At 43.1% G+C, this 60,948-nt stretch overlaps 1 protein-coding gene across 4 annotated transcripts; it reads right to left on the reverse strand.

Annotated features, from left to right (window-relative positions):
* Positions 1 to 3,745: 3,745 nt before the first annotated feature.
* Positions 3,746 to 58,982, reverse strand: LOC111147587 (BRD4 interacting chromatin remodeling complex associated protein like). Of its 4 annotated transcripts, XM_022503705.1 has the most exons (13): positions 51,858 to 52,413; positions 44,443 to 44,534; positions 43,565 to 43,610; positions 42,765 to 42,813; positions 42,608 to 42,676; positions 38,640 to 40,316; positions 18,770 to 18,875; positions 17,842 to 17,942; positions 16,031 to 16,092; positions 14,897 to 15,042; positions 13,832 to 13,926; positions 11,936 to 12,038; positions 6,861 to 7,648 (listed from the first exon to the last, which is right to left on the reverse strand). In XM_022503705.1, exons 3-13 carry the CDS (start codon positions 43,603 to 43,605, stop codon positions 6,861 to 6,863), a joined length of 3,237 nt encoding a protein of 1,078 aa, XP_022359413.1. In that variant the 5' UTR covers positions 43,606 to 43,610; positions 44,443 to 44,534; positions 51,858 to 52,413. The 4 variants fall into 4 exon arrangements, with proteins under 4 accessions (XP_022359412.1, XP_022359413.1, XP_022359415.1 ...); XM_022503704.1 differs by lacking the exon at positions 51,858 to 52,413 and having other exon boundaries at positions 3,746 to 7,648; positions 44,443 to 45,279; XM_022503707.1 differs by lacking the exons at positions 44,443 to 44,534; positions 51,858 to 52,413 and adding an exon at positions 58,959 to 58,982.
* Between the last annotated feature and the right edge of the window lie 1,966 nt (positions 58,983 to 60,948).

Consider the following 60,948-nt stretch of genomic DNA (forward strand, 5'->3'; position numbering starts at 1 on the left):
TTTTGGCTCAGGTCATGCTCTCAGGGTCGTGAGATTGAGCCCCATGGCCGGCTCCACACTTATGAGGAAGCCTGCTGGAGATTCTCTCCCTCTCCCTGTGCTGCTCCTCCTGTTCAAGCTCGCTCTCCCTCCCTCTCTCTCTTAAATAAATAAATAAATAAATCTTGTTGGTTTTTAAATTTTAATATTTTATTATTTATTTGACAGAGAGAGATACAGCGAGAGAGGGAACACAAGCAGGGGCAGTGGGAGAGGGAGATGTGGTGCTCAGTCCCAGGACCCTGGGATCATGACTTGTGCTGAAGAAAGATGCTTACCAACTGAGCCACCCAGGTGCCCCAATAAATAAATCTTAAGAAACAAAAAACTTCTCCCCTCTGGGTTTTGAATCTTGAGCAGGGTGACGATGGGAGAAACATTGGAGGTTTGGGGTAAAACTTTTAAGAATTTTACCTATGAAGACCTGGAGCTTCCTTCTTTCTTTCTCAAGATTAGTGGTTCTTCAATTTTCCCTTCAATCTTTGTCTTTCCTATAAAACTCCATTATGCTGGTTAACCAAGCGGATCAGTTTCCGTTTCTTGCAACCAGGCTATAATAACTCTCAGATATTTGGTTACATTTGAAAAATCAAGATACAGAATAGGGTGTAAGAGAGTGGCTCCTGCTTGTTTTGTGGTTTTTGTTTTTTGGCTATAGATGTATTTATATGTAACAATTTTGGAAGTATATACAAGAAAGTATTGATGGGGGTTATTTTTGGGAAATGGGAGTGGGGCCTGAAATAGAAAGACTTACATTTTGTGCTATGTTTTTCATTTATCCTATGCGTATTTGTTTAAGAGAAAAATGGGACGCCTGGGCGGCTCAGTTGGTTAAGCCTCTGCCTTCAACTAAGATCATGATCTCAGGGTCCTGGGATGGAGCTCTGTACCTGGCTCCCTGCTCGGCGGGGAGCCTGCTTCTCCCTCTCCGTTTGCTTGTGCTTTCCTGCTCTCTCTCTCAAATAAGAAAATAAAAAAAAAGAAAGAAAAAACTGTCTAGGTAATTACGTTTTTGTGATTTACCTGTTTGATTTTTTTTTTTTAATTTGCCTGTTTTAGAAACCTCTTGACTATTTTTTAAAGACTCCGTTTAGGACATTTTGTGGCTCTCTGGCTTGGCTCCAGGGTTCCTTTCCTAGCATATTCCACAACAGGTTACTTCTGTATTGTCTGCACTTTGGGATTATTTGGAATTGTTTAGGAGATACTGGAGCAGTGCCTTCTCAGGCAAAACCGCCACACCCACTGCACCCAAAAGGGGCTCCATCTGCAATTTCCAACATCGTCCCCAAACCTCTTTCTTGGATAATGAACCTTCTTGAAGTTGACTTTGTTTTGTTTCAAGTTTTCCTTGTTGCTTCCTCAGAGAGTGACATGGGGTTACCAGGAATCAGGTGGGAAAGAGATTAGTGTGAGAGCAGCCAGATGAGCCTAGAGCTGGGGAGGACATGACTCAACATCATGCTGATGAAAGACAAGCATGAGGGGGCTGAAGTGTGAAGGAAAAAGGAGAGAGCCTGTGAAGGGCAGCATGCTTCTGAGGGGCCAGGCCAGACCCAGGAAAGCTAGAGTAGGAAGCAGACAACATGCAGGAGGTATGACCAAGAGCAAAACGGAAAAACTCAAACCTCCCCCGAATTATTTCAGGAATAATGGCGCTTAGCTTCTCCCACCTTTCCCACTTCTTCAGTAACCTCATTTTACACCTTAAGGAGTGCAGGGTCAGGACAAATCTTCCTAGTTTATAGGCAAGGGAGTAGAGGCTGAGAGAAACTTAACACTAAGATCTCTAATTATGTGTTAGACAAGGTCCTAGAACCCATTTCTAGGTTCAGCTGCCAAAGGTTCTTTCTGCCCTTTGCACTGTTTCTTACCCTGTTGCACTGCTTTCCTGGGTCTTCACAGAAGTGGTTTTTTTCCTGAGGATCTTCTTGCCTTTGCAAGCGTGTTCAAAGGCCAGGCTCCAGCACATGCCCATCGGAAATGCAGATTAGAGGGGCACCTGGCTGGCTCAGTGGGTTAAAGCCTCTGCCTTGGGCTCAGTCATGATCCCAGGGTCCTGGGATCGAGCTCCGCATCAGGATCTCTGCTCGGTGGGGAGACTGCTTCCCTTCCTCTCTCTCTGCCTGCCTCTCCACCTACTTGTAATCTCTGTCTGCCAAATAAATAAATAAAAATCTTAAAAAAAAAAAAGGAAATGTAGATTAGGGCTTGAAGGCCTTTTAAGGGCAGCAACATAGACACAGGCTACCCATATTACAGAAACCACTTAAGACTACAAACGTGCTCCTACCATTTGTGTAAACCAGATTTCCCCACATATTTAACCCTATATTTACAAAATGCCTTTACCTTTATTCCTGCACCAAGTATCAGACATTTTTCTCAAATGTAACTCAGGATATACCGAGAAGGACGTTGGAATATAGGCAGCAACTCTACTGAAGTGGTCGGCTGGGAAGAATTTTAGCCTTAGTTTCTTGTCTCCTGAACTCCACTCAATTTCCAAATATAATGCAATTATTTGTGTGCTTTTTTCCTCTCTAGACTGTGAGCTCCTTGAAAGTAGGTGTCAGACCTGAATTATTCATGTATCCCCAGTACCTGGCACAATGCCTGTCAACTGCTCAAGCTCTGTACAGCGGCTGCTGCTGGATACCCAGGAGCCCTCACTCTGTCTCGGAGAACAGCCACAATGGTGAAGCGGAGTCAGAGCCTGAGGCTAGCCCCTGGAGGTCAGCACTCCCGGAGTCTTGTCTGAGTGATGCTGTTTCAGCGCCCCCAGACTGTGGTTTCTTTCTCTTCTCTTTGCCCCCAAATAATCCACTGCCCTCCTTCCTGGGACACAGCCCCCCCACCCCCCAGGACTGAGGGGTTTAACCATCTGTAAAGGAGATGCCTGGTCTTTCTCTGGGCACGCCCCTGGGGAACAAAGGCTGATCTTAATCAAGCAGCCAGGCCATCCTGCCTGCTTCATTCATGAGGCACTCCCATTGCCAGTGGCCCGAAGGGGGTTAAGGAATGTCATGTTGGACACACATTTGTCATTTGTTCTTAGCAAGAGAATCTCGACACCAGGGCAACACTGCAAAAGACATTAAGGGATCCATCCACTGATGTAACTATTCTAGCAGTAAGGATTCTGACTGCTCTTAGTTCTAGGAGAGAACAACTTCCTGTTTATATATTGGTTACAGAATCTGGATTTCCTAACTGCTACTGCTTTACCAGTGTGTGTGTATGTGTGAAGGGGGCACAATTAAACCATAAGGAATGTTAAGTGTAAATCCTAGGCCCCAAAGAAAAACCTAAGGAGTCTTCTACATTTACCCCCAGAAATACATTTCACCCTATGGTAGATTCCCTAACAATTTGGGCAGAGTCCCCACTTGTGAGGGCAAGAACTCGGAAGGGGCTCAGGGGGCTGATTTTGCACACAAGGTTACAGAGGTATTTCTCAATGGATCCAATGTGTGAATCCAGACAGAAACATGTACATGACTAACCTTCCTCACTGACCAACCCTGTTGGATCTGAAACTGTTTGGAAAGGCTGATCAATTACACTCCTATCCCCTCACTAGTTAGGCTCCTGTTTGGGAACGATAAATCTATTTCAGTTGAACTCCCACTGAACACTTACCCTTTTCTTCTGGGGAAAGAGCCATTCCTATTTGCAAAATCAAGACAATCACAGTTGCACATTTTCCCAAATCTTTGGCTGTATTGCAATGGTTGTTTCATTTCGTAATCTCCAACTAAACATTTCCTAACCATGGATTAACAATATAGTTACTGACTGGTTTCTTTTAACAGTATTTATCCAACATAACAAAATAAACTGCAATTTGTTATACTTTTTTTTACAAAACATTTTATAAATATTTTTACAAAATGTATACAAAGCAATTTCAAGTGAGACATACTATACAAATGAAGGTATTTAAGCAAATAAAGCCCACACCACACTGACAGTGAGTGACGCGTCCTCTATAAGTCAAGTCAGTCTGTAAGGCCTCCCTAATCTAACAAAATCTACTAAATTCTTCAGAGCTAAAATAGTTCTTTTTCGTAATTGCCAGTTTAAAATTTGCTTTATCTTTAGGCAGTACTTAAGGACACAGAAAATCAAATGCTTAATAACAAATGCACACTTTTCCACAACAACAACAGAAAAAAGAACAAAAGAAAATGATTTTTGTTACTGAGTACAAGTAGTTCTAAAACTTAACCTTGACTAATGAACCTGAACAACTGAAAGTTGGCCGTCCGAGGCGGAGCTCCCTTACCCTTCGCCAGAGGGGGCTCGACATGCGAGTTATGACCCATGTGCGCATAACCTAATCACAGGAGTAAAATACATTTTCGTAATCTTCATTTGTCATTATCTAGAATCTTTCCTCCATAGAAAGTAAACTTACATACAAGGACACAAAAATTTACAAGTTTCATTTTGGTGAATTAGGCTCTCCGTTTGCTAGACAAGTGTTAGGGTTTGAAAGACCCTCTGAGATGGTATTTAGAAAGGCAGGGGTTGGGGTAGTAGGGGAGGATAGGGAAGAAGAGGAGGTGACAAATGTATATGAAGTTTATCTTTTCTCTTAAGAATTCCACTGATTGGCAGTAATTAATGTAACCCATTAGTTGCCTACGTGAAGGCTTCCAGGTAGAGAGTTCCACAATGAGAAGAATTTGATTAGGAAGGACCATCTTTAAGTCTTGCTAGGAATGAGGGGAACATGAGTCCTAAGAGAAGAAGAGCCTACGAAATCATGGGGTTCAGGGCAGAGTGTTATCCCAGGGCTGCCCAAACAGAAAGTTCCAACTGGCAATACCAACTTATCCTTCTAATATGTTACAATACAGGAAAAAGGGGAAATCTGCAACTTGGACATTGGCACAAATAAGGAAAAAATGGGAACCCTAAAATGGCCCAGATTTTCCAAGTTCTATTGGCTGGGGTGGGGGTGGGGGGACAAGGACAAGGTACTTTGCTTTTATGAAGACTGGCTGTCTGAGGGGGCTCCTTTGAGGGCAGTGCGGGGGACAGAGAGGGACAGGGAGAGTCTGGGTCTTCTGCTGCCATGTTTTCCAATAATCAGAAGCCTTCCTTTCCATCGCAGGCCAATCTGGAGAAGAAGCACCCAACATGATGACAATGGGGGTCATCCCCGTTCTGGCAACACCAGAAACAGATGCTGGCACCGTGTGAGAGTGGAGACCAACGGGTGCACCTCTAAAGCCAGAGAGATCAACAGAATAAATGAGAGAGTGCATGCACATGGGAGGAAGAGTGGGTGTGTCCACACTGTCACCAGAGTGAGCTCTGGATCTGAACAGCTCCGGTACTCGCACGCACGCGTGGGGGAGGGCGCGTATGAAATACCGTTATGTCGCCTTCCCAACGATGGGAGAGACCGGCTGGTTACAGTGACGCTGAGGATGAAGGGAACAGCAGAGATGGGATGACTGGGGACAAGAACACAAGGAAGGAAAACGGGAAAAGCTCCCTGAAAAGAAATATAAATAAAGCAGTAAGTCATGTTCACTAATATGAACACGGGCCGCACACAGACCATGACAGGGCATGTCCTTTGGCTCTCAAGTGGGAATCCCGTGTCTCAGATCTTTTCTTTCAGTGGGGGGGGCTGGCTGGTTACTTTGGTTTGTCTGTGTTTTGGTAATGATTGCTGCCGGGGGGCGGGGGGTGACTACTGTTCTCAGACAAGAAGCATAAACAAGGCCAAAGTCCCCCTAAAGTTTAAACTGAAAAATTACAACACAGTTTTCGAACGAAAGTGCTTTGGACGCTTGGCTATTGGTGGAAGAGGGGGGTGGAGAGGTTAAATGAAAGGAAACCCAGCAACAAACAAAAACATACAGCATATGTTGACTATATCCAATTAGAAAATGCAAAACGCTTTTTTTTTTTCTCAATAGTTCACATATATATGCTTTTACATATATACATATTATATTCCTCAAGGCTCTATCCCGGCCTCCCCTGTACACTGTGCCACTTAACTGGTTTCCGTTTTCCTTTATTTAGCCTGGTCAAATGATCTCAAGTCATGCTGTTGCAACTAAGAACAGAGCATTCCCTAGATGAAACTTAACACGCATCGGCTGAAAAGCATGAGGCTTTGCTCTGGGAGCTTCAGAAAAGCACTTGAATGATGAGCAAGGAAGCCCTGCATGTGCCCTGCTGGTGCGCTACTGGCTGCTTCTTGAGGGGGGTGGGGGGGTGCTGCGGCGTCCCCGGCAGAGCAGCCGGCAACTCACCGCTCAGGGATGGCTGAGGGGGCACGAGCCGGTGGTCCACCCTCCCGACGACGACGACAACAGACCCCAAACGGCAACATTTGGAGATGCGGTGGGATATTCTTTAAAAAGTAGCTTCTATCAGTCCTGTTTGATTTTCTTTAATAAGTCTGTTCGTTTCAAATGACTTATGATTGTCAGAATTTTACCCAGGGCCAAGTGTACTGTGATCTCAGCGAGTTAACGGTGTTTTGTTTCGTTTTAAATTAAAACACGTAAACAAACACAGAAATGACTATAAGCACTTTCGTAACACTTGAAATGTGTCGGGCCTATCAGACTGCTCTCTAACAAGGATTCGTTTCGCGAAGGGATCTCCCTGTAACCACGACGAGTATTGCTCTGAAACAAAGAATGGGATCAAGATCAGAAAGAACAACCTGTGATGAAAGATCAAGCAGGCTGGAGACAGGAGACCGCTTCCATTTGCTTTTGCCAGGAAAGAACGTGACTTGTCCGGGGCGGGGTCTCGGGGCGGGTAGGGAAGGGCTGTGGCTATTAACACTCCAGGATACTATTTACAGCTGCTTCTAAAATGGAGTCAGTTTCTACAATGCCTTCACTGTGGTCCGGGATGAACTTTTCCAGGCAGTTTTCCTGCGAAGCCATTGGAGAAAAGTTGGGGAAATCTAACTCAACCGAGCCGCTAACCGCGGGGTCACTCTGGGGCTGCCGCCCAGCCTTTTTGAGTTCCAAGATGTTCTTAAATGTTGTTTCTAAACTCTTAGTGAGCTGCAGATCTGGCTGGGGCTCACCCGACCCTTTCATGATGTCTGTGTGTAAAACTTCATTCTTTGGAGAATTCCTCAGAGTTTTGTCCTGGAAGGAATTGTTACACGTCATCTCCAAGTGAGAATCTGCTAGGATACTGGAGAGTTTGCTCTCAGTTCCATGATCCGCTCGGGATGAGGTTTTCCGGGGCCCTTCGGGGCCGGGAGAGCACTCGCTGGCCTTCAGGGATTCTCTCCGGCTGCCTTTCTCCTCCGACGCACTCCGGTACTGAGCTAAGCCCGCCTTATCAAATTTCAGTGCTCTGCCGAGGCATTCAGTTTTTTTAGAAATGTTTCCTTCTGCGGAGACCACAATGTGATTAGGCACTAGATGAAATTGGTCATGATTCGTTGGTTCTGCCAGGCCTGGTTTGGCTCGGTCTCGGCCCTGGGCCTTGGCCGTCAGGTGTAGAGAGCTGGCGGCTTTGCTGCCGTGCTGGTCACTCCGGCCAAACTGGGTCTCGGGAGCAGCTTTATCAAGTTTGAAGGAACAACAGAAATCAGCCTGAAAACCCTCTGGAAATGGGAACAAAAAGAACACTGAGTGAACTTGGCAGGAAGGACTCTACAACAGAGCCCCCAGTGGGTCAGGTGCAAACCCAGCCCAGCCCGGTGAGCCAGTCCCTTGTGTCCAGGAATGTGCAGGGGCACAACACTTGAAGGGGCTTCCTGGACAGTAGCCGGGGCTTCCAGACAAGAAGCTTAACCTCTTTGACCAGGAAGATGCTTGGTGACAAATGGGAAAACCAGATGGGCCAAAAGCTCAGCTTTGTCTTGATTTCTTAGTGTTCTCTCTCTTGTTTTTTTTTTTTTTAAGTTTATTTACTTATTTATTTAAATAATCACTACATCCCACCTGGGACTTGAACCTACAACCTTGCCATCAAGAGTCGCATGCTCTACGGATTGAGCCAGCCAGGTGGCCCTCTTAGTGTTACCTTTAGCTAGTTTTTTTTTTTTCTTTTCTTTAATTAATGGCTGCTCTGAAACAGTCTGAAAACAGAAATTCGATGCTAGTAGAGCTGGGTTTCTCCTTTGGAGCAGAGGGCCCTGGAATGAGGCTTTAGGTCAGGGGTGGGAGTGGACACAACTGCTTGTCTTTGAGTGATGGCACTTGGGTCCCTGCGGACACGTGTGAGAGGACCAGGCATTATAAAGCTGCACTTTGCCAGAAGCACAGAACAGACAGTCGACACACATCCAGAATGGTACGTGCTTGGAAGGTCAATGGCATGTGCAGTAACCGGGTCTATGAATGAGCCCTGCACTGTGCCAGGCTTGAGGTGCCCAGGATGGCGAGAGAAATGTTAGGATTGGGGAGGTTGAGGGCACAGAGGGAACCTGCTGTTACAGAAGGGCAGAAGAGGTGTAAGAGGGCTCTGATGACACCTGTAAAACCAAAATGTGAATTTCTTCACCAAATCACAAAATGTGAGATGTAGGGAACACGGCCTTGACACCTAAAAAGAAGACTCCATCCAACAAACACCGGCTGTGTGGACATAATACACAGGGGGATGAAGCCCATCCAGGTCCTCAGGATGCTGTGACAAAGCACGAGGGTTTATCTGTAAGTCCAATTCATTGTAAGGCAAGAGGAGCCTGCAGGTTCTAGGATAGAGGGACAGAAATATATCCTACATTGTTCCCTTTCTTTTTGGAAAGATCTGAGGATTCTCAGAGCTGCATGGCATTTCTTTCAGACCTTTCCTTTAGACTGAGTGTAAGGATCATTTCTTCTTTTTAGAGATTTCATGAGCCACACCAAACATAAGGCAGAATCTTGATATCTAAGAATCAAGTTACAGTAATGGAAATAAAGTCACTGAAAAATAATAGTCTAACAGTAGGGGGATGGTTTATTTTATTTATCTTTTTACAACATTAATTTATTTATTTGTCAGACAGGGGGAGACGGAGAGAGACCATGAGCAGGCAAAGGGAGAAACAGGCTCCCCGCTGAGCAAGGAGCCCGATGCCGGACTCAATCGTGACCTAAGCCAAAGGCAGACTCTAAATGACCCAGCCACCCACGCGTCCCCAGGGGAATGGTTTAGCTAAATTCTTAAATTAATGTATTAAAAACTGATTATTATTTTGAAGACTCTAGCAAGTGCTAAGAGCTTCAGATGTGTTAAATGGAAGAAAATTAGAATAACAAAATTATATCTAACGTATGATTATAACTATATGTAAAGGATGTATGCAAATGGGAACCAAAACTGGAAGAAAACTGGGAGAAATAAGAACTTTTTGTTTATAGGATGGTGCAAGTATGGGTAAAATTTGTACTCCATGAATTGTTATAATGTTATTTGATTTAAAAAATATTAAAGGCCAGTTTTTTCTGGAGGAGGAATTTTTTAAAAAAGTGTTTTTTGTTTTTAAATATTTATTTGTCAGAAAGAGAGAGAACACAAGCAGGGGGAATGGCAGGCAGAGGGAGAAGCAGGCTCCCTACTAAGCACGGAGCCCAGTGTGCAACTCAATCCCAGGACCCTGGGATCATGACCTGAGCTAAAGACAGACGCTTAACCAACTGAGCCACTCAGGCATCCCAAGGAAGATTTTTTTAGAAAAGATATTTATTTATTTATTTATTTATTTATTTATTTGAGAGAGAGAGAGAGAGAGAGAGAGCATGAGAGCGGAGAGGGTCAGAGGGAGAAGCAGACTGCCCGCTGAGCAGGGAGCCCCATGTGGGACTCGATCCCAAAACCCAGGGATCATGATCTGAGCGGAAAGCAGACGATTAACTGACTGAGCCACCCAAGTGTCCATATTTTTATTTTTTAGAAGATTTTATTTATTTATTTGAAAGAGAGAGCACAAGCCGGGGGAGGGACATTGGGAGAAGGAGGGAGAAGCAGACTCTGCTAAGCAGGGAGCTCTACATGGGGTTCAATCTGAGTCAACCAAGCCCCCCAGGAGGATCAGTTTTATTTTATTTTTATTTTTTAATTTTAATTTATTTTTAATTAAAAATTTTAGAAGATTTTATTTGAGAGAGAGAGAGAAAGAGAGAATCAGAGTGAGAGAGCATGAGAGGGGAGGTCAGAGGGAGGAGCAGACTCCCCATGCAGCTGGGAGCCTGATGTGCGACTCCATCCCAGGACTCCGGGATCATGACCTGAGCTGAAGGTAGTCGCTTAGCCATCTGAGCCATTCAGGGACCATTTATTTATTTATTTATTTAAGATTTTATTTATTTATTTGACAGACAGAGATCACAAGTAGGCAGAGAGGCAGGCAGAGAGAGAGAGAGAGAAGCAGGCTCCCTGCTGAAGCAGAGAGCCCGATGCGGAACTCGATCCCAGGACCCCAGGATCATGACCTGAGCCAAAGGCAGAGGCTTTAACCCACTGAGCCACCCAGGCGCCGCCCCCCCCTTAATTTATTTTTAAAATATTTATTTGAGAGAGAGAGAGGAAGAGAGTACACAGAGGGAGAGTGAGACAGAGAGAAGACTCCCCATTGAGCAGGAAGCCCGATGTGGGACTTGATCCGAGAACCCTGAGATCAGGACCCAAACTGAAGGCAGAGGCTCAACCAGGTGCCCTAAGGATTCATTTTTACAAGGCAGAACATGTTGGGGCATGCTGAGCATGGAGCCTGCTTAGGATTCTTTCTCCTCCACCCACTGCCTCACGCTTGCTCTCTCTCTTTCTCAAACAAAAAAGAAAAAAAAAAGCACAAAACAAACAAAAAGCCAGCCCATGCAAGAAGGACACTTAGACCCTCCTCTGTCCCCCTGAGAGCAGGAAATAAATCTCCCACATGAAAAGTGCCCTCCCTGTACCAGGAGATAGAGAGACATCCTTATTATCAGAAATAGGGAATTCAGGGCCCAGAAGGTGTAGAAACAGCCCATTTCACTTTTCACTAATTTACTACTCCAGCCCAAATTCTGTTTAAAATTCCTTACTAACTGAAGCTCCCAGAGTTATGTCTTCTTTATCCTGTCAATTCCTCACAGATTTATTGTCTGTTTGTCTAAAAAGTATACAAACTGCCTGCCTTGGTCTTTCTTTAGGGTTCAATTTCATTACTGGGTCTCTGTACCTGTGTAATAAAACTTTTTTTCTCTCCTGTTAATATGTTTCATGTAAATTTAATTCCTCCAACTAGAAAAACCTTGGCCAGAGGAGAATTTCTTCCTGCCCTTTGGTGCAATCAGTGGGAAACTGGCAGGGGGAGTGAAAGGTACTAAACAGAGCATCTTAATTGACGAGCTCGCAGGCAGGGCCCCTAACAAAGCCTTGCACAGAGTAAAACAACTAGATAATTTGCTGAGGCTTACATGCTTCTGGGAAGGCTTCTGATTTAATTTAATTCTCAAGAACTAGAGAAAGGGGGAGCCTGGGTGGCTCAGTGGGTTGAGCCTCTGTCTTGGGCTCAGGTCATGATCTCAGGGTCCTGGGATCGATGGCACTGGGCTCTCTGCTCAGCAGGGAGCCTGCTTCCCCTCTTTCTCTCCCTGCCTCTCTGCCTGCTTGTGGTCTTTGTCTATCAAATAAATAAATAAAATCTTAAAAAAAAAAAAAGAACTAGAGAAAGAACGACAAGTTTACGTTTATAATGGGGAAAAACAATCACACAATGAACGTGGAATCCCAGCGTGGATTTTCTAGACTACAGACCCTACAGAGTATTCACGCACTGCTCACTCTGGGTTGTTTCTCCCCAGAATGCGTTCTGTACCTTCAGGTTTCCCGCCCAGCGGCGGTTCAGACAGACTCCCCACGGGCCGGCGGCCTGGAACCCTGGCAGCACCTCCCCTCCATTTTTTCTGACATTTCTTACCAGGATCTACAAGTGCCAGACGCTTGTCTCGGGACAGAGAAGCTCTCTCCTCCTGGTTGAACATTCTGTCGATCATCACCATCTCAGCAGAGGGATTGATCCGCTGAAAACAAGACAATCTGGTCATTTCAGATGCCTTTTAATGAAGTGCACCCATCCCACTGCGTCTTTGAAACTAACGAAGCGAACAGACATGAAGATTTGGTGTCTAGGTTCTAGTCACGTCCCATTTAGCTCCATTTATCCTTGTCACGTAAGGATGCATTTTTTGAAATTGTAATTTTGGGGAAAAGGTGATTTACACTGATTTCTCGAGAGGATGTGAAAACTAGGCCTGCCTCCCTTGCTTCCCCCGCCTCTCTCTGCAGGTACCCACACCAAGCAGTTTAATAGGCTCTGAACAAAGTGGTTTGATGTGCACAAAGGCACTGACGTTCTTCTCTGTATCTGTATCTAATCTGACATATCTTATTTCCCCTCTGCTTAATAATATGTTAGAGATCTTTTCATGAGGATGACATTTTTCTTGATATTCTACTATGGCTTCAATGTGTTTTTTAGAAGGCTTTCCTTAAAATTATTTTTTGCTGTACGGAAATGAAGCTTAAATTATATTTGTGAGTCTTATTTAACACAAAAATTCATAGCAGATATAAGATAACTTGACCAAGTAAGTGGTCCTTTCCTAAAAAATGGTAAGAGTTAAGTCTTTTTAATATCTCAGCATTTTTTTTCCTGAAGTGGTTATCAATATAAGAACAACTATTTCAAAGTTTGGAGGCACAATTTAAAGTAAATATAAATTATATATATATATATATATATATATATATAACACACATACACACACATTTATACTGTATCATGTAAGTACATAATGTAATTCAACTAAGCTCCCAAGGTATATCTCAAAGCTGATCTTAAATTGGAAACTGCCTGTAAGAGGTCAGTTTATAGGTGTAAGCCTGTATGATTTCAGAATTGCTTCTAAAATCTCAGAATAGGGGGCACCTCTGTGACTCAGTGGGTTAAAGCCCCTGCCTTTGGCTCAGGTCATGATCCCAGGGTCCTGGGTCCGAGCCCTGCATCGGGCTCTCTGCTCAGTGGGGAGCCTGCTTTCTTTCCTCTCTCTGCCTGCCTCTCTGCCTACTTGTGATCGCTGTCTGTCAAATAAATAAAATCTTAAAAAAAAAAAAAATCTCAGAATAGGTTTGGTCTTTCAATCATTTCCTGAGGCATCTTCTTTCTCTAATTAACTGGTGCTTTAAAACTAAGTTTAGTTTCTCTTTGGGATGATGAAAACTTTCTGGAATTAGTGGCTGATGGCGGCAAAACCTTACGAACATACTAAAGACCATCAAGCTGCATATTTTTAGATCATGCATGAACCTTATGGTATGTTAATGATCACTCAGTTAAAAACAAGATAAAGCTAATTTCCAAATCTGTCATCACCTGGGCTTTTCAGATATTCCTCTGAACAATTTTCCCCACATCTCTGGGCTGGTGAGAGGGAGCTGACGGCATCAGAGTGTGCATGGGGGCTGGGGGCCTCAGATGGTCCTTGCCTGTCCCCTAGCTCTGCTAACTGCTCTGCAAACCCAGTAGCTGCAGGACGTTTGGCAAATTACTTAACCAAAGCCCTGGTTTGCTCATTTAGAACCAGGAGAACCACAGCAGTCATCAGGTGTGGGCAATCATGTCAAGTGCAGCGAATGCCAAGTTCGCTTGGCAGGAGGACCAGTCAGGTGGAAGGTTTTCTACAGTCTTCGGTATCTGTGCCTTTGAGATTATGCTGGGAGAATATAATTCCCTGAAGTTTTTTCCTCTCTGAATTACTAGCTGTGACCTGTGGGGTTTTAAAAAAACAAATACACTTGGTAGCATGAATTTTACCATGGCATCTTCTAGAAGCAGGCATCTGTATTTGTTAAGCATAGCTTGGGTCCTTTTTAGGAGCTGAGTGGCAACTGTTTCAAATTCATTGTCGACTTTAAAAAAAGAGAGAGAGAGAGAAAATGGTAAGAGAGTGCAATCACTCACTAGGTCTTTTCTTTCTCAGGACTGAAATGCATTACTCTTCCATTACTCAAACATGTCTTGCCTGTGACAGTCTTCTCTTCTTAGGTTAGCTTTCCTTGATTAAACGTGCTTCTGCACTTTCCCTCACTGTCCACTGTTAGGTGACTGGGGAACTCATTGCAATACTAGCTTATTTTAACTTTAATTAGGAGGCCAAAACCAGAATACTTCTAACATGACCTATAAAAGAAAACCATAAAGCACAGACATGCAATAAATATCAATGAATAGAGAAGATCTGTTAGTCTAGATGGGCAAACCTCCACTTCTTCCAGTGCTATAAGAAACAGGAACAGCTGAACAAGGAAATCCTAGAGTGGGCTGGGCAGACTGGTTTTATGTAAGGACATAAACTAGTTCATGATATCTTACAGGTCACAGTGCTGTGGCTCTGTCCTTTGCCTGCCAGTCTCCAAAGGTTTCCCATTTTTTAGTCACTCCGTGTCTTCACATCCCTGCGTCATGCTGGACCTGGACCCTATTCCCCAGACACAGGGGACTGACTGGGACTAATCTGCGCTCAGATCAGAGACCGCAGCCAGGTAAGCACAGCTGGTGGCCGCTGCGGGAGGGGTGAAAGCAGTGTGGGGCAGCATCTGCAGCTGGCCGTCCAAACAACGCTTTGGGTTCAGTGCCCCCCGAATTGGTCAATAAAATACTCTGACCTCTGGGTATCCCCTCACCGAATATTGAGAGGAGTAAGTCACAACCCTAAACAGGAACCACGGAAATGGAGTAAATTGGGAACAAGTTAGGTCTACAATGAAAGACACGAACATGACCACCATCTGGGAGCCACAGGGCTTTCGCTCTTCTGTGAGGCATCTGTACGATGGTGTCTGGTGTCACAGGGGTGCTCTGGGGTGACAGCCTGTTTACCTTTCTTCAAGTCTTCCTCCGTGGGCATGGAGCCCTGGCACACGTGGTAGGACAGGAGCCTCTGTACCGCATCTCTTAGCGATCGGAACTGACTTTTATCGGGTGTCACAGCGTGGGCTTGGTCCCTCTGTAACTGCTGGAGAATGCTTTAAAAGAGGAATTGCCAATGTCAGTGGAGAGCTGTGGCAGGAAATCTAATCGTGATGGTTATTTGCATGCAAAGAAAGTCAGACCTACGGAATGTTATTATTCGTAGGACGGTGGTTCCGTGTTTTCTTCAGTTTCATACTTTGTACACCATGGTGGGAGTACAGTTGGGTTGAACTGTCTCCACAGGGGACTCACACTATGACCTTGGCTTCAAAAACATGGTGTTCCCACCAACCCCTCATGTAGGGGTGCTCACATGGATCTTGATAATGCCTGACTGTTGGCCAGCTAAGTTTATGCTAATATTTCTGTTCCAAACATAGGAATTTATCAAACCATGCTTCTCCGCAGAGACCCTCTGGCCGATCAAAGGGTAATGTGGTATGCTAAAGACAGAGAACTACTCTCCTTCAGAACAAACGAGCAGACAGTAGACTCAAACTATAATTGGTACATAGCTGACCCTTTAACAACATGAGGGGGCTGGGGGCACTGACTCCCGGCATGGTCAGATATCAGTATATTACCTGACTTTTCCAGAAGTTTACTAAGAGTCTCCTGTTGACTGGAAGGCTTACTGATTACACAGATGACTAATATATATTTTGTACAGTACATTTATTATTCTTACAAAAAAAGAAGTTAAGGAAAACACTATTAAGAAACTCATAAGGACAGATAATACATTTACAGTGCTGTGCTGTATTTATCGGAGAACATCTGCAAATAAGCAGACCTGCAGAGTTCAAATCCATGTTGTTCAAGGGTCACTGTACTTATGGTCCTAATAGCAGCAAACTGTATCATTATTATTATCATATATATAATATATAATAATATTGTAATAAATATTATTATAGTTATTTTCAAAGTATATTTTAAAAAATATTACATATATTATTATAACCTGACTTCTGTTGTATAGTGATTAAACATTAGGAACCTAGAGAAATGAGTCATGAGTCATTTCCAAGGGTCACTCACAAAGCTCCTTTAGTTAGCTGTTTTGCAGCAGGCCGCTTTTGTCCTCCTGAGTGACCATCCACCTGAAGACAAAACACATCTCTTAGTACTCCCTTCTGTAGAAAAAATATACAGAATACCATTACACATAAAGGACATGACGTTGTGAATATTTTCTTTTCTTTTAAAAGATTTTATTTATTTATTTGACAGACAGAGATCACAAGTAGGCAGAGACACAGGCAGAGAGAGTGGGGGAGCAGGCTCCCTGCTGAGCAGGGAACCCGATGTGGGGCTTGATTCCAGGACACTGAGATCATGACCTGAGCCGAAGGCAGAGGCTTTAACCCACTGAGCCACCCAGGCGCCCCGTGAATATTTTCAACTCCATATCAAGAGCATAGTCTAAAAATGCAGAAGTGCCCTGCTAAAAAATAAAACAAGCAAAGCCATAGACCCATGTAGCAAAGTCACACCGTGTCAAGATCACGGGAGGCTGTGCAATCGGTTCCTTGGAAGGACGCAGCTTGTATTTAAAGCCTGAATCTCCAACTCTGTAAATGTATCATTAAACTTTTGGAGAAGTATATTTTGTGGGTGCCAACTCCATGAGCATCTGAAAATTCAGTCACTGTTGCAGTCTAGGTGTGTGATCTAGTAGGGCATCTCTTTCTTTCTTTTTTCCTTTAAGTAATCCCTACACCCAACACGGGGCTCAAACTCACAATCCTGAGATCAAGAGTCGCATGCTCCACTGACCGAGACAGCCAGGGGCCCACAGTAGCACTTGTTACATCAATGTTAAGGAAACAAATGTGACTTATGTCAGAACCTGAGAACTGAGCCGGATCCTTCATGGAGTCTTCTAGGCGGGCCCACACTATAACAAGTTTCATTAAACCATTAATTGGGGTTTGATGGAGAAGAATCTAAGGGCTCAGTAAACTGAAAACAAGATTTTTTTTCCTTTCTTTTTAGATCAGTTGTTGGGTTAAAACACTATAGGGACTGGCTATGTCATCACATTCCTGGTTGCTACAGCAGGAAAAAAACCTCTCCGTATATGGGCATCTGGGTGACTCAGTGGGTTGAGTGTCTGACTTCACCCCAGCCATGATCTTGGGGTCCTGGATGGAGCCCTGCATTGGGCTCCACGCTCAATGGGGAGTTGGGGTGTCTGGTTGTCCCTCTACCCTTCCCCCTGCCACCCCGCTGTACACTTGCTTTCTCTCTCTCTCAAATAAATAAAGTCTTAAAAAAAAAAATCTCTCAGATAACTAAGATGAACAGATCCAGGGATGCCTGGGTGGCTCAGTCAGTTAAGCAGCTGACTCTTGCTTTCCGCTCTTAGGTCATGTCAGGGTCTTGAGATCGAGCCCCACGCAGGGCTTGGTGCTCAGTGGGGAGTCTGCTTGAGATTCTTTTAATCTGCCACCCACCCCTCTGCTCACATGTGTGTGCTCTCTTGCCGTCTCTCAAATAAATTAAAAAAAAAAAAAAAAAAAAAGAGGAACAGATTCACTTTGGCTATGACAATGAGTGATCATTCAACAGTAAACAACATTTTTTCTTGAGTACCTACTATGTACTGGCTGCTAGTATATCGCTAATTCATGAGGAAATGACAGTATTGTAATTTGAGAAACAGAATAGGCACATTAATCCTGTAAACAGTAACATAACAGGGCCTGGCCTGCGGGGAAGGTCTTCAGTGAGCACACTTCTGTGCGCAGACGCAGGCAGGCAGCAACTACCAAGCTGAAGATGACAGGACTACATTTTCTCTCAGTCATGCTCAACATTAAGAAGTAGCTACGCAAACTGTCTTCTACCTGCACGGCTGGCTGGCTGGGAGATGATCCAACTACTTTTTCCTGCTGTGGCTGCGTGGTTCCTAAGGACCCCGGCATGACTTTGCTTCCAGAATCCTGCCCTAATAGAATGAACATAAGACAACAGAAGCAGTTAATCAAGCCTCTTATACAATGCACAGAGCCCAGCGTATGTGGATTACTGACCATTCTGAAAGGGATTTCTGTATTTCCTGCTCTGAGGAAGGAGAGCAGGAAGTACATTTATCTACAAAAGCTCTAGAGGCAGAGGTCAGGATTCGTAAAGCCTTTTTAGGTAGTAAATAGAAACAAATACATAAGTAAATGGTAATAAATAAAAGCTGTCAATGCAACAGTTTCAAATTATTCAAGGTCTGAGGACTAGGCCTCAAACCAGTAATCCGTCAGTAACATCAAACCCCCCAGACGCTCACAAGTTAATGAATGAGGGCCCAAACAGGGGGCTGGCTAGGGGCGTTCCTGCTTTTGTCCTTTCTAGTATTTAATGATCAGTGTAGACATTCGAAGCTTTAGAAGAAATGGAAGACATAGCGCACACTATTTTTAGTCTTGTGGGGGATGCCAAAAATAGATAAATAAAGTGACATGAGGATATTTACAAAGTCACCTGTGCCATATAGTACTAGATTTTACTGTTTCTGAGCAGCACATTTTTTCCCATATAATTTAGTGTGTCATAATTAATTAGAAGTGCTTTTTTTTCTTTCTTTCTTAGTAGTATATAAAATGAAGGTACAGACACAACATGGTCTGTTATTTGGGTGGAAAGGACACAGGAGACATGGTCAGAGTGGGGATGAGGTGGAATGGGAAAGGTTGCAGGCTGGATGAGGGATGGCAGAAGATGTCCTCTGGGTTTGGGGAGAGAGGGGACAGTGGAGGGGAGCTTAAGATAAAGGCTCCTGACCTGGCAGCGTGGTGTTCAGGAGGCCAGGGATCTGTGCCTGCCTCAGGCCATCCGTGGTCTTGGAAGCAGCAATGGGGGAAGTCTGATTCAAACCTTTTTTCTGAGCCTGGGAAAAATATGGCCAAGAGAAGAAGTTAATTTCACCACTAAAAGCCTTAACAGATTGCCCAAAACACCAACCAAGCCTGTTAATGCCTACCTGGCATCACCTTCAGGTTAGACTACAAAGCGAAACTAGAATTTTACTCTACTTTCCTATCACTGGGGGAGGATTGCAAAGAGCACCCTTTAAGAATCTGTGGGCGTGTTGAATTTTCTGGACGCCATTCACAGGGATGCTGAGTGGACACCAAGCTGCCTTCCTGCCCCGGAACTGCTGTGTTCGTGATGCCCAGATGCAAAGGCTGAGCCAGAAACAGTTTCTACCCCTAATAGTTTCTATCCCCAGAAATTTTCTATCACACCTGCGAGGATTATGACCCTATCAGATCCTATGTAGGGTCTACACAGACTCTGAGCACCTGGTCAGAGCCCAAGTGCCAACCCCAAAGCTACTGTCAGCACTCACTGTTTGCTGTGTAGATGATCTAAACCATGTGTCACCCCTGCCACCGGTATATCTCTCGCTCACGTCATGTCAACATCAGGTGTAACTAGGAAATGTAATGTCAACTGAATGTTAGCCTGAGGAAAATATTATTAGAAAAATTAATCTGATGTTTTAATGGGTGTGTGCATCTTTTTTATAAATAGAAAAGATGAACTGTATGATGTTTAAGGACTGGTAAATTCCTTTTAGCTCTAAAAAAATCTGTTATCCATTTATTTTTATTTATTTATTTTTTAAAGATTTTATTTATTTGACAGAGAGAGAGAAAGAGAACAAGCAGGGGGAGTGGCAGGCAGAGGTTGAAGCAGGCTGAGCAGGGAGCCTGATGTGGGGCTCGATCCCAGGACCCTGGGACTAAAAGGCAGATTCTTTTTAAAAAAATTTTTAATTTATTTTTATTTTTTATAGACATATATTTTTATCCCCAGGGGTACAGATCTGTGAATCGCCAGGTTTACACACTTCACAGCACTCACCATAGCACATACCCTCCCCGATGTCCATAACCCCACCCCCCTCCCCCTAACCCCCCCCACCAGCAACCCTCAGTTTGTTTTGTGAGATTAAGAGTCACTTACGGTTTGTCTCCCTCCCAATCCCATCTTGTTTCATTTATTCTTCTCCTATCCCCTTAACCCCCCATGTTGCATCTCCACTTCCTCATTAAAAGGCAGATTCTTAACCAACTGAGCCACCCAGCCGCCCCTGTTATCTATTTAAAGTAAGATGATAACAGACTGAGTAGCTCAGTCTGTTAAGCTCTGCCATCCATTTAGTCATGATCCCGGAGTCCTGTGTTGGGGGGGGAGGGGGGGAGTTCATGCTCAGTGGGGGGTCAGCTTCTCCCTCTCCCTCTGCCCCTCCCCAATGTACCTGCTCCCTCTTTCCAATAAATAAATAAATAAATAAGTCTTTAAAAAAAAAAAAAAGATGATAAAGGGCTTTTATTTATTTATTTTTTATTTTTTATTTATTTTTTTTTTAAAGATTTTATTTATTTATTTGTCAGAGAGAGAGAGAGAGAGAGAGCGCGAGAGTGAGCACAAGCAGATAGAGTGGCAGGCAGAGGCAGAGGGAGAAGCAGGCTCCCTGCTGAGCAAGGAGCCCGATGTGGGACTCGATCCCAGGACGCTGGGATCATGACCTGAGCCGAAGGCAGCGGCTTAACCCACTGAGCCACCCAGGCGTCCCTATTTATTTATTTTTTAAAGATGTATTCACTTGAGAGAGAGAGAGAGAGAGAGCATGAGAGGGGAGAGGGTCAGAGGGAGAAATAGACTCCTTGCTGAGCAGGGACCCCCTCCCCCCCAAAGCGGGACTTGATCCCGGGACTCCAGGACCATGACCTGAGCCTGAGGCAGTCACTTAACCAACTGAGCCACCCAGGTGCCCAATAAAGGGCTTTTAAATTTCTCTCAATTTTTAACCTTCTGTATCATTACCACTTCATAGTGCAGCAAATTTTCAGAGTTTCTTCTCTAGTTTTGTATTTTGTATACCATCAGCAGATTTAGAGTTTAGTCCAACCACCCCATGAAGGACCTAAACTATGACCTTGGCCTGATTAATACGTTTCCACCAACTACTCATGTGAGACAACACTTCAGGCAACACCTGACCATTGGCCAAGTAAGCTCATGTTAACATTTTTATTCTAAACAATTATTTGAAACAGTTAATTATTTGGTTCCCCTTTCTAGTATAAGACTGGAGAAGGAGGGGTGCCTGGGTGGCTCAGTGGTTTAAAGCCTCTGCCTTCAGCTCAGGTCATGATCTCAGGGTTCTGGGATCGAGCCCCACATAGGGCTCTCTGCTCAGCGGGGAGCCTGCTTCCCTTCCTCTCTCTCTGCCTGCCTTTCTGCCTACTTGTGATCTCTGTCTGTCAAATGAATAAATAAAATCTTTAGGGAAAAAAAACAAAACAAAACTGGAGAAGGATTTGACACTACCCAAGAAGGTCTGGAGGAGGTCATTACAAAGCTGGAAATGGTCACCTTGCTCATCCATTAGCAGGGAAGGTCAGACCTGCACTATTCTAGGCAGACAGGTAATACATACTTAGTAACTAAACCACAAGAGGAAAATTTTCCAATGTTCACAGAATTTCCACTAGAACATAACTCCACTCTCCTACTGTAGGAAGCTGTTCACGCAGAGAACACTGGGGTTGAGGAGAGGCCTGGGGCAAACAGTGAGCACTGGCCTTCCTTGTGAATATTTCCAGGGCATGAACACTAAGGGCCGTCTTGCATAAAAAACAAAACAGATAAAAGTTGGGAAAATGCGGTTTAATTAAGGGGCAAGGCTACACAACTCTGAACTAAGCAGATCCACAGACGAATAGCTGAACCAGAGTGAATCTGTTCAAATGACCGGAGTCCTTACAGCAGTGCTGTTAGTACTCAACAGTTCTGGCATTTTTTCCCCAACGTCCCTAGTTCATGTGAAACAGAAGAATATCATCCTTATTGCTTTAGAGCACACAATTTAAAAAAAAAGTGGCATTACCCAGCCTGATCTTCTACCTTATTTATCAGACATGACCTAAAATGATTCATAGCTACTAAACAGATGAATAAAACAAAATCCCTTTAGTTGTAAAACTGAAAGAAAAGCAAGGACGAGATCACTAAGAAAGCCAGGAGAAGGGCGGAGGTTGGGAAGGTATATGGAGGAGGCTGGTTTCCAGGACTACGGGCAATATTTTCTTACCTTTTTTTTTTTTTTTAAGACTTTATTTATTTGACAGAGATCACAAGTAGGCAGAGACGCAGGCAGAGAGAGAGAGAGGAGGAAGCAGGCTCCCTGCTAAGCAGAGAACCTGATGTAGGGCTCGATTCCAGGACCCTGGGATCATGACCTGAGCTGAAGGCAGAGGCTTTAACCCACTGAGCCACCCAGGTGCCCCCAATATTTTATTTCTTGAGTGTTCACATGGATGGGAATTTGATTTATATTCTTTTATAATTTTATAATTCTGGGGGCATCTGAGTGGCTCAGTTAAGCATCTGCCTTCAGCTCAGGTCATGATCTCTGGGTCCTGGGATCGAGCCCCACATCAGGCTCCCTGATCAGCAGGGAGCCTATTTCTTCCTCTCTCTCTGCCTCTCCCTCTGCATGTGCTCTCTCTCTCTCGGCCACTCGCTCTCAAAAAAATAATCAAAAATCTTAAAAATATATATATTGTTGGTTAACTGTATGCTGATGTTTTACGTATTTTTTCTAAATGTGTTCTCTTTCACAACACAGACAAGTAAAAGAGGAAAAAAAAACCTAGAACAATCTCATGTCAAAGCCTGAAAATTCACTGTCAAATGGAGGATATGAAGCACTGTTGTGTCTAAAAACAAGGACACTCTCTGAAGGGGCCACCTCTCGTCTGAGCACAGCTGGGAGTGTTTTATGGTCCCCTCGCCCACCTGTGTGAGGCTAAGCACTGGCATCAGCGTGTTTTCATCCTCTCACCACCTGTGTTCCTCACTATACCCCTTCCCTTGGGGCAACTGCAGAGGGAGGGGCGGGTAGGGCTGGGGGATGGTAGAAGGATCAGGATTGGGGGGTACCTGTCCAGGTCCCCGCAGAGGAATCACTTCGATTCAGCTGCTCTGTATGTTTGGAAAGCCCAACTGCCTTGGGACTGCTGTCTCTAGCTGTACACTGTTGCTCCCAGCCTACTTATTCTCAGGGCAGGGCTTTGTTCCGTCTGGTTCCCTGCTGTATTCCCAGCACCGGACAGGGCCGGCACCACAGTGAGCGCACAGTAAATAGTTGTGAAATAAACTGAGTGCAGTGGAAGTCACGGGGGTCTGTCCTTCCCCGCTGGTCCAATGACCCCCACACCCCAGGAGCCAGCAACTTTCCCCCATTCCCCAAAACTTCATGTTGCCTGCAGTTGACAATCTTTTCCAGAAATTTATCATTCTATTGTTTTTGCTTAACTCCTAGAGAAGACCTGATCTTTAAATACATTTTCTTAAAAAAAAATGTATACATACATACATACATACGTGTGTGTGTGTGTGTGTGTGTGTGTGTGTGTGTGTGTGTATACAAACATATATATTTATTTAAGGGCGCCTGGAAGCTCAGTTGGTTAAGAGTCTGCCTTTGGCTCAGGTCATGGTCCCAGGGCCCTGGGATCAAGTTCCATATTGGGTTCCCTGCTCAGCAGGTAGCCTCTCCCTCTGCCTGCCACTCCCCTCTGCTTGTGCTCTCTGTCAAATAAATAAATAAAATCTCTCTCTCTCTCTCTCTCTCTCTCTCTCTTTCTATATATATATATATTTGTTTATTTATTTCACAAATAGACTATTTAAGGATCCTTTTTGAGACCTTGGCTCTAAGAACTCTGCTAATATTAGTATTCATCTTAATTCTTTAGATCTATGGATTATCTTGATACCATGTAAACATACAGAAAACCCTTAACAAATCAAAATATTTAATGTGTCAATCTCCCCTTCTGTGGTACACTTTGAAAGAAACCAATTCCGGGGCGCCTGGGTGGCTCAGTGGGTTAAAGCCTCTGCTTTCGGCTCGGGTCGTGATCCCAGAGTCCTGGGATCGAGCCCCACGTCGGGCTCTCTGCTCAGCGGGGAGCCTGCTTCCTCCTCTCTTCCTGCTTCTCTGCCTACTTGTGATCTCTGTCAAATAAATAAATAAAATCTTAAAAAAAAAAAAAAGAAAGAAAGAAACCAATTCCAACCTAGCAAGACAAGATTCATCCAACAACAGGCATTTATGGAATGAGGGAGACGCCTGGGGTCTGCCTGGCCACACTCTCGTCTGGGAATTGCCCCACTGCCACAGAAATGGGCTGGAGCCAGCAAGGCTGGAGAGCCACAAAGGTGTGTAACCCGTCACAGGCACCAAGAGCTAAAACTTCAGGAAGGGAAGGAGCACTTTCTCTCCTGTCTTAAAGTGCCAGGCCTGGGGTGCCTGGGGGCGCTCAGTGGGTTAAGCATGTGACTACCCATTTCTGCTCAGGTCATAATCTCAGGGTCACTGGGCTCGGAGCGCAGCAGGGAGTCTGCTAAGATTCTTTCTCTCCCACTCCCTCTGTCACTCACACCCCCAATAAATAAATAAATCATAAATCAATCAATCAAAGTGCCAAGCCTGCCAGTGGAGCAGTTTATCTACCTAGAGGGGGACTTTTTCTTAATTTGAAGAAAGGCCTTGGCTAGAGTAGCAGAGGCCCTGTACTGCTGCTTCCTCATGTCACCCATGCCCCTGCTCCTCTGACCCTGATGCACTGTCACCCAGACTCCCCTGGGAATTCAGAGTGGTAGTGGGCGGTGGACACCCAAGAGCAGCGGTTCTCAAATGCAGGTTTATAGACCAGTTGCATCAAGATCACCTGGGGAGTTTCTAAATACCAAGTCTCTGGGTTCCATCCACAAGAGTCAGGAATCCGATATGGGACTTAGGAATTTACAATTATTCTAAAATGCTCTCCAGTTGATTCTGATGCATTGCTAAGTTTTGGGAAACCACTGCATTTGCCAGTTTCTGTTAAATGCTTGGATAATAATGTAAAGCTGGACCAGGGTAGCCGTTCTGGTGGAGCAGAAGAGTGAGAGAGAGCGATGAAGACAGACAGAAGGCCATGCTATCTTGAACAGGCCAAGAGATAGCAGAGAGCCTGATTTCTGACCTCTAAGGAGATACATTATACCTCCTGGACATTCTCCCTGTTTGCTAAACATGTTAGGGTGAGTTTCCGAGAGTTGCAACCTAAAGTACCTAGTCAGCTCCTTTGCCCATTTTCCATAGAACGCGATCTCATTATCTTCAAACCTGTAAGCCAGGTTAGAGCTTGTTCAACTCTCACCCACCATAGCTACAACCTTCCCCGCATCCCGATTCGACCTTTCCTTGCTCCTCCTGCTACAAGGGCAGACGCAGCCCTCCTCTTTTCTACAAAGAATCCCACCAGTGCTCTGGAATTCGTGTCCATCTCCTTGCCATCACTGCTGAAGAAAGCTCAAGCCTCTTCCATGTCTTAAAAAACACGAATTCCCTTGAACCTGCCCATCCCGTGGCTCTCAGTTACCTTCATCTTTCTGAATGTTGTCTCTGCTCATTACCACACGTCCCACTCTCTCCTTGCTCTCCTTCAGTCTGGCTCCTGCACCTACCACTTCAGGGAAACGAGTCTCCCCAAGATTGACAGCCGCCACCTTGTTGATCAATACGTCAGAAAGAAGCATCCTGACCCTCACCAACTCTGGCTTCGCACTGGCACTTGGTTCTGCAGACCTCTGCCCTCTCGCCAGTAAAACCCTCTTTTCTTAGCTTTCCGAATGCTGAACCTGATTGGTTCCTCCTCTCTCGAACCTTCTGAGTCTCACTTGTGGACTCTTCTTTCTGTGTCCATCCCCTAAATGTTGAGGTGCTTTGGGGTTCTCTTCTGGCCACTTTTTTTCTTTTTCTTTTTAATATTTTTTATTTACTTGACAGAGATCATAAGTAGGCAGAGAGGCAGGCAGAGAGAGAGGAGGAAGCAGGCTCCCCGCTGAGCAGAGAGCCCGACATGAGACTCGATCCCAGGACCCTGAGATCATGACCTGAGCTGAAGGCAGGGGCTTAACCCCCTGAGCCACCCAGGCGCCCCTGGCCACTTTTTTTCTTTACTCACACACTCTCCCTGATCCATTCCATCCGTTTCTACCACTTGAGTTACAATTTATATGCTGCTCAGTCCCTCTGAGTCCACATTTGGGTCCTATGTTTCAGTGTCTGTAGCTGTTTATCATACAGTTTGGTTGTCCCACGGGTTGTGAGACTTGATGAATGTATCCTAAACTCCCAACTTCCCTTCAAACCATAATTTCTTTTCAGGTTCTCTAGCTCAGTGGAGCTGGCGTCACGGTCAAGTGTCTATGTATCATCCTTTTTTCTCCACTACAGCCAACTGAAAGTTCTATCTAACCTAATGGTCTCAAATCCATGCCATTTCACCATGTCTCGCAGCTCGTGTAGGGCTTCAGCATTTCACACTTCGATTATGACACCGGCTCCTTAACATGACATACAAGGTCCTGCGTGATTTGATCCTTGCTCACCTTTCCCACCTAAATCTTCACACCTCACCTGAATCTGTTTTCCTGTCACCTCAGTATCACGGTCTCTTCTCTCACCAGCCTTTGCACGGCTATTCCTACTGCTGGAAAATTCTTCCCTCAGGCCCTCAATATCTGGGTAACTAACTCTCCTTTCCCTTAGCAGATCTCAGTCAGGAACCACTGGGTCAAGGAAACCTTCCCCAACCATCCCATCTGGGTGAGCGGCTTCTTTTCTAAGCCTGGAACTCTGGATTACTTCCAGCAGAGCATCAAACATTGTGCACTGCGGCTGTCAGTTTATCTGTCTGCCTCCTGCCCTGCAAAAGACTGCTGTCTCCCTGGCACTTGGCCCAGGGCTGGCCATGGCAGGTACTGAGGTACTGGGGAAGGAAGGATGGATGGAGGGATGGAGAGAGGGAGGGAAGAAGGAAGGAAACAACACTGTTGGTGGTTATGCACCCCAGTGAACAGTATGAACAAAAAGTGCAGAGAAGGTTGGGGCGCCTGGGTGGCTCAGTGGGTTAAAGTCTCTGCCTTCAGCTCAGGTCATGATCCCAGGGTCCTGGGATCGAGCCCTGCATCGGGCTCTCTGCTCAGTGGGGAGCCTGCTTCCCCCTCTCTCTCTGCCTGCGTCTCTGCCTACTTGTGATCTCTGTCAAATAAATAAATAAAATCTTAAAAAAAAAAAACACAAAACAATGCAGAGAAGGTATCTGGGGTAACTGGAAAAAGCTTCATTCGTTTAGGGACTTTGGGGGCTGCTCTGGAGGATGGGAAGCATTTCTACCTGCTATAAAAGGAAGTTTAATGAATACCAGTGTCAGTAATGACGTGGGCTCACAGTGAGTCTGGCCTCGTCAGGGAGGCAGGGAGAAGGGGCCAGCCTGGGAAGATGGAGGCTTTCTAACCAGAGCAGTGTAACTGTCGGCCAGGGTTTGTACTTTCTCCTGCAGCCATGGGGAGTCTCATGATCTGGTTCAGGTCATCAAGCAAATGTTTTAGGAAGATTAATGTGGTAGAAATCTGCCTTCAGAAAGAGGCCGAAGGCAAATAATCACCCAGATAATTGCAACATTTGTTGATGTGTTAGGGTCTGAATGGGCCTCAGAAATCATCTAGCCCAGTACTTCTCTATTCTGGTTGTTCTTTAGAATCCCTTGGGGAGCTTTTGAAAAATGCTGATGCTTAGAGCCCTTTCTCCAGGCCATTTAAAAATCCGAATTTATGGAGGAGAGGCCCAGGCATCCATATTTTTAAAAAGCTCCCCAGGTGGTTCAATTGCATAGCTGGGGTTCCTCATTGAGAGAGAAATTAGGGCTCAGAGAGTTTAAGACACAAACTTAACCAAACCAGTCCCTGGCGGAGCGGGACCTACAAGCGAACTGTGATTCCTAACCCAGCTCCTGTTTTTCCCATCACATTGCAGTCCCTCTTAAAGCCTAGCTCAGGGTAAGGATGCAGAAAAGGAGGGAAATGGGAAAAAGTACATACACCATAGCCAACTAGCAGGTAGTTTGCCTTTCCAAGCAATCTGGCCATGCTCTGAACCATCTCCTTGACAGTCAGTTGGAAACAGTCACTTCTTGTAGCTCCAAGGTAAGGATTAGCAATAACATGGAGAGCCCCTGGCACTGTACCAACTGTTAATAATATGATCATTACTTTTATTATTATTGGCAAGAACAGGTGTGAGACATTCAAAGACAAATCAGTAGGATTTTTTTTTTTTAATCAGTAGGATTTAATAACTTATTAAAAGTACAGAAGGAGAGGGGAGCCTGGGTGGCTCAGTGAGTTAAAGCCTCTGCCTTCGGCTTGGGTCGGGATCCTGGGGTCCTGGGATCGAGCCCGACATCGGGCTCTCTGCTCAGCAGGGAGCCTGCTTCCTCCTCTTTCTCTGCCTGCCTCTCTACCTGCTTGTGATCTCCGTCAAATAAATAAATAAAATCTTAAAAAAAAAAGTACAGAAGGAGAGAAACAAATACCACCTAGATTCTGCAGTCTGGGTGTCTGAAGATCTGGTGGCCCCTGGCTCATTGTAAGGTTATCAGGCTGAGCTAGAGGGAGGCAGGGGAGTCGGGAGGGGCAGGGATGGGCTGGAGACCAGCTGTGATCACTCTGGCGACACACAGAAAGCATGGTGAGTGCTGCTCTCAAGGGATTTACAATCGCCTAAATCTTCTAGTGATCTAAGGAGATTTGGACTTAAAATAATTTAATTTTGCTTAATAGGCTAAACTCTTGTAAATTGCCTGCTTTAATGGCTGACTTTTGAATATTAATCTATTTATAAGAAAGTTTAAATCCTGTAAATTATGCTCTGCATTAAGGGATTTCAGTTCACAGGGCTCTCTGGAGGAATGGCTGATTCTAGGTCTGAGGCAAGATAATCAGATGACACTCGCACAGGGTCTTGGGCCACAAAGCGCTCAAAGTAGACCAGGCCACGTCAAAAGTATAGAAGCCAGCTTCACCAGGCCTCCGCTGACCACACTTAGGACATTTTATTATTTTTTTTTATTTTTATTTTTTCATTTAGGACATTTTAGGTGTAAGGGCCTATTCAGCCAGAGCAGCCCCACCCCGGTTGAACTGCCATTTTGCCATAAAGCTTAAATTGACCTTGCTCCCCCACCCCCCCAGGGGAACTTATTTAAAAGCAAGTCCGGGAAACCAGTCCCAGGTAACAAAGTCCAAATACAAGGGTGGGTCAGGCCAGGTGGAGGTATTCAATCAGTGGGGGGGCGCATACTGTCTCCTAGCTACCAAGGAGTATGGGCCCCTGCCCTTTGGGAGCCTTTTGGCGCCAATCCTAACCAAGGTGTGATAGGCTGGTTCAAATGTCTACTGGGGCAAATTGTAATTCAACTGGTCACCTAGCATCACTGTGGAGTTTCCTGTGTGTGTTACAATCTTATTGGCCACCTGTGTGTGGCCAGGTCCAACCACATGGCCTTTGCTCTATAAAAGTTAGTCTGGAAAGCAGGGAGGGGTCGTCCTCTCTGTAGGGGCGGCCCCGACCAGTCTGTTTGACGGTTGGTCTGATTCCTGATGCTTGGCGCGAAATAAAGCTTTGCTTGACCTTTGCTTTGTATCAGTCTCGCTCCTTTAATCACGGATCCATTATTGGGGTACCCAATTTTGGGGGATCCAACATTAGGCATTAAAAAAATAGTGAAAGCAACAGACAGCAATATCAACTACAAAATGAATACATGACCTTTTACAGATCCCAAATATCTAAATATCACATAATTAGTTCTATGTCTGGCTTAGCCTCAAAATGATACTGGGCAGAGGGAGAGCAAGGGTTAGCTGGAATGGATGGAATAAGCACAGCCATGAGTCAGTAAGCACTGAAGCTGACAGCCCCCGAGAGAGAGAGAGGGAGAGAGGGAGAAGAAGAAAAAGCTCTTCTTTATGGAACAGTCCCAGCCAAAAACTCTATAGATAGGATAATACAATTAGAAAATCGCCATTTTGCAACCACCAATGTAATATTCAGGAGAGGCTCACTGATGGAGTCTCAAATCACCAGAGAGATGGGAGAACAGATGTGAGAGACAGGGGAACGGGAGAGTCACGTGGTCCCAAAGCACTCTCCTAGAGGTCATGTCTGCTTTACAAAGGGAAAAAGGTACCTTTGAGGACCTGGAGGAGAAACCTGACCTTAACCAAGTGATCACACCCAGAATCACCAATAACAGCCCCAGCCAACACTTTGTGTCTAGCCACAATTGTTTAGCTTGCCTCTGCCCATGAGGACACAATCAGACAACTCCACACTGAGGCCAATCTACAAGACAAATGATCTGGGTTGCTCCAGCCTAGAGAGGTGAAATATGAAATCAGTGCTCTTTGACTGGATTCTGGAGTGAAACATTGTTGTAAAGGCCATTATTGGGTCAACTGGAAGAAATCTGATACAATTTTACTGTATTAATGTTAACTTTTCTGGGGGGGTATGATCGTGACACTATGGCTGTGCTGAAGAAGGTCCTTGTTCATATGAAATAGCTGGTGAAATATTTAGGGCAAGGGGTCAAGACATTTGTAACCGACTTTCGAGATGGTTCAGAGAAAAAAGTGTGTGTGTGTGTGTGTGTGTGTGTGTGTAGAGAGAGAGAGAGCGGGGAGAGAAGGAGACACACAGTTAAAGCAAATGTTGCAAAACAACTATGGGTAAATCTAGGTGAATGGGTTCACTGTACTCTTCCAATTTTTCTGTGGGTTTGGGAAGCTTTCACAATACAAAAGGTGGGGTGGGGCCTTACATTCATTCTGTAAGAGGCTGGTTACATTGGTTGCCTGCAGAGAACATTGGTGGCTGGGGGACAGAAGCAGGGAAATTTTCACTATTATATATTCCTTTTCGTACCTTTTGAATTTTGAACCAAATAAATGCATTTTCTATAACAGAACCAAAATTTATATCTAGAAATTTATTCCTCCCTAGAATTAACCCTTTATAGGATCAAAACTTGCTGAGTTAGGGGCGCCTGGGTGGCTCAGTGGGTTAAAGCCTCTGCCTCCGGCTCAGGTCATGATCCCAGGGTCCTGGGATGGAGCCCCACATTGGGCTCTCTGCTCAGCAGGGAGTCTGCTTCCCCCACCCCCGCCTGCCTCTCTGCCTACTTGTAATCTCTGTCAAATAAACAAATAAAATCTTAAAAAAAAAAAAAAACAAAACTTGCTGAGTTAAATTTTGCAAAATAGACAAACATGGGAAGTCCCTGTAATGGTGTTTTTGCTTATTATGACATTCTATAAAGTAATCTGTACAGAAATTTTACACGGAAATTATCAAGCAAAATAGAGCCGCTGCAAGTGTTTCTGGATGTCCTGGGGCTTTAAATGTTAGGTAACACCTCAACATTACTTTTCTAACTCATGCTGCCTCCAAGGCTCTATCCTCCTTATTCCAATATACCTGGTACCTAATTGTTCCAGAAAACCTACAGCAATAACACGCTTGACCTAATACAACTGACCTAGTTCCCCGTACCTTTTGGCATTAAAAGTCACAAAAAATTACTTTGGGGCTGTCAGTGGAGGCTTCTTGTTACCTCTGGATACTGAAACTTTTGGGAGTCAGAGAGATGTTTCTCCTTAATCAAGCCATTACTTATATAGAAAATATAAAAGAGAAAGAAATCATGCCATGGCTGATTTCTATATAATTAATTGTAACAACAAACATAAAGCAGATCAATACATACTGATATAAAATAATCCTCAATTTATGTAACTAAGTAAAAACATCCGTGGTATATTGCAGAGGTAAATAGGTCTATGTGGTATCTTTCACCATATGCAGAGGATATCTCTGGAAGAATATAAAGAACCTAGAAATGGTGGGAGCCTACGGGAGGGAAACATGCGGACTGGCAGGAAGACTTGCTTTTCTTTTCTTCTTCTTCTTTTTTTTTAAGATTTTATTTATTTATTTGACAGAGAAAGAGAGAGAGAGAATGCACAAGCAGGGGGAGCAGCAGGCAGAAACAGAGAGAGAAGCGGGCTCCTGGCCAAGCAAGGAGCCCGACACAGGACTTGATCCCAGGACCCTGGGATCATGACCTGAGCCGAAGGCAGCTGCTTAACAAACTGAGCCACCCAGGCATCCCAAGACTTGCTTTTCTCTGTAAACTATTTTGGAACTGTTTTAAGTTTTCACCAACTGCATATTTTACTGATTGAAAAAAAAATATATATATATATGTATGTTTTGATAAATGCTGTCCAGTTCATGTCTTCTATGTGGGCCAAGTTTTTAAATCTAGAAGAAAATGAAAGCAACCTGTAATTCTACTATACAGAGAACTGCTATTAATGTTATATTGCATTTCTCTCTAATGAAATTTCTGGGTGTTTTGTAAGCAAAAATGTTTTCTGTTTTCTAATTCAATATACTGTCTTGCTCCATTATTTTTCTAAAAGTGAAAACATATTGTTTATTAAATATATATATATTTTAAAAAGTGGGTTCCAGAGCGTGGCTCAGTTGGTGAAGCAACTGCCTTCTACTCAGGTCATGATCCTGGAGTCTGGGGATAGAGTCCTGCATTGGCTTCCCAGCTCCACAGGGAGTCTGCTTCTCCCTCTGACCTTCTCCCCTCTCATTATCTCTCACTCACTCTCTCTCTCAAGTAAATAAATAAAATCTTAAAAAAAAAAAATAAAAAAGTAGGATCCACACCCAGTGTGGAACTCAATGTGGAGCTTGAACTCTCGACCACCAAGATCAAGACCTGAGCTGAGACCAAGAGTCAGTCACTCAACTAACTGAGCTACCCAGGCACCCCTACATTCATTTTTTTAAGTAAGCTCTATGCTTGAACCCACAACCTGAGATCAAGAGTCCTATGCTCTACTGACCGAGCCAGTCAGGCATCCCTCTTAATTATACATTTAAAAGCACATTTTAAATATTTCAAATTTAAACATACACTTAAAAGTATTTTGTAAGCATTTCCCAAATCTTTAAGTTATTTTTTAAAGATTTATTTATTTATTTTAGAGAGAGCGCACAAGCGGGAGGCACCCGGAGTGGGAGAGAGAATCTCAAGCAGACTCCACACTGATGTAGAGCCCAGTGCAGGGCTCAATCTCATGACTCTGATATCACGACCAGAGCCAAAACCAAGAGGTGGAGGCTCAACTGACCAAGTTATTTTTTTAAAACATTTTATTTACTTACTTTTATATAAAAAGATTTTGTTTTATTTACTTTTTAAGTAGGTGCCATGCCCAGTGTGGAGCCCAACAGGAGGCTTGAATTCACGACCCTGAGATTAAAACCTGAGCTGAGACTGAGTTGGACGTTTAACTGACTGATCCACCCAGGTGCCCCAAGATTTTACTTTTTTTAAAAGTAATCCAGGGCACCTGGGTGGCTCAGTCGGTTAAGCATCTGCCTTTGGCTCAGGTCATGATCCCAGGGTCCTGGGATTGAGTCCCGTATCAGGCTCCCTGCCTCTCCCCCACCTACCTGTGCTCTCCCTCTCAAACAAACAAACAAACAAATAAATAAAATACTTAAGAAAGGGGTGCCTGGGTGGCTCAGTGGGTTGGGCCGCTGCCTTTGGCTCAGGTCATGATCCCAGGTCCTGGGTTCGAGCCCTGCATCGGGCTTTCTGCTCAGCAGGGAGCCTGCTTCCTCCTCTCTCTCTGCCTGCCTCTCTGCCTGCTTGTGATTTCTCTCTGTCAAATAAGTAAATAAAAAATCTAAAAAAAAAAAAAAATACTTAAGAAAAATAATCTCTATGCCCAATGTGGGGCTCGAACCTACAACCCCAAGATCAAGGGTCACACGCTCCACTGATTAAGATAGCCAGGCACCCTTCAAAACCATTTTAAATAGCTGCAGAGCATTCATCACAGCCCATGATACTAGTATTAGACATCTGGGCTTTTATTTTATTTTATTTTTTTATTTTTTTATTTTTTTTAAAGATTTTATTTATTTATTTGACAGAGAGAGATCACAAGTAGACAGAGAGGCAGGCAGAGAGAGAGAGAGAGAAGCAGGCTCCATGCTGAGCAGTGAGCCCGATGCGGGACTCAATCCCAGGACCCCGAGATCATGACCTGAGCCGAAGGCAGCGGCTTAACCCACTGAGCCACCCAGGCGCCCAGGGCTTTTATTTTTTAATTTTTATTATGTTTTTTAAATTTTTAAAAAATATGTTTTTTATTTGTTAGAGAGAGAGAGAGAGTGCACATAAGCAGGGGAAGAGGCAGGAAGAGGAAGCAGCAGGCTCCCCGCTGAGCAGGGAACCCAATGTGGGACTTGATCCCAGAACCCTGGGATCATGACCTGAGCCGAGGGCAGATGCTTAACTCACTGAGCCATCCAGGGGTCCCCAGACATTTGGGTTTTTAAAAAACTTTTTGGCAACTAAAGTGTAGAACAGTATCTACAGCACTCTATACTTTGAATAAGAAAGGAAGGTAAGTAAGAAAACATACACGTATCTGCTCATTTGTGTGAAAATAAACGTAGGATAAATCAACTAGAGAGGAATGAGATCGGTGATAACAGAGGTGGCTGAGAACTGGCAGGGAAGGATGGAAGGGTGGGAGAAGGGTGCAGTGAGGTGCTCCAGGTACACCCTCTGCAGAGCCCTGACTTTTGGAACCATGCTAATGGGTCACACTTTCAAAGGAAATTAAGTAGGTAAAATCAACAAGAACAGCAGGGAAAGACTCCATAATGAAATATGAACAGAAACAAGCAGAACTATACTTCAAATGACTAGCATAACTACTCGAAGGGAGGGGGGAAGCACTAGGCCATGCAACCGTCAAATGCAGTAGTTTGAAAGATTCATTTATTTAGGAGCACCTGGGTGGCTCAGCCAGTTAAGCACCTGCTTTTGGCTCAGGTCATGATCTCAGGGTCCCTGGGATCGAGTCTCACATCGGGCTCCTTACTCAGCGGGGAGCCTGCTTCTCCCTCTGCCTACCGCTCCCCCTGCGTATGCGCACACGTGCTCTCTCTCTCTCTCTCTCTGTCTGACAAATAAGTAAATAAAATCTATACATAAAAAAGATTTATTTATTTTAGAGAGAGTGCACATGTGTTGGGGGGAGGGGTAGAGGGAAGGGGAGAGAGACTCTTAAGCAGACTCCTGCTGAACACAGAGCCTAATGTAGGTCTGAGTGCATAACCCTGAGATCATGACCTGAACTGAAACCAAGAGTCAGATGCTTAACCAATTGAGCCACCCAGGTACCCCATGAACACAGCATTTTGACTATAGACCTTTAGGCTAAAGACAGAACTGTAAACCGCACTGATGTCCATTAGTAGGTTTGTTTTTCACGGCGGTACAGATTAGCATTTCTGAAACTCTTTTTCTGGGATTCCAGGATTGAGCAATTTAGTAAATATATTGTGCTGCTGCCTTTCTCAGTGTTAGAAAAGAGGAAACATGGAAGATGTTTGGAAATGGAAAAGAAGGAGACTTGAATAATGAACACACCGGTCCTGGATTAGAATCCAAAGTATCAATATAAACTCAATGTTTTTATTTATTTGTTTGTTTATTGAGAGGAGCAGGGAGGGGGAGAGGGAGAGAGAGACTCTTAAGGAAGCTCCATGCCCAGCGCTGATCCCAACATGGGGGTCCAGCTCACGACCCCGTGATCACAACCTGAGCCAAAATCAAGAGTGGGATACTTAACTAACTCAACCACCCAGGCAGCCCTGAACTCACTGTTTTTAATAAAGATTGATCTATAAATAGCTACAGATTTGGGTGTGTGTAAAGATATACAGGTCAGTCGCAATGAACATGTAGTGTTCAGATCTTGGTTTCTAAATATTGTTCTCCACTAGAAGGAATAAGGCTCCTTTTTTTTTTTAACAAAAAAAGATTTTATTTATTTAACAGAGATCACAAGCAGGCAGAGAGGCAGTCAGAGAGAGAAAGGGAAGCAGGCTCCCCGCTGAGCAGAGACACCGCCCCCCCCAACAATGCAGGGCTTGATCCCAGGACCCTGAGATCATGACCTGAGCCGAAGGCAGAGGCTTAACCCACTGAACCACCCAGGCACCCCAGGAATAAGGCTCCTCAAAGAAATGGCTATTCCAGGGCAGACGTGGGAAAGTAAAAAATGAACATGGAACATTTTGTTTTGCTTGAAATTAAAGAAAGTGCTCAAGACATGATGGAAACATGTCAGAAGGACCAGTAGCCAATTTGGAGGAGCGGCCAATGGCCATCAAAGTAGCAAGCATCAAGATAAGTGACTACAACAATTTATAACTCATTGAATAAAATAAGAATGTATGAGGGGCACCTGGGTGGCTCAATCAGTTAAGTGTCTGCCTTCAGCTCAGGTCCTGATCTCCCTGCTCAGGGGGGAGTCTGCTTCTCCTAATCCCTCTACTCCTTACCCCTGCTTGTATTCTTTCTCTCTCTCTCTCTCTCTCTCTCTCTCTCTCAAATAAATAAATAAATAAATAAACTCTTAAAAAAATTGTGAATCCATACTGATATAAACAAACACATAAGTAAAAAGGGAAAAGGAAAAGCTTTCTTAGATATAATGCCATCAATTAATGTAGAACAAATGATGGAATTAGACAATCTCAATTTGATGGCTATCATGGTAATAGCTAATTTTGTAAGGAAGGATCTGGTGAGGAATTATCAATGGAAGCTTAACGCAGTGTGTGCAAGTTAGATGAGCAACTGGACACCTGCACAGTGCCGAAGTTTCCCCTCGAAGAAACTTACTAAGAAGCATCAGACACCATCTGAAGCACATGCTCAAAGCTTACAACACCGGTAATGGGACAAGTCCATATTGTGAGGACATATCACTTCTGTGGCAATGCTACCACAAATGTATGACTTGAATCTAATCATGAGGAAATGGCATAGAAACCTGAATTGAGGGGCATTCTACAAAGTCAGTGGTTTGTACTCTTCAAAAATACCAAGGTCAGGGGTGCCTGGGTGGCTCACTGGATTAAAGCCTCTGCCTTTGGCTCAGGTCATGATCTCTGGGTCCTGGGATCGAGCCCCATGTTGGGCTCTCTGCTCAGCAGGAAGCCTGCTTCCCCAACTCTCTCTGCCTGCCTCTCTGCCTACTTGTGATCTCTCTGTCAAATAAATAAATAAAACCTTTAAAAAAAAATCAAGGTCATAAAAGACAAAGAAAGATAGAGAACCTGTTCTAGATTTAAAGACATGACAACAAAATTAGGCAGTGATCCTGCATCATAAACACAAAACAATGTAATTTTTCCCCCTTTTGCTGAAAGGGACATTCTTGGGAAAATAGACCAAATCTGGAAAAGGACTGTTGATTAGATGATAATACTGTAACCATGCTAATTTGATTTTGTTAACCGTATAACTTATGGTTCTATGGGAAAATGTCACCATTTTTTGAAAGTACACACTGAAGTCCAAAGTATTTAGGGGCAAAGAGGCACCATGCCTGCAATTTACTCTCAAAATTGTATTTGGGTGTGGGTGTGTGTGTGTGAGAGAGAGAGAGTGAGTGAGTGCAGGGGGAGAGGAAGAGAAGGTTAAAATGAATGGTAGCAAAACAGTAACATTTGGGGAATCTTGGTGAAGGGGATATGAAAGTCCTTATACTACTCTTCAGCTTTAACTTTTCTAGAAGTCTGGCATTCTTTCATCACGCACACACATACACACCTCTGACACCAAAGGTAATGCACTGAATATCCTTGATCATAAATAATCTTTGTTTCCCTAGGAAATATTGATGTACCTGGCACAGAAAGGTTTCTGAATACTTATAAATGCGGAGGAGCAAGGCATTGGAAAAGGAGGACGAAAGAGGGTCCACCCCAGGGCTGCAGGTAGGGTGCAGAGCGGCAACTATGGGTGGTGCTCAGGATGAGCCGGAAGCAGAAGCAAGAGTTGTTAAAGGATCGGCCAATGGGGGCAGGGGGTGGGGTGAGAACCAAAGCTGATGACATCTGGGATGCTTTTCAGAGACATGGTCCTTCTGTGGGTTTATCAACTGCCCAAGGTAATTTGGGATCCTTCCCGCCGTATGCATCCCTCTGGTGCAGGCCAGTTACCACTGATGAGTCACACAGAGACCCGGAGCCTTTCCGGTTAGCACCCAGGAAGCAGCCCCAACTTCTTCACCCAGTCCGTTGTTACATCACCTAGTGGCTTACTCCGTGATGTAAGTAAATAATCTACACTAAACTCTCATTTTAAATGCCCATAATACATTTCATCAAGTATATGTATCAATGGGCTTTTATTAAGTATTTGCTATTTGCTGTTAGGGACTGCACTAAGTGCTTTATGTGGATTATCTCATTTAATCCTCCAATATCCCCATGAAATGGTACTAGTAAATGTCTATTTCACTGATGAGGAAAATTAAGTCTAGAGAGGTAAGTTAAAGTAACACTGACTCTGAAAAAAAAAAAAAAAAAAAAAAAGTAACACTGACTCTGTGTCATAAAGCTTAGACTTAAATCCATAAGTCTGACTCTAGAGTCCCCACTCCAAACCATAATGCTAGGATGGATAAACATTTTAATTAGGAAGAAAAAATGTAATCAACCATAAGTTGAAAACTGGAAGTCAATAAATTGGGAGGTTAGGATGAAAACGACATTATGTGAAATACACATTCCATTTTTCTGTTCTGTAATCCTCCAATTGCTCGCGTGCTAAAGCAAACGTACCTGACAGAAGAGCTGCTGGCTTCCCGCTCCAGGTGTGTTACTGAAGGTGCTGGCAGATTTGGAAGAAGAAACTGGAAGACGATGAGACACGCTGACCGGTACTGGAGTCCTGTTTGGCTGGGTCAGCTGGTCTCCCGTAAAGTTTGATCCTGATGCACCCGACTGAACCGCAGACCCAAGACTAGGATGGGCAGTGCTGGAGGAGCTGACAACAGGGAACCGACTGGGTCCTGACATGCTGGTCACTGAGGGCATGGGGGTGAAGCCAGGTCTTCCTTGGGAGACACTGCTCTGCCCAGGTGACAGGTGTAATACGGTTGGCGATGCCTGCTGCAAGGGCATCTGTCCACCGACGATCTGAGGAGAGGCATGATTGACTATCACGGGGCTTCCAGAGGTGGCAAACGTCTGCCCAGACACCAACTGGACGGCGGCATTCTGGTTATTCAGCATCTGCCCAGAATACGGTTGGTTGGTCCTGAGCATGTTGGAAGAGTTTCTGTTCAACATGACATGCTCTGAGGCCACTTGGCCGGAGATGAGCTGAGAAGGTTGAGTCTGAAGTAGTTGCCCATTTATGGTCTGGACGTGGTGTACCGAGTTGGAACTGACGGAAAGGCTTGTGGGTATGAGGAACTGACTTTGGGGCGTGTGAGGCTGGCCCATGGGAGAATGAATAACGATACTACCCCCAGCGCTGCTCACTGCCTGTGAGGTGACTGGTTTTCTTGTGTTTTGTTGGTTTACAATGTTCACGGACATGTGCGGACCGACGACGGAGCCCTGGGGTGAGCTGGCAGAGGCAAAAGAGATCCCTTGTTGAACGTGGTGCTGCTGTATTCCCAAATTGTTCACATTGTATGTATTCTGCTGACCCATCTGAATAGGCTTTGGCTGGATATTAATTGGAACTTTATTTGAATTTGGTGCAAGACCCCTCTGTATGATGATGTTATGCACAGGTAAAGATGTCTGAAAGTTTGTGCTGTTAAATGGAACGGTGACAGGCTGTGCTACTGGACTGGAACTGGAGTTCCCAAACAACGAGTTGCCGTTAGGAGTCTGTCTGTGGACCAGGAGCCCTCCACTCACGTTTGACGGGGCTTGCTGCCCGCTGCCTTTCAATATGATTTGAGATCCATCTAGGTTATTAATAGTCATCATGGAAGGCTGATTACCAAATGACCCAATTAGCTGTATTTGACCAGAGCCGCTAATCTGGCTGCTGTTAGACAGATGCTGGCTGGGAACACTGATGCCCACGTGTTGCATAAAGCCATGTTGTACACCCACCGTATTGTTTGCAAACGATGCTCCGACAGGCACGTGAGTCACCCCTATAGGCTGCAGCGTCTGACCTGAGTAATTTGAAACATTAGAAGCCTGAGTAAAGGATGCTGATGAAGAAGGATGAAGCTGAGCTTGTGCAAACTGTTGGCTTGAACCTATACTGGCATCCAAATATGCCTCTTCGGCCAATGTCTGTTCAGTGATATTGGCCTCCTGCAAGGATTTCTGAAGAATGTCGAAAGGTTGGTCCTCACTGAGATCGGGAAGAGGAGAAGACTCAAGTTCATCTTCCAGAAACTGAAGGCTACTTGAGAGTGGCAGTCCATCACTGGGCCCTTCTCCAAGCTGGTTGCTTACAGCTTTGAGGGATGACTTAGGATCAGCATTCTAAAAGGAAAAGCAGTGTGTTACCTGGCATATCGAACCTTGGAAAGATATTAAAAAAACAATAATAATAAAAAGCACCTCACTTTTGAACAGGATAAAGCCTAACAGTCTGCTTTTCAGGCACAAACTCTCCAAAGTGCTTAGCTTATTCTGATGTTCTCTTTCCTTAATAACATCTAATATTGTTTGTGTTAAGTGTACCCATTCAGTGCTCTGGTAAATTATTTTATAGAAAGTAGATAAGTAACAGGAACATACTGATGACTCCCTGGAGTTCAGCTTCATTTTTTGTGATATTGGGACACACTTGATTTTTCAGGATTGCTCCTAGTCCAGGGCTTGAGTGAGACTCAGCCCAGGCTGTGTGTGTATCCAGGAGATGGCCATGTCTAGTCCTCTGTACGACGGGAGTCCGAGTGAGTTTTGGGCATTCTGGGTATTGTTCTATTAGAGGTCCAGAAGGTAACCCAGAGTTAGCCCTGTCTTTCAAGGCTTCTCAGACCCACCTCCCATGTTCTAACCCCTAACACCCCAAGCAAGACCAGTCCAGACAAAAACAAGCTTCCCACATAAAATGAATAAATGCTTGTTTGATTTCTTAGAAAGAATCAGCCTATTATGATGCTTTCAAGACTACTTTCAGTGTCCTATTTACAAGTAAGAGTCCATCAACAGTTTATTGAGCACCCACTTGTGTGTTAGTTTCTGTCCTCAAGGAGTCCTTAGGAATGGGCATTCTAGCTAGAGACAACACAGCCATATGAAGAAAACTGAACATGATCACAAGTAGGCAGAGAGGCAGGCAGAGGGAGAGGGAGAAGCAGGCTCCCTGCTGAGCAGAGAGCCCGATGTGGGGCTCTATCCCTGGACCCTGGGATCATGACCTGAGCCAAAGGCAGCTGTCCAAGCAACTGAGCCACCCACGTGCCCCAAAATATTTCTACTAAAAAAAAATTCCTACTATACCTTACATCATGATGGAATAGAAATGCCCACTAAATACATACCAAATGAAACAGTCTGAAAAGTTAAATTAATATTCACATGCAAGGGGGAAGGTTGGTAAATAAAAATCATTAATGTTGAGGGGCAGGCTAACTATTTACTTTATGGGCTTAATGGCACTACATGAAGTTATTACTCATTCAGAATGAACTTCAGAAATGCTCCTGGTTTGCAAGCCTTATGGGAGATCGGTATTGTGACTTTAAAACCACCCCTAGCACGTGGAGGTGTCTCACGTGATATGATCCGACCTAACTCACACACATTCAAATACTTGAAAGAAAGGTGCACTCCCAAGGACTTTCCAAATACTATTCCATGTTATAGATGAAGAAAATAAAAGTCCCTGCTGATAAGTTGACATTTATTGAGCACTGTACCAAGTAATTTCCACCGACTAGTCAATTAATGTTAACCAACCTAGGAAGTAGTTCTATTATTCTCCTGGTTTCATAAATAAGGAAACTGAACCTTACAGAGATGTAGTGCTAGATCCAAGGTTACATGGCGAGTAAGTGTTAGAGTGAGGATTCAAACCTGGGCAGTCTGACTCTGGGTTATGACAGAAGTAGGCACTTGAAAAGATGAAAGCAACATAGGCGTAACCATAGTTATTTAGATGTAGTCTGCAAGCTGGACTTCCCTATCCCCCAGAGGTCAGGTTTCTTGTCTAGATGCTCCTAGAGCTTGAGAATATGGGATCCAGAATGGGTGACCTGAGGGAGAGTCCTAGCTCTGCGATGTCTGGCTGTAGACTTTTGAGTAAGTACTAATCTCTCTGTGCTTTAGTTTCCTCATGTATAAAATACAGGTCATAACAGATCGTACTTCACAGAGTTACTGTGTGGATTAATGTGCTTAATCATGCTAAACTCTTGGTGCCAAGAATATGATACGCTCAGTAAGTTTTAGTTATTACCTTTTTTTCTTGCTTAAGATGGAAATGTTTAGTAAGTAACTACAATTAAGAATAATTTCTTTAAAGCTTTGTGATAAGGTCTAAAACATTCTAGTATGACTGTCTTAGGTTATCACATTTTAGAGTCATTTTAGAAAGACAGTTGAAAGCTCGGGAAAATGGCAAAGTAAATCTCATATAGCTTATCTGAATCAACGAAGTTAGAAGGAGACCACGTCAACACCATTCAGCAGGTCCTCCCTCTGTGTCAATTATAAGAGACAAGGTAATAACTTTCATCAGGCTCCAAAGGCAATGAAAGCCTTGGTTCACAAGTCATCAATGAGACAGAAACACTTTACCACTGGATTCAGTTTCTAATACTCACACTGGAGTTGGCGAAAATTGAATTTGAATTGGCTGCAGAATATCCTGCATTAGTCAAGTCATCATTGCTCTGCAAAGGTACAAATTTGATAAAGTGATTATTTTAATTGTAAAGAAGACCCAAAATTTATATCTCCAACATTCTAAGTATTACTTACAGATTTATTACTAGGTCCATGTAGAAAATAGTTCAATGCTTGTGGGTCTCTGGAAAACAGCAAAAAGAAAGGAAAACAGCAAATAAATATGTAACCTATATTTGGGATTGATTTTCACTAGGGTAAAAAGAAAATGACATATTAGCCTGAGTAACATTCTCTCCCTATTTTTAAACAATTTTATTAATAGTTTTTTATTTTATTATTGATTTTTTTAAAAAAGATTTTAATTATTTGACAGAGAGATAGAGAGAGAGCACAAGTAAGCAGGCAGAAGAAGAGAGAGAAGCAGGCTCTCTGCTGAGCAGGGAGCCCAATGCGGGGCTTGATCCCAGGACCCTGGAATCATGACCCGAGCCGAAGGCAGCCACCCAACCAACTAAGCCACCTAGGCGCCCCTTATTATTGATTTCTTAATGTTGTTCCATTTCCTATTATCATTCATATCTGCCTCCTGGGATTTGTTAGAGGGTAAATTTAATAAAGGATGGCCCAATTATGAACCCTGTAGTATCCAAATATTTTGTCTTTTTCTTTGCTAATCAGTATTCTATGCTGATTTTCATTTTAAAAACCCACCCAGGGTTGTTTTTTTGTTTTTTTTTTTTAATTTTAAATAATCTCTACTCCCAACATGGGGATTGAATTTAAGACCCCGAGATCGAGAGTCACATGCTCCACCGACTGAGCCAGCCAGGCACCCCAAAAACCCACCCAGTTTTTAATATGCTTATTAGGTTGTTTTAGTACAGTGAACCTCACACATTTGATTTACCCTGATTTTGGAACAAGTGTCTTACCCGATAAGATCAAGGAGACACGAGTCATCATCATCATCCATGACAACTGTAAGAAAAGGAATAAAGTGCTGGTTAGCCAAGCAGATTAAAGCCAAGAGCATCAGTACAACATAAAAATACACTCTTTATTTTCCTAGGTAAAGTAACTGTGTAATTTGTGTACTTTTTTTCCCTCTAATTGCTTGTTTTTAATGGCATTTTTAAAATTTTGTGGTCTTTAAGACACTGAATATTCAATTTAAGTTGTTCTTATTGAATGCAAATCCTTAACTAACAAGTCAAAAAGGAATCTAGATAAATCCAAGATAATTGGCAGCAACCCTTCCCACACAGATTCCCAAAGGGACTGTAAACCAGGAACAGCAACTTCCTCAAAATCTACCATGAAAATGGGGGAGAAATAGTATTTCTGTTTTAGAAAAAAAAATCTTATGTATTCAGAGGCCTTGTGCGTTTTATGACTGACTGTTTCCAAACATGGTGAGCAATCTGGATTTCTTGCCATATTTTGGCTCTCTTTACAAAAACAGAAAAAGCCAGTTCTCCCTACTTTTGGAGACAGAGGAGACACCACAGCCCCAAGCAGTCCTGCCTCAGGCTTGGCCCCAGAGGTCCCATATTTCTCCCCAGGCAGCAGCACCGCCAACTGTTTGATTCCAAACAATCTATATGCCATCGGTAGAATCTTTAAAGTAGAAAATCTCAACCCCCAACTCCCCCCAGCTCCGAGCCCCAAGCTCCTTCTCTCCCCAGCCGCCGACAGCATCAAGCTCAGCCAGCGAGATTACTGTGCTCCGGCTGAAACAGTAACAACTGGACAAGTTCCAAGAGCAGTTCTCCCCCTTTCTCCTCCCTCCCCCGAGATCCGGTAAACTTACACTAGTGATCCGACACCTGGCAACACTGCTTCGCACCCATTTCGAGCCATGCGTGGAATAATTTACATCACGGAATGCCGGGGCCAAGAGTTCTGGAGCAGTTGGAAAGGGCAGTTGTGAACGGCAGTTGGACGCAGGAATGAAATCCTGAAGAGATGCCCAGAAGAGGGACACGCCCGAAGAAGGCAGAAGGGATAATTTCTACTCAATGTTTTTTCTTGGTTAAAACCAAGATCTCCTCTCCAGTTCCCCCAAACTCCTCATCCTATCAGTCACAAGGCCAAACAAGTATAAAACTGGCTCCTGCCACATGGAAGGAAACTTGCTTCCTCCAGGAAGGGTCTGGAAGGGGTAAGTATCCCCCAATGTAAGACCTTCCTGTTGGGGGGAGGGGGGTGAATTCGTTCAGCTGCTGAATGGCCTGGGGTGATCAGAAGTGGAACTCTGGTGGATGACCAGTGAGACAGGAGGAAGAAGAGGGGAAAGCTGATCCAAGGCTAAAGCTGTGAAAGCAGGCCGGGTGAAATCCGCTTTGAGGACTCAGGAGTTACAAAGGAACATGCTAGCGCGACCATACTTCTGAGGAGTGAAAATGTCACAGGAAGGAAAAGCAAGGGAACTTATCATTAAATAGATACATGGAAATCTGTAGGAAGGGCTTCTCTTAGATCCTGATACTGAGTATGGCAGAACTACATCAGCCACAGCTCATAACTGTGCCACAAGCTTGTCTCCCAGATACCATAATCACATGGAATAAATTGGGCAATTTTGACATATCATTAAGCCTATAAAGTGGATATTATTTCTTTACTTTGATATGACTTTTTAAATGGAGTTCCACTATATCCTTTGTAAATTATTTTTTATAGTGTTTAACAGTTTCTGGAACAAACTTAGGAAAACACTGTAAGTGAAAACTAGCCTGTACCCAAACCACCTTTCCCAACTATCCCCGCTTCCCTCTCTATTTTATATCTGTACGAGTTCCTCTAGCAGAGGAGACACCTAAGGGTTAACTCGTTGAGAAAGGAAGTCAGCACCAGTCACCTCTACCAAGGCGTCACCTCCACTGGGACTTTCAAGCCCAGAAAACATTGGCCAACGTTCGAAGTGACAAGCTACTCCTTGAGTAGCACAAGTAAGAGATCAATTTTATAATACTGGATGAAATAAACAGCCATTGTGGACCCTCCCCTATCAAACCCAACGGACTGCTAAAAAGGTTGACAGAACGCTCCCCGGGGATATCTGTCCCAGTCAGTGGCATATGTCCTACCAGACAGGCCTCTGACTCTAACCCCCTTTGGGTAGAATTCCAGGAGCCTTTATAGTCAGGGGTACCCTGGGAATTCTACTTTTTAAAGGGCCATACTCTTTTCTGACTTTAAACAGTTTCAAAGAGATGACTCCCATTCCTATGTCCCCAGCTCTATGTACGGCCAAAACACAATCATCCTCCACCTAACCCAGCAGGTCTTTTCCCCAGGAGGACACACGGTCCACCAAAGTCAATTCCCCAAAGGAGAGGTGTAGAAATTAACAATTCGGAAGTGGGAAGACAACCTGAGGACCAGAAACTGACTTCAAAAATGAAGAGTTTAGGGGCGCCTGGGTGGCTCAGTTGGTTAAGCAACTGCCTTCGGCTCAGGTCATGATCCTGGAGTCCTGGGATCGAGTCCCACACCAGGCTCCCTGCTCAGCAGGAAGTCTGCTTCTCCTGCTGACCTCTCTCCTCTCATCTCTCTCTCTTTCACTGTCTCTCTCTACCTCTCAAATAAATAAATGAAATAAAAAAAAAATGAAGAGTTTAGTTCTCTTTGGAAAGGTTCTCCCTTTCCTTGCTGACTCTTCTCTCCTGAAAGTAACAACCCTGGAATCACTAAGTGGCCTCTGGCCTCAAGTGAAGTTTATAACATGGGAAAGAGGAGGCTCCCTCTTAGGGAAAACCTCTAGATCAATGGTTAAAAACTACTACTTAGCCCAGCACACACTCAGTAACAGCAGCTCACAACAGGAGGATTTGTCAGCAGGAAGGAGACTGTAGTTCTTACAGAATCCTGACAGGCATCACAAGAGGTCAGAAATCACTACCCCAGACACCTGATTACCACTCCCCCCCCCCCCGCTTTTTTTTTAAGTAGGCTCTATGCCCAACATGGGGCCTGAACTCATGACTCTGAGATCAAGACCTGAGCCAAGATCAAGAGTTGGACGCTTAACCAACTGAGTCACCCTGGTGCCCTCTGATTACCACTCCTAAAAAAAAATTGAAGCTATTAAAATTGTCCTTATGCAAGTCAACACTTTGAATAATAGCTTCTAATCAAGAGGACACAGCATAAAAGTGACATTTTTAATCAGTTTTTAAATTTTTAAATCAGTGGGGGAAAGATGTTAGCTGTATGGAGAAAAGATGGTGGATCTGTACTTTACTAAAAAAATCCAATACTCCCAATTCATATCACAAAGGGCATTTCTTCCTAAATACATAAAGAGCTCCTATAACCAAGAAAAATAGTTACCCTGCAGAAAATCAAAGGGTATGAACAGTCAGTTCATTAAAAAAGGAAAGCAGCCCTGGGGCGCCTGGGTGGTTCAATGGGTTAAAGCCTCTGCCTCGGGCTCAGGTCATGATTTCAGGGTCCTGGGATTGAGCCCTGCATTGGGGAGCCTGCTTCCTCCTCTCTCCCTGCCTGCCTCTCTGCCTACTTGTGACCTCTGTCTGTCAAATAAATAAATAAAATCTTAAAAAAAAAAAAAAAAAAAGGAAAGCAGCCCTTAAACATATAAAAAGAATCAACCTCACTTTGAATAAGAGAAATAGGAATTTAAAATTTCAGTGAGATCTTAGTATTTATCAGACTGGCAAAGATAAAAAGGTTTTTTGGACTATGCCGATCTGTAAGTGGGGAAATGGGAACTTTTATACCTTGCTATCGAGAGTGTAAACTCCATAACCTTTGGGGAGGCCAATTTAGCAGTATCTTTCAAAATTTTAGGTGCACAAATCACTCTACTTAGTGAATATTTCCAGGTACTTGTCCTACAGATACTCTTGCACATGTATGAAAACATATGTGTATCAGAGTATCTAGGGCAGCATTACTGCTTTTAGCGAAAGACTGTAAAAAACGTAGATGTCATGGGTACAGGGTTTCTTTTTGGGGATAATGAAAATATTCTGGGATTAAATCACTGAACTGTACACTTTAAAAGGGTATTTTATGGTATATAAATTGTAACATGATTTAAAATATTAAGAAAAAAACCCAGATGTCCTGAATGAGAGACTTACATTAAATCAGTTTGGTTTACACACATAGTGGAATACTACCTAGCCATTAAAAACAATGGAGAAGCTTTATACAAACTACTTCGAAAGATACATGGTCAAAGCAAAAAGGTATAGGAGTGCCTAGGTGGCTCAGTCGGTTAAGCGTCTGCCTTCCCCTTAGGTCATAATGCCAGGGTCCTAGGATCAAGTGCCACATTGGGCTCCCTGCTCAGTGGAGAGGCTGCTGCTCCCTCTCCCTCTGTGTCTCCTCCCCATTTGTGTTCTCTCTCTCAAAACAAAACAAAACACACACACACAAAAAAAAACCTTTAAAAAAATAAAAATAAAGTTAAAAAAAGGAAAAAGGTACAGAAGAGTGTGTATACTACAGTATGTCCAATCTTTACATTCTTGAACTTAAGAAAAATAGCAATAAATTTTTAATATCCTTCTCCACCAATTCTATCATTTGTATCATGTTTGGGTCTGTTTTATTGATTTTTTTTCTCTTCATTACTGGTGGTATTTCCCTGCTGCTTTGCATACCTGATAAATTTTTATTGGATGCCAGACATTGTTAATTTTATATTATTGAGTACTGGATATTTCTGTATCCCTATGGATACTTTATAATTTTGTCTAGGACACAATTAAGTTACTTTTTTTTTTTAAGATTTATGTATTTATTTTAGAGAGAGAGTGGGGGGAGGGGCAGAGGGAGTAGGAGAGAGAGAATCCCAAGCCGACTCCACACCCAGTGCAGAGCCTGACGTGGGGCTCGATACCATGACCCTGAGATCATGACCTGAGCCGACACCAAGAGTTGGATGCTTAAACCACTGAGCCACCCAGGTGCCTCAATTAAGTTACTTATAAATCATCTGATCCTCTTGAGGCTTGCTTTCAAGTTTTGTCAATCTTTAGGGGAATTCTGCCCTATCCTGAGGCAATACTCTTCACTTGTTGAGGAAGTCACTTGATGTCTCAGGAATTACAAGGATTTTTGCACTCTCACAGGTAGGAACACAAACCATTTTCAGCCCTGGTTAAATACTGTTTGATAAATCAAACTTCTTTAAGGGGTGCCTGGGTAGCTCAGTCCCGCCTTCTGCTTGGACTGTGGTCTTGGGGTCCTGGGCTGCCAAGCCCCACATGGGCCTCCCGGCACCCTGCTCAGTGGATAGTCTGCTTCTCCCTCTGGCTCTGTCCTTCCCCGACCCCCCTCTCGTCCCTTCTCTCTCTCTCAAATAAACTGGTGAAGTCTTTAAAAAACAAAACAAAACAAAACAAAACTTCTTTAAGATAAATTCCAACAGAGTGATGATAACCTTAGGTTTATTGACCCTAGAATCATTAACCATACAAAGCAATGTTTCTCAAACTCACATCTGAGAATATAATCTTGGGTGTTCTGAGTTCCTAGGTTTGAGAAAAATTAACAGATTCTTGAGTCATCTGGAAATATACACACTGAAAAACTCGAGGCCTCATAAAAATTGTGCTCCGAGTGTTGTTCCCTTTAATCCTTTTGGGTGGTTCTCTCCCAGGAGTTGGGTCTCTCCCCCACACCCCATGTATTGACCAGTCATCAGCTAAGGAGTCAGGGGTTTTCTCTCTGGGCAGCGCTCTCCTCTCTGGTATTCTGCCATGTGTTTTAGCTATTTTCACCTACCAACCACATCAGCTCAACCCTGGAAGATGATCAGACTCCATCTAGCATCCCATCCCCTATGCTGTGGTCTGGCAACTCTCCCCAGACAGTATTATAAATAGGGCTCATCTCATCCATTTGCCATTTCTCAGGAGTCCCTGTCCATGCTTCCTGATTTCCCATGTCTCAAAGCCACTGTTTAATATGTTTTATCCTATTTTTAACCTTTTTTTTTTTTTTAATGCAGGAAGGTAAATCCAGTCCCCATTCCTTCATCTTGGCCCTACAGTCATATTTAAGGTTTTGGAAAAAAAAAGCACTTTAGGCGGTAATAGCCGTTTATATGAGTTAATTGGCATGAATTGTAAGATCAGAGTATACTGAAAGGGGGGGGAAACAGAGTACAGTTATAACCCATACCTCCTTTTGTTTTCTACCCTGAAGAATAGCTTAGGGAGAGAGGAAAGGTACTTCTTTAATTCCAATCTTTACTAAAGTTGGTCAGTGGATGAAAACAGTATTCATTACTCATTTAGTAAACATTTAGCCCCTACTCTGTGCCAGGTACAGAATGTTAAGGCTGAGAATGTCAAATGAGCGTGACATAAAATGTAATAATAAATGTAAACACGCTTAATATTTTTGTAGGACTGCAAAAGCAATGCTGAAAAGTAAATTATCGTGTTTTAGCGAATGATTTTCCGAGAGTGTCATGACCAAAGAGCTATGCCATAGAATAGCCAGTTACCAGGTTACCAAGATATAAAGTATTCTCACCTTACTCCTTTTGCTCTACTGTAATTGTAATGGGCTCTTAAATTTTAAAATTGCAAGACAGTGTGAAACCTTCTGGCATGGTTCCTGACTTTAAGTTACTCACTTTCTTCTGGAAGGGAGACATTCAATAGTTTATTACAATGTAAGGTGAAAAGTGCTAAGAATTTTTGGCAGGGGTTTTCAAGCTTCTTTAGGTAAAGCCCCTAGGCTTCTTCTTCTTCTTTTTTTTTTCTTTTCTTTTTTTGGGGTGAAATAATAGAACATTTTACTAGGAAAAGAAACCATGATGGTATTTTCACAATTTTACCCATTTGCAATCAGAAGAAGCAGTCAAACTTAACATGATGGGCTCTGAGTTTTTCAGTTATTATTCAACAAAGAACGTCTTACATTTTGTCACCGGCTATAGACTTCTAGCAGCAACAAGAGAAGGTAGAAAAGACTAAGAAATATTATTAGACAAAAAACTTGAGAATTAGAAAATTCTTCCATCAGAAAAGATGATCACTAATGTAGGCGATACTGGGCCTTGCTTCAATTCATGAAATACAGAATCTGAAGGCTTGAAAGCTGCTTTAGTTCCTACTTAGAATAAAGTACGGCAGAAATAAACCTCACATAATAAGCAATCTAGCTGGCTACACAATGTGCTATACCATGGGGAGAAGAGGGGCGAACTTCAAGGCATCAGGGCCAAGTCTGGCAAGGCTTACAGAGGCTGGGGACACGTGGGGGAGAACACTGAATTTGGAAGTCCAAGGACTTGTTTTAGATATCTGACAATGACTACTGTGTGATTACTAACAAGCTCCAGTCTCTCAGGGAGCATCCTTCCATCCCCAAAGGAAGTTAATAGCCATCGCTACGATTTGTTAAATTTTGTTCCCTGGAGACCTAGGATTCTCCAAGGTGTCTAGGAGCTTTCTTGAAGGCCTAAATTGGTGGTAGAGGCACTCTGATACTCTTACTTCTCCCCTTCACCTGAGCAACTCAATTCTTATTCAACTAGGATAAAAAAGTTTGAAAACCCCCAGAAAAGTTTATCCAACCCCCAGAATGCAATGGTTTGCTGTGTGCTGTAAAAGAACGATCATCACCAGTGGTCAATCTGAAAATGAAAGGACCCGTAGATGCCAAGTGCATTAATGATTATTTCAGCAAGTGACAGAATAGTGATAAAAATAGTTTGACAAACGTATCAAACTTTTGGGACACCTGGGTGGTTCAGTCAGTTAAGGGTCTGCCTTCAGCTCAGGTCATGATCCCAAGGTCTTGGGATCAGCCCATGTCTGGCTCCCTGCTCAGCGGCGAGCCTGCTTATCCCCATTTTTGCTCTATCTCGGTCTGTCTCTCACAAATAAATATCAAACAAACTTCTTTAAGAGAAATATCAAACTTCTTTAAGAGAAATTGCAAAAAATATCAAGCTTCTTTAAGAAAAATTGCAACACAGTGACAATAACTTTAAGTTTACTGACTACAGAATCATTAACCATACAAACCAGTGTTTCTCAAACTGGGGTCTGAGAAAATAATCTCGGGTAGTCTAAGTTCTCACGTTTGAGAAATATGAACAGATTCTAAAATTGGCAGAAATATACACACTGAAAAACTACAGGGCTCATAAAAATGGTGCTTAGCATGCTTGCTAAAGACCTCCCAGAATCTTAATATCCACTAGAAATCTACAGACGGAAGACATGTGCATACACTGTCTGACTGATGCAGAGATGGTCCTGGGGGAAATCTTTCCGGGCCTCTCTTCTCCATCTTCTTTCAATCTCAGCTGTCAATTGTGTGCCAGGCTGGGGGGTCCCAGGTCTAAACAAAGGAGGGCATCAAAAGAGAGTACTGGCTGAGTCCCAAAAGTCTTTGCTGCATCTAGATTCAGAGCAGGGTTGGGGGGAAGGGGGGGGGTGGTTCAAGAGGAACCAACTCTGCAAGTGACAAGCCCCGGCAGCAAGGGCGCCACCCTCAACTCACGCTGCGTGCTGCGGAGCTCAGAGCTTGGAGTGTTAAGTTACGGCTCAATTACAGCGGACTGACAGACCAGACTGACTTCAAATTTAAATGCTATTAATAGATTATCATCTAGAAATCACCAGTTGGTATTATACAAATACAGACTGTATTACAGCGCTACCCTCAGAAGCAGGGATCTTGTCATACTCATTTGTATACTCCCAGCAAATAGCACATAAATAAGTATAAGAAACCGTGAATAAATATCCACGCTTTGAATATAGCACAGCTGCGTTTTATGCAAGGATTGTTTTCCCAAAGACCCTGCATAATTAAAAACTCACATAATTCTAAACTAACCCTGACAAAGAAATTTACAGTTTTTCTAGAGACAATCAACATTGAAATTTCATAATTCCTGATAGGACTTATAAATATATTCTAGAACATATACAAAATCTATTAAGATTTTTTTTTAGAGGGGCGCCTGGGTGGCTCAGTGGGTTAAGCCGCTGCCTTCGGCTCGGGTCATGATCTCAGGGTCCTGGGATCGAGTCCCGCATCCGGGCTCTCTGCTCAGCGGGGAGCCTGCTTCCCTCTCTCCCTCTGCCTGCCTCTCTGTCTACTTGTGATCTCTGTCTGTCAAATAAATAAATAAAATCTTTAAAAAAAAAAAAAAAAAAAAGATTTTTTTTAGATGTAATAATGAAACTGGGGGTTATATTTAAAAAAATGCATTATCTTTTAGAGATCCATACTGAAATAGGTATGAATGAACTACTATGATGTCTAGGATATATTCAAAATAATATGAAGTTGGTTATTAAAAACATGGAATCCTGGTACACTAAAACTAATATAACACCACATGTTAACTCCACTGGAATTAATATTTTAAAAAATACATACAAAGAAAAATGCCTAAAAGGAAATATAGTACATCAAAAAAACAAAACAAAAACCCAACCAACAAATCAAACATGGAATCCCATTCCCCCAGCCCCCTCCAGAAGATTCATCAGGAATATGGGTTACTATGGGGTTTTCTCTGTGACCACCTGAGTTGATCACTCTTTCCCTTGTATTATAACACCTACTCTGGCAAACTGGGGAACTTGTTCCCAACTGACAGTCAGGTGGGACCTGCAAACAATGGCATCAGGTCAGCTCGGAGACACAAATTGAGGCTCCTTACTCTTCAAACTCAGGGGATGGTTTCAGTGTTTTGGTAATTTGACCGAAGGACAATGTCATAGGTGAAATCTTATTTGGGAGCGTGTTACCCTAGACCACCTTCAGTATCACCCTTTCCGCTCCTTGCCATCAAATAATTTCTTCATTTCTTCCTTCCTATCTTGACTGCATTTACTTAGTTACATTCGAAAGTCAGCTCCGCCAGCTTCACTGAGGAAACTCAGCACTCAGAAGAGCACCGGGCCCATAACAGGAGCTCAAGGAACATTTAAAAAAATTTCTTTCTTACCCCCAGGTTCACTGAGATAAAAGTGTAAGTTTAAGGTATACAGTGTGATGATTTTGATATATGTGTATATTGTGAAATGATTACAATAAGGTTAGTTAACACCTCCATCCCCTCACATAGTTACCAATTTTTTTTATGTGGAGAGAATATTCAAAATCTACTGTCTTAACAAATTTCAAGTATATAATACACTACGGTCACCACGTTATGCATTATGTCCCCAGAACTTTGACCAACATCTCCCCATTTCCCAGCCCCCAGCCTCTGGCAACCACCAGTCAGTCGACTATGTTTCTGCAAGTTTGACTCTTTTAGATTCTGCCTATAAGTGAGACCATACAGTATTTGTTGATCTTTGTCTGACTTTTCTCACTTGGGTTTATGCTTACGGCCTCAGTGTTCATCCATGCTGTCACAAATGGCAGGGTTTCTTTCTCATGGTTGAATAATATTCCATTGCATGTATATGTGTGTGTGTGTGTGTGTGTGTGTGTGTGTCTGTGTGTGTGTGTGTGTGCATGTGTGTGTGTAAAACAATTTTTTTTATCCATTGACAGACACTTAGATTGTTTCTATGTCTTGACTATTGTGAATGATGCTGCAGTGAACAGGGGGGATGCAGGTATCTCTTTGCGACATTGATTGCATTTCCTTCAGATATATAACTAGAAGTAGGACTGCTGAATCATACAGTGGCTCTATTTATAATTTCTTGAGCATCCTCCATACTGTTTTCCATATTGGCTGCACCAATTTACGTTTCCAGCAAAGTGCACTATGGTTCCCTTTTGTCCACATCCATGCCAACATCTATCTTTTCTTTTTTTTTAAGATTTTATTTTTTAGTAATCTCTACACCCAACATAGGGCTCGAAATCACAACCCTGAGATCAAGAGTCACATGCTCTACTGACTGAGCCAGCCAGGCGCCCCTTGTCTTTTTGTGACAGCCACTCTAACAGGTACGAGGTGATAGCTCATTGTTGTCAGGGAACATTTTTCTAAATGAATCTATTACCTTTCCAGCATGTTGGCCACAAGATGGCAAAACCTCCAACAAGATCAGGCACACCAGGGAAAGTGTGCTCATTCCCTTTTCCCTGAAACCTAGTTCAGTTTTCCAAGAAAGGATGCTTATTTTGGACACCAGGTTGTTCTTATGCAAAAACAATCTAAAGTGGAAAATAATTCTATGTAAGCCTAGGATGCACAATGGGGCTAAGTCATTTCCCACTACTCCCCTACACTATTCTAGCCAAACTGCCACTCGTCTGCCCCCAGGAGACAATCTTCTTACCTGAATGCTCTTCTTCCTCTCCCATACCTATTCGTATCCCATCCATTATTCAAAATTTAGCTTGAATCTACCTCTGGGAATCTTCTCTGACAACCCTGGGCGGTCTTTAGGAGTCTTTAGAGAGAATTCTAAAAGCAATGACCACGTCTTTAGACACTGATCAGTCATCGCTCTCGTTGATTATCTTCATTATGCCTATCTTTTGCTCTCATCCAAAGCACAGCCCAAATTTAAGTAAAAAGAGTCTAGAGGGCTTTGAGAATACTGAAGAGCAACGTATTCGAATGTAAATAAGCTGAGCAACTTTCACACTGCATGGTTTTTTGACATCAGTCAACTGGAAATATTGGCTCTTTACGATAGGCTCCGGCTTCATTCTGAACCTCTACCCACCCCTTGGCTCTTGGCCATCTTGACCACTTGATATCCCTCAAACTTACTACATCACTTTTGAAATTCTTTGGCTTTGCACCTATATTTTTGAGAAGACAAGAAGACCTTCCCACTCACCTCCAAGAGGTGGGCGATGATGCCTGTTTATTTTTTAAGGCTTTGAGTAAAATTACACTGCCTCTATTTTTTAAAAATCACCAAGCAAAATTAATTGTTCACTCATTTGTATCCCTAGAGCACGTATCATGTGTTACTAGCACCTGACAGGTATATGACAAACCTTTGTTTTCTGATCCACTCGTTAAATTGTAAGTTCCATGAAAGTTGGGGCAGTTTCTTTCCATTTTTGTATTATTAGAGTTTAGTGCAACGCCTAATGTAAATGTGCCTAGTAAATGTCTTTTACTCTACTGAAATACTTTACTAAGATTTTGATCGAACTTTTCTAGGTGTGATGTCAGTTCCTTATTATTTAGTTTCCCATGCAGCTAGGCTACACACGAGCACTTTTCCACATCATAACGCACAGGATTTGGGATGCAGGGCTGCGGATCCATCGCCCAGGATCTGCTGGCTTATACTGGGCCCTTATGTATCTAGACGGGCATTCTTACTGTGTAGAAAAAGCTGTGAGAAGTCAACCGACTCCCCATCTCTGCTCCAGATCGGATAATTCCATCCCTGAGGCATAAGGAAGTGTCACTTTCTAAGATTCATGGGCAAAAGATTGTGTATGCTCCATTATAATCTATTTGGTATTAAATAAACCCTCCTCAAACAAGGATTTATGTACTAAACATAAATGCAAAATAAAGCCTTGGAGTTCTCAAGTCTTTAGCACAGTAATTTATTATATTAATAATAGTTGCATTCATTAAAAGACTTAGAAGTAAAAGTGTTAAGTCGAAGAATCTCTGGAATAGCCATGTATGGCTTTTTGAGGCACCAATGCTGGACTTCACAGCAAAGAAAACCAACTCTATATTATAGGAAAAAACCAGATGCCCTGCCAAAAACGTTTTGATAATTTACTGTGTGTGTGTGTGTGTGTTTAAGATTTTATTTATTTATTTGACAGACAGAGATCACAAGTAGGTGGAGAGGCAGGCAGAAAGAGAAGGGGAAGCAGGCTCCCCGCCGAGCAGAGAGAACCCAATGTGGGGCTCGATCCCAGGACCCTGAGATCATGACCTGAGCCAAAGGCAGAAGCCCAACCCACTGAGCCACCCAGGCACCCCAATTTACCATGTTTTAAGAGTGACTGGCATTTTAATGACTATGGAAAACAATATATAGGAAATGATTGAGACATGATACCAAGATCTGCTGCTATCCTGACTGCTATTAAATATTAAGTAAAATGCAATTGAAACTATCTTTGTGATAAATCGCAGTACGTCAGTACAGAGAATAATACGTATTAAAAAGATGAGTCGGGGCACCTGGGTGGCTCAGTGGGTTAAAGCCTCTGCCTTCGGCTCAGGTCATGGTCTCAGGGTCCTGGGATCGAGCCCCGCATTGGGTTCTCTCTGCTCGGCGGGGAGCCTGCTTCCCCCTCTCTCTCTGCCTGCCTCTCTACTTGTGATCTCTCTCTGTCAAATAAATAAATAAAATCTTAAAAAAAAAAAAAAAGATGAGTCAGTTCTCTTTTGTTACACTACTGTTTCAGTTAAAGAATTCTTGTATTTTACTTCCAAATAAAAGGTGAGTTTGTTTTAACCAACTGCTATATTTATTACGTTCTTCCACTAAAAATGGTCATTTAGGGACTCAGCTCCAATGACAAGCTAACTAGCAAGAGGAAGCAATGCCAATGTTGAAATTTATCACCCGTAAAGATGAACATCTATCAACCAAAAACACATTAGCAAAACTTTCAGGAATAGGAATTTAAAACTAGAAGCACCAAAAGCAAGTCATACTTGCATCCTCTCGTAAAAACAAAATACCTGAATAGTAAACAGAAACTGTGCTGATATTTTTTCCTGACTTCAGTTTTATTCAGAAAAATATGATATGTTTTATTAAATGAAATGGAAATGTATCTAAGTCATTTGAGTTCTTCCTTAGGGAAATGGGATTTCTTGAAGAGAACATTTTAAATGAAGTAAAAGCAAAAACCCTACCAATGTGACTTTTTTCTACTTTTGATAACAATGGGTATTATTATACAGTACAAGTCACAACAAAGAGTAAAAGGGACTGCTGTCTGCCTTCTCATCCTGAAGTCAAGAATTCACTAAAATACAGTGTGGTAACAATTAAGCTATTAAAATAAAAACTAATGAATCTTTCTCTATACTTCCTCAAATATAATAGGACACTATTGCTATCTGCCAGTGTAGTTTGTATTATTGTCCCTATGTATGGAACTGTTTTTAAAAGATATTTTGAGGGGCGGCAGGGTGGCTCAGTGGGTTAAGTCTCTGCCTTTGGCTCGGGTTATGATCTCAGGGTCCTGGGATTTAGCCCACGTCCGGGCTCTCTGCTTGGTGGGGGCCTGCTTCCTTCTCCCCCTCTGCCTACTTCTCTGCCTACTTGTGATCTCTCTCTCTGTCAAATAAATAAAATCTTTAAAAAAAAAGAGATTTTTAAATGGCAGTAGTTATAAGCAAAAAATATTTACTAGCAATCTGGTTAAACTTATTATGCAAACTCTTGACTCTCATTGCTCTCTCTCAATGAGTAACATTCAAAATATTTCGGTTTTATGGTATGTTCCAAGAAAAACAAGCACTATAAAAACAACTACCACTATTAACAAACAAAATTCCATTTTATGAAGTCAATGATGTTACTAAACAAGAGATGTCTAGGGTCCCCTCTTGTAAAAGTGGATTCACAAGGAAGATATGTGCACAAAAGCAATTAAGGAGAAGAGAATAAGAGAAACATTTTTTAAGTAAAAATGATTTAAAGGGCACTTGGCTGGCTCAGTTGGTAGAGCATGTGACTCTACCAACTCAGGATCCTGAGATTAAGCCCCATGTTGGGTATGGAGCCTAATTAAAAAAAATAATTTAAAAAACCCCAAATGAAGAAATATTAAAAAAAAAAAAAAAAAAGATGTAAGAGAGGCTCCTGGGTGGCTCAGTTGTTTAACCAACTGCCTTTGGCTCAGGTCATGATTCTGGAGTCCTGGAGAATTGAGTCTCGCACTGGGTTCCCTGGTTAGTGGGGAGTCTACTTCTCCCTCTGCCCCTTCGCCCTCTCATGCTCTCCCTAATTCTCTCTCTCTCAAATAAATACAATCTTTTAGAAAAACAGTATAAGAAAGAATATGAATAAATATACCTGCAGTATATTATTCCAAACAAGACTTTAGTTTCGGGGCACCTGGGTGGCTCAGTGGGTTAAGGCCTCTGCCTTCGGCTCAGGTCATGATCCCAGGGTTCTGGGATCGAGCCCCACATCGGGCTCTCTGCTCAGCAGGGAGCCTGCTTCCTCCTCTCTCTCTCTGCCTGCCTCTCTGCCTACTTGCGATCTCTATCTGTCAAATAAATAAATAAAATCTTTAAAAAAAAAAAGACTTTAGTTTCTACAAAAATTTTAAAGAAGCTGAATTAATCTCACCTTTCTATATTCCATTTAAGAGACATATAAACATCTATCTAGTGTAGAATCTTTTATAAACCCTAAGAAATGCCATGTGAAGAGAATTTATATTTATACTTACTTCTATCAAAAGACTGAAAGGGGGCGCCTGGGTGGCTCAGTGGGTTAAGCCGCTGCCTTCGGCTCAGGTCATGATCTCAGGGTCCTGGGATCGAGCCCCCGCATCGGACTCTCTGCTCAGCAGGGAGCCTGCTTCCTCCTCTCTCTCTGCCTGCCTCTCTGCCTGCTTGTGATCTCTCTCTGTCAAATAAATAAATAAAATCTTAAAAAAAAAAAAAAGACTGAAAGGAAGAGAGTTTCAGTTGGAGAACATGAGAAAATTCTGGAGAAGGGTGGTGGTAATGGTTGCACAACATTGTGAATGTATTTAATGGCACAGAACTGTGCTTAAAATGGCTAAAATGGAAAACTTTGTTATGAAAATAAATTTTAAATAAAATAAAAAGTAAAACATTTATGAATATTCTTACTGTCCCCCCAAAGACCATAACTATCTGTAGATCCATGATCGAAAAACCTTCCCCCCCCACCCCAGAAAAGCATTCTCCAAACTGGCAAGTTTAGGACAGATGCTCACTGAAGTGAGATGAAGGAACCATGGCTCATCAGTTAAAGTTAACCTCAGTAAGCAATGGGATCAGAGAAGCTGAGGCAGTTTACCTCCCAACTACCGACAGATACCAGATCTGGCTGTGGGAAGAAATCTCCCCAAGGAAGGAGGAGGGTTCTTGAAACTTTGTGTGCCTTTTGGCTCTCTGGTGAAGCCTACGGGTTCTTTGCAGAGTAATATTTCGAGGTGCATAATACATGTAGGATTTTTAAAAATGCATTTATTAAAAAATATATATATAAAGATATTTAAAAACTGTGATATGGTTGTATAAGTGATTCTTTGTCAATGTGTTAGTATACAAGATTTAGTGGTGAGTCTAATAACTACTATCATTTAGAAGACAGTAATCTTTCCAGATGTTTGCAAATGTAAGGGGATTAAAAAGATATTTCTACTAGTAACAAATTCCCAGGCACTGTTAATACCACAGTTTGTGGCCTTCATTCACAGATTAAGGAAATGATAAATTTCAACTGGAGTCTAGAGAAAATAACAAGCAATTTTTTTCATATCCAAGTTCATGGTCCACCCTCCCTCAAATTCTATCCCTAGACCTGTTAAGGGTCAGTCCACAGAGCCCTTCCACACTACTAAGGCCCAGGACAGTTGTTTACCATGAGAAGTGAATAAACTCAATCCAATAACAGACAGTGGGATTCTAAACATCTGCAGGTAATCCACAAGCTATTTTTATACTTGCTAAGCACAAAGTGGTCATTCCTAAACACTGTTTGATATAATTTTTGCAATGCAAAGATGCTGAAGGCACTGCCTTATACACAGGGGGGTACCAAGAGCTGTCAATTTAACAGTGCAAAAAGGACACTCCTCAGTATCGCCAAAGTTATCAAAAAATTCCCTGAGTAAGAAAGGTCAAGTAAAGCTAATTTTTTTGTACGCTCAGTGGAGAGCAATAGAAATACATTTTACAACTTAAAAAGCCCAAGACTGCAGTGCAAAAGCTCATCAAAATCTCAACCTTGCACCAGAGTGAGACACAAAGGCAAATTTCATCTGATAAATATGTGACAATCTTCTGGAAAGCTTACTCAAAATTCACACCTTCATTCTCCCAAACATCCAAAGTGGAAGACACGTACATAAATAAATCATGTACTTTTCTAGTTTTTATATGAGTGCTTGGAAATGAATGACATCTGAATTAAACTTTTTCTTTTTCTTTTCTTTTTTTTTTTTTAAAGGATTTTATTTATTTGACACAGAGAGAGAGCAGGAGTACACAAGCAGGGGGAGCGGCAGAGGGAGAGGGAGAAGCAAGCTCCCCGATGAACAGGGAATCCCATGCAAGGCTCCATCCCAGGACCCTGGGATCACAACCTGAGCGGAAGGCAGACGCTCAACCAACTAAGCCATTCAGGAGCCCCTGAATTAATACTTTTTCTATACTCACTTCTGGGCTATCCAGCTATAGATTACC

Source organism: Enhydra lutris, unplaced genomic scaffold (genome assembly GCF_002288905.1).
Source record: "Enhydra lutris kenyoni isolate GAN:26980312 unplaced genomic scaffold, ASM228890v2 scaffoldscaffold17, whole genome shotgun sequence".
In the NCBI taxonomy this organism is placed as follows: domain Eukaryota; kingdom Metazoa; phylum Chordata; class Mammalia; order Carnivora; family Mustelidae; genus Enhydra; species Enhydra lutris.

Excerpts from the sequence above, each read along its gene's own strand:
- LOC111147587 (XM_022503704.1), bottom strand. The coding sequence starts at position 43,605 with ATGGATGATGATGATGACTCGTGTCTCCTTGATCTTATCGG. Across the intron at positions 40,317-42,607 it reads CAATTTTCGCCAACTCCAGT|AATGCTGATCCTAAGTCATC; the intron begins GTGAGTATTAGA and ends TTTTCCTTTTAG. Across the intron at positions 12,039-13,831 it reads TGCTTCTAGAAGATGCCATG|CGGATCAATCCCTCTGCTGA; the intron begins GTAAAATTCATG and ends TCTTGTTTTCAG.